Source organism: Dreissena polymorpha, chromosome 7, assembly GCF_020536995.1.
Source record: "Dreissena polymorpha isolate Duluth1 chromosome 7, UMN_Dpol_1.0, whole genome shotgun sequence".
NCBI lineage: Eukaryota > Metazoa > Mollusca > Bivalvia > Myida > Dreissenidae > Dreissena > Dreissena polymorpha.
In genome coordinates this window covers 11,195,040-11,267,128 of record NC_068361.1, presented here as the reverse complement: position 1 = coordinate 11,267,128, position 72,089 = coordinate 11,195,040, and the positions used below count along the sequence as shown (strand labels likewise).

At 33.6% G+C, this 72,089-nt stretch overlaps 1 protein-coding gene across 1 annotated transcript; it reads left to right on the top strand.

Annotated features, from left to right (window-relative positions):
• Positions 1 to 48,572: 48,572 nt before the first annotated feature.
• LOC127839272 (synaptotagmin-1-like) lies at positions 48,573 to 68,633 on the top strand. The gene is made up of 5 exons (XM_052367552.1): positions 48,573 to 50,204; positions 60,009 to 60,208; positions 61,158 to 61,595; positions 64,134 to 64,245; positions 67,003 to 68,633. Exons 1-5 carry the CDS (start codon positions 50,075 to 50,077, stop codon positions 67,305 to 67,307), a joined length of 1,185 nt encoding a protein of 394 aa, XP_052223512.1. The 5' UTR covers positions 48,573 to 50,074; the 3' UTR covers positions 67,308 to 68,633.
• Positions 68,634 to 72,089: the final 3,456 nt, after the last annotated feature.

Here is a 72,089-nt window from a genome sequence, read left to right as displayed (position 1 = left end):
TGACCTTACAAAATATATTCAATCATAATTCGACGCTCGTCCGATGTAAAGAGATTCTTTTTAGCAAATAATACATTCTGGTTCAAATACAATAATTTTCTCAGAAACTATTTGGTGGTAAATCCACAAAAGTGTTTATAATTAAGCGTCTATATTTGTACAATCTTTGTATTGTGCATGTACATTTTCGTTATTCGTTTTAGGTCAAAATGTTAGGAACTCTTATTCAATCTTCGTGCACAATGTCATGGCTCGACGCATTAAGCTTTCTGTGTGCCTTATCACAAGCGCACATCGCATTTAATTGCATGCGGCGTTTGTATAACACGAATATGTGAAAAATGTCAAACTTGTCAATTTTTTTATAAGCTTGCTCATCGATTTAGTTAATCGTCTCTCGATAGCAAAGTGTTTGATTTGAAAGCGCTGTGCATACTAGATTAAAAACTAACACAAACTGAATTATTCAGATCGTGTTATGTGCAATTTATATTTTAGCAAAAGCGCATCATTCTTTAAGTGAGAAAAACTGACCCAAACAATACTTTTGCGTTTACAGGTTACAGTCATTTACATACTTACTACTGCGTAAGTTCAAAGCATTGGGAACGGTATTTAAGAATATAACATTTAACCATTTGACTCATGTTTATCTCTGCCATTGATATTAAAGATAAGTTTTGAATAGCTTAGGAGATACAAAGTTTTTTAATATGAAACCTTTTGCTCAGAACCGTAAGGCTATTTTCTTCCTTAGAACAGGAAACCTTAACAGTTGTAAACGATGCAATAATACGGGAGATACTGAACAAATCAAGTAAACGGGATAAAAGCTGCTTTTATTTACTGTTGGTCTAAAGTTAAACATATACTTTTGTTTAACCAATACTATTTGTTGGACTTTAATGTTCGTAGATTTTCGAGGGTACCATCAGCCAAGAAATCACATGTAAAGACGTACGATAAAATCCGAGGTTTATATAAGACATAAACAAATAACAAGGCAAGAATTTAAGGTCAAACGAAACTGCCAAATTTGGTGGATTCACGAAATTGTATGTGAACGGAAACAAATGAGTCAACAGTTTATCATCGGTTTACATACATGTATTACTATCAATTTTGGTGATATTCTGTTGTTTGCCAGATGTTAAACAATTGTGTATAACAAATGGAAAATGACATCCCAGAGGCATTGTCGGGGAGAAAAGCGTGTTAGGCTCCGTTGCCTATTTATTTACGGCAAATGACGATTGCCAATGCAGCACAACGAAACAGATAGAACACAACATAAAGCATAATGTTGATGGCTAGCATAACCTCGCAGTTAGCCCTGAACTGTGTGATTGAACATTAATCTCATAGCAATTAAACTTAAAATATAACATTATTTAATGGCATGTATGTTTCTCAAAGGTTATATACGTAATGGTGATATAATAACAACTTGCTTAGTCTTAGTTTTGTTTTTCTCAATCGCATTTATTTACATAATATTTAAGTACTTCGTTGAATCTTTTTCATTATTATATATTCCACTTTTTTAAGTCAACATAAATGCTAGGTATATATTTATAGACATGTCCAACAGAGTAACCCCCCCCCCCCCCCCCCCCCCTGTGTTTATAACCGCAAACTCCCGTTACTGTAAAGTTTGCCTTCCGTAATATCAATATATGTCTATGGACGTAACAACTTAATAACAAAGACACTTTAAATGTATAGATCATGAAACATAAACAGTATTAAGCTATATAACCATGCGCTCTCATTGTGTATACATGCATTCATGCCCGAAGATTATTGAAAACAATGTAAAACATTATTCGATTGCTCATGCTGCACATTTAATACATGCTTCTTAATCTCTTTAAAGATGTGTTCAATCCAATCTCTGATTGCCCTCTATAAGCACAATTTATAGAAGCTGTAAATGGCGTCTCGAGATGCATACGATTGCTTCATTGAAAACAACAACGATACCCGTATTCTCTCCGTGTTTCACGAACTATGCGGTTAAATGTCAAAGTCCGTTTTCCTAATAATTGGTTTAAAACTAACGATGGTTTTGAGCACCATAAGGCTACATATTATGGCATTAATCATTTATATAATCATTATTAATAATGATGGGAAAGTCGATTGTAGATTTGCAGTTTCATCACAAATCGCTGATTCAAATCTGTAAATCTCGTATTTCGTGTAAACAAATATTTATCTTTCTCGTAATAAGGCTATAAATGTTCTTAGAACTTTTCACCTATAACTTTACTATGTTTAAATAAAGCCATCATAATTTAATAGCAAACGCAATGAAAACAACACAAATATTATCACCATAAACATTTTCACACAGCTAAACCTCTACTGCTTATCTTATAATCTTGTAATATCTCATATATTCTTGAAAGCCTGAGTCTCATGTGAAAGGCTGCCTACATATCGAAACCTAATACCTAATATGCGTTTATAAAAGCATTAATATGGTCTCCGCAGTATGCCTCCAGACATATTATGTAGTGGTAAGTATTATGGCCGCCGCAAGGCTTGAATTTCACGTATATATACAGATATCGTATTGCTTACATGCGGCCATGAACACGAACGACGGTCTCCGTAAGATGTCCGTTGTTTCATTGGTTTTATTTGTCGGGAGCAGCAAGACAGCTGCAATGCGCCGTGCATCTTCCTTTAGCACATTCGGATGCGTTCGCTTCATATATTGGTTGCTACATGTATTTCGTTCAGGTCCAACGAGTTCTTCTAATTCAGAAATATCTTGATTTATACTTGCATCACCTAGTCTGTTAGAACAACCGACAAAGTATTGCTGCTTTCGTCGTTTTAACTTGCTGCTAAATTGGCAACATTTATAAATACGCATTTTAAGACAAAAAAGGAAATTACCAAAATTACTCTCACAGTAAATAAATAATCGTTGCACATTATGGCAATATAACAATGACGCATAGTTGTCGCTCGCCTCTAGCACGCGGAATATGTTATTTTCCTATAAATATACGTTTTTAAGTTATTTTCTGTTGTTTACTTTTATATGAGACAATACCAGTACAAATGTAAAATATACAATGCAATTTATATATGTGAAAGCTTCTTTATTTATATTTAGTGCGTGTATACCAAAATATACAACGTATTATATCGTCGAATATATTGTCATTATCTATTTATTAAAGGTGTTTAAGAATAATAATTAAACTGTATTTTTCTCATTAAAAATAAATGTCGATGTATGCCTGAAAACTTTATGTCCACCAAACTTTAACTTGCGCTAACAACAAGATATTATACACATTAAGCACATTTATTATGGGATCACAATCGAAATAAGTGAAATCATTTTTGCTTTTTTGTGTTATCCCTGGAAATGGTTAGCATAGCATGGTAATATGTATTTATTTGAAATTATATTTGTTATATTATGCCATGTATTACCTAGCTAGTCATTCATCAGAATGTGTTAGAATGTATATATTTGTTTGTATCTTACCATGACGTGTGTATCAGTGCCAAAATAAAACTACTACTACTGATTTCACTGCTAAAGGGATTTGTATGGCTTGGTGTGCATTGTTATTCAGTAAATTCAACAATTAAGAATATGTGGTCATATGATCAGACATTTTCTTTCCAGACATTGATGTAGGTCAGAGCAACGCAAGTGTCTTAGTAAAATATATATTACTATATTTTGTCATCATGTGATATACCTTTTAAGGTTGTTTTATTTAAATATCTTTTCTATATTTATACATTTTAAGAACAAATTTCAATATCTCAGATCATATAAAAGTGTTATAGTTAGCATTAGGTTTGCATATGTTGACTATAAAAATTATGTAATATCCTTTAAGTCTCGAATTTCGGTCAGAAATATGATCACGTTGTCTAGAAAATCGCTCATTCAGGAATTATTCGATTGGTCTCCAGAATCTGTTTCAATTATGGCAAAAGTATTGTCTAGGATATATTGTCCTTGTTTCGATCCGATGAAAACGTTATGCTTAGATTGCAATAGGGTAGCATTGTTAAAGATAACTAGAATTAAGTATGATCTTGGTATAGTACTTCATAGTCATCTAGTTCGTTGTGAAAATAACATGTAGTACTTCAACAAAGCCATACTAAGGGTTTCTTTGTTAAGATTTGTTTTGCTTGATGACTTTATGTTGCCACAAGTTTTTAAAAAGAACGGAAACGACTTTGCATTGGAGTTAAAATATACATACTTTTACCTCGAACACAGTCAAACGTAAAAGTGTTATCTTTTAAAATACGGTCTCACAGTAGGTGTCTAATGTTGATGTAATCCAACGATGGCAAAATAGAACAATTTTTTACCTTGCATCGTTGTAATTAATAAATTGTAAAATACAATAATAAATATAAATACGTTTACCTTGAACATAACCAAACGTAAATGTTATATCTTTTCAAATACGGGCTCGCAGTAGGTGACGTACATGCTGATGTAATTCAACGCTTTGCCAGTAAAACAAAGTTTTACCTTGCATCGATGTAATAAATAAATTATTAAAGAATTGAAATACAGAATTTAATTGTTTCAGGATTCAATACAAATCAAATCGTAGTTCTTATTGTCATCTGTTTGGAGTTGCATGTCCTTTGGGTCTAACGTCGAGTCAATTTGTTCCAGGCAAACTATTATAATCTGGTTAAATTGGAAAGGGTCAAATAACAGTTATCATATCCATTAGACAGTCTGTCTTTCATATCGATGGTGTGTTGCTCCATCTACATGAAATAGCATTAACATTTATGCTTCCCATGTGTTTGTAGTATTGTAATGCAACACTCAAGTGATCTGAAACGCACACAAAATTCTATACAAAACACCAATTGAACTAACTTGAGAGTTCTGCTTGCAAACATGTCAATCGCACATTTGGTTTTCATGATTATACATCACCGGCAATGACTTGTTGTGCGTTATTCAGCGTCCTATGTTTACGTGTCCCTACTTACATCAACAAAATGCAAATAGCGTTTGAGGTGGTTTGATAAAAAGTCATTATTACAAAGCCAACAATAAATGCAAACAAGGTATATCATGTAATATTTATAATCATCAATGCATATACTGTAATTTATATGATATTTTTGTATATTAAGGTTATCAGGTGATACTTCATTTTTGAATGATTTAATCGTGCTTGGTATATTTGAATAAATATACAGTTAGTTTTTTTCTACTTGTGTTTTAAATACAAACATTATAGTAAGCTTGATTTTACAATGTTTGATATCCGAGGCTTATATAACAGGTACATAGAAAATACTTATAACTACTATTTGTATTACTAATACGCGTCTATGTAAACATTTCAATCCACCAACCCTATAACTGCTTCATTTAATTGTATATATATATATCAGCATCATGAATTTAAATTAACATTGATATAAGTTCATTATTTCATTACGAATGTGGTATAACGGTTTTCCACCATACACTGGCAATTATGTGTAAACATTATATGAATACATTAATTCATGTTTTTGAAAACAAAATGCATTTGCGGATTTCCAATTTGATGGACATATCCATCATATGATCATTTGGTAGAACATATTCGCTTGAAAAGGAGTCTGAATGGCGAGATTACACTAAAAAAATAAAGATTGATATGACCTTTGGTAGGTTGCCTTTTAGGATTTTGTATTCTGTCTACATATACTTTTTAATTTTTCATGTAATTAGAATTCATTCACAAATGATGCTCTAATTATCAAAGAACATGGAAAGTTTACCATAATGCATTATCCATGACCTAGCCTTATTTCCATGGAGTTTTTCCCTAATAAGTCCAATATTCACTATACCCAATATGCCGCATGGCATCGTATGAGTACTTTCTAATTATGGTCGTATGTATTCACGTAGTAACTTTTTTACATTTAATATTTGATAAAGATTGTAATCATTTATAAGGCGTTCGTGAACATATGGTGATTTGTTACATATACTGTAAACTTGTTAAACTGTTTCCAAACGCGTCTATATAACAACCTTAAACTTTATTTCAATATATAAATTCCAAAATATACTGATACTAAATACAACATCAGGCTTAATACGCAACGAGTTATTCCACCTTTGTCATGTATGTTCCCTAGTACAGATAATAAGAAACATGCACACAAAAAAAACATTGTTTGTCACCGATCAGCAATTTGTTTGAAAGCTGTGGAAACATTCTATAGTACATTAGGTCCATAATGATGAATCATGTATCAGCGAATGCATATCTATTCCATTACATAGGTAATGTTTATGTCTACTAAGGCTATTATAATATAGACTGCAAGTAACCAATCCGGTTGTTTATACATATACATTATTTGCCCATTACAAAATCAGTTACCATTCGCAAGGATTCTGGTTTCTAAGGAACGTAACATAAACTTAAATGACTACAACGCTAACTTAGAGTTCACCGGATACTGTATACTTAGTTGCTTGTATAATGTAATAATTTTAGTTTTCCTGTGTTCACAGAAGCTAGTTCAGGTGCGATTATCCAATGTCCATTGACGTACTGCGCATGCTCCACTTCTGATGCTAGATTTTGCCGCTAATCACCACTTCAAATCTTCAAATACCCATTTAAGTCAATAGTTGTATACTAAATGCATTTCTAATGAAATTTAGCCTGAAAGAAATACGGTTTTCCTAATCATGCGTTTGTTTGCACTTGACCACAAGCACAACCTGTTTTAAGAAAAGTAATTCGATCAGGAATCGGATTATGTTATGTATTGGTAGAATGTCTCTTAATATAGCATCGCCATCTCTATTCGTTTACAACCTTTGTCTACTGCATGTACATTATCCTGATTCGTTTTTCGTGGAAATGCAATTGACTTTAACCCATTTATGCCCAGTGGACTCTCCCATCCTTCTAAATTGGATCAATTTATTTCCACAATTAGGGATGTCTAGTATATTTACTTCTGTATTTATAATATTTCTTACAGAAATTCCTTCAAGCAAAAAGCGCAGACCCAGATGAGACGCCGCATCATGCGGCGTCTCATCTGGGTCTACGCTGTTTGCCAAATCCTTTTTTCTAGACGCTAGGCATAAATGGGTTAATTCAGACTCCATGTAATTGCTCGGAGTTTTTAACATGCTGGACGAGTGTGTATAAGAAAATGTGAATGTCAATCCTACCGAACGTTTTGCAATTATAGCTGTTTAAACGGAACACAAATGTAAAAAGTTGACAACATGTTTATAAAAAAATAATATAGCCATACTCATAAACATAGTTTATATCCAAATTATAAATTTGCCTGGGTATGCTCAATGTTATGTCAGAGAATAGTTTTTATATATTTTGATATTAACAACCTTACTGTTATTTGCATGATTATTGCACATATGTTTAAAAGTGTAAATACCGAAAATAAATTCGGGCGCTTATTGGTTTAATATACACATGTATACATAACGAAATCACGTGATATTAATTTCTTACAAACAAACACACATTCAGATTGGTTCTAAAACGAACATATATAAGCAATATGAATAAATACCTTAAATAATGTAAGAACTTTAAATGCAGTAGAATTTTTTTTTAAATGCGACACTATTGTTTTTTGCCGGAACAGTGAGGTATTTGTTTTTATAATTGTTCAACGCTGAAGAGCTGACGGTAGTTGTTACAAATGATATATACTTAATGATAGAGGTAAACTTACCGTTATTGTACTTTTTACATTTATTCTGTATTGTATACAGTAGTTTGATTGACAGTGCATACAATTGTTTTTAGTATAATAGTATAAAACGATAATACAATAATGTGAATTAGATACCATTAGTTAGCATCCGCAAATAAAACTGGTTTCTTGTAGACGCTGATATTGAACTTTAATTAAAAGATTACCTCAGCATTGTATGTGTATTTGCATGGAATATGAAATTTCGTCCAGAAATATTCAAATCAAAACATTGCACGAAACATATAACTTAAGTTTAAATTATGTTATTTTGTGTGTGTATTTGGTAGGATTGTATACTGTCGAGTGATGGTGATTGTTTAATATTAGAGGAACATTCATGCCGCACAAAGGCTTACTTCTCTTGGATTAATCGCACTGCAGACGTGTTTGTCGCATTGTGTTTTTACAACTAAGAACATTATATTTAAAGCAGAACCATGTAATGCCAAACACAAAGTTGTGTTTGCCGTTTGTTTTTACAAAAATGTAATGCCAAAAACAAAGTTGTGTTTGCCGTTTGTTGTTAGTGCCCTTTGAATTTCCAGCATTTTGACTCTAAAAATACTTTAAACTTGTATACGTTGGATTATTATAGCGTAATTATGGAGGTTTAGTAAACTTAACGTCAAGTTTTCTTTGACTTTTAAAACGTATTCGATCAATTTGATAATCGGAATTAAATTATAAATAATGACTGGCGTTTTTAAAGAAAATCATATCAATAAGAATAATATATATTTTATTTCGAAAGTGGGTTGAAATGTAAAACAACTATATTAACAATTCAACAATTCCAATCAAATTAAAGCAACCAACGATCATAACATTGAATTCGATTCACATATTAAAATATCTGATTTCTAAATTGATTTAGTTTCGTTCATCCTGCGATAAATGAAGAAAATGAAATGCATTGTTACAGACGTTTGCTTATACTGTAAGGCACTTGCTCTGTTGATGTTTTAACATTCCAAAGGATTACATAAAAGTCCTTTACTGACGAAATAATTGGTTTGGTCGGTAGGCAAATTTCGTCTACCTGCAAAGAGGTACACCGATGCCGTTTGTTTACCATTTAAATTAAATTTAAACGATAATGCAAGCACAAACAAACACACACATAATCAAAATGCATATTGCTAAATGCAACATTTGATAACTAACATTTTATTAAATTTTAAAGATATCTTGAAGTACGCGAGTTCTATCATTGTATTTTGACTTGCTATTAAATAACATAACATAAACAATTTCATATATCTAAATTTTCAACGCATACACTCTAATTGCAGGAATATCATATTTCAGCTTTGGTTCAAGTGGGATAGAAAAAGCTTGTTTAAGCTCTTGTGTTTACCTCGTTATCATTATAGAATACACTTTTGGTAATATCTTGATTAAACGTTTCAAAATGTAAAGCATGATAATTGCTAGACCACGATCAATTAAGGGTTTTATTTACCTCTAAAATCGCGGAAATTTACAATTAGCTTGCAATTGTGTTGGAAACCAAATCTTATCTCTAAATATGAACATTTTAAATATGGTACAAGGGAGGTCAACATAGTGGTCATTGGGTCAACTTCTAAAAACACCTGTTACCACTATAGAAGTCAAATGTCTGACAAATCTTGGTGTTTATCTTGACATTTTTAAATCTGAATCAACTGAGATCAGATCTAATGTATATTTACAAAGTCTATAATATATTATAATTGTAAGCAGCGTATGAACGTTATTTAAGATACTTCAGGTGCTAACGTTTTGAATAGAGCAGATGCTCCGAATTCAAAATAACACAATTCGATTTTATTCAAAAGTACACACAAATAAGCAAATTCAGCAAATCAGAGATATTGGTAAAAATAGTTGAACCAATCAATAGTTAAATTCGACAAATTTATATGCACAAATATCATGTAATTTCGTCGATTCTGTTTTGGGAAAAAGTTTAACACAAGTTGTTAATTGTATCCTTGGGTTAGTTGCAAACTTACTTTACACAAGAATATGTTGACGATATATGCAGTCGATATGATCCGATAACTGCTGTCAAAGACAACATCATGGCCCCTTGCGAGGTAGAAGTCCGTTTAAATTACATGAACACGATATTGTTATGTTAACGAATTAATTATTTTGTTTCCAAATAAGCAATTGTCAGTTTGTTTATGACATGTACGTTAAACGCGTATGTTATAAAACCGTTTTCAAAGTTCCCGGATGATCAGGAATGTTTGTTTCACAAGTATGGTTAATATCGTTATTTGTTGAATATAAAGTGTACTTTTTTAGTGACGTTGCAGCTAACAAATCAAATGTAATACAGAGTATGCATGTACCAATAATTAATGGTGAATCAGCCGATATATAAACAACTAAAAAGGCGGTGCATGGGTGTCAATGTGATCGCTGTATCCTTGAGGAAGAACTACTCAGTAATATTTTAAATTAAATTAATATGATCTTCTTTGCGTATATTAATTATAGAAGGTATTTGATCAGAATGTTTCTACACATTTAAGCTATATACACGATCGTCAAGGGAAAAACATCATATTTTACGAAGAAAGCATGGAACCTTAAAGGTTACGGTAATACTATTCCAGTTTTTTCTTATGTGAATGGCGTACATCGGGTCCTTAAATATATTGAATGACAAAATATTATTTGACCTGTGGACAAATATTATTTGACTCGGCGTTACTACATAGGTCGAAAAGCTCATTTAATGGATGGTCCTAAATTATGAACATATGATCCTAAACCATGTTGACAATGTTTTAAAAAAACTTGCATGTGTGAGCGGTGAAACGTACACAATAATAATACCATTTTGAAAATAATCCACTTTTAGCGTCTTTCCAGCCAGCCCACGAGCAATCCTGTGAACAACAATTAAATACGAATGTACACGACCAAGATGTTTAACGTGACTGCGTATTTATACGTCATTGTATTGATTATATATTGCAAAACAGTTAAAAGTGATCATGCAAAGTACGTTATATAGTTTAAAGATAATACAATACCTTTCTTTATATTTATCAGAAAGGGCATTTATTGTTTGAATTAATGTATTTTTTGTTAATCAGTATAAAATGTATTCTTATGTGTCATTTTCAGAAGGTGTGTTTATTTTTAATTGTTTTACGTAATCTAAGCAATAATTTCCTTGAACAAATGAAACAACACATGTTTCCCCTTACATACATTATTGATATACAAGTGACATCCTCAAGCGGGCATTGTCAATAACGGCGCCTTAATAATGAACACACGTTAATGCAAACAAGTTATGTCCAAGTTTCCAAAGCCACTCGCAGCTGAATAGGACATGCACTTCATTTGCAAACGCGTTACTCCGTTTCCTCAATTTAAGGATTAATGGTGCCATCAGGCGCTCTTCATTATCAGTCCGAATTGTGACATTTTTGCACACGCCTGATTAATTTCTCTTGTAACCTTCTTCAACAAGTTCCCAATCTACAAATTTATTCATTCGCAACGCATAAATAGACCATTACGGAAATTGAATCAATCGGCTTGGGCTGCCTCTCAATTTTAATGCAATAAACAATCGACAATCGGCAAAATTATTTTCATTATTTTAATAGTTTATTTTCTATAGTTCACCAAATACAGTCTCGACGTACCGTGCTTATATCATTGATCTCAGTAGTGCAACCGCAATATATACTATGGTGTATCTCTTATTTAATGAAAAAACGTTATATACCAGCTTCGCTTCAGTGGTTAAGCGAAATGAATAAATAACATATCATATAAACACGATTTTATGACGAGTCATATTATAAGGAAATGTATAACATAAAGTATTCGTCATGCTCATATGACACGACATTAATGTTCTTTTGAAAATAAACATATGTATTTAATATATAAGTATTGAGGTAATAATTGAATCAATGCAATCTGTGCCTTTAGTTAATTATTGGATGATTATCAATAGGTTCGTTCACCGATATGCATCGACATTCAAATAAGCTTTAACAACATAATACTTTTTTTAAAGATCTTCGGGGTTACTTGTTGACATGAGAGTGATACGTGAGATATAATTCACCGATGGCTAATGTATTTTGGCAAGTTCACTACAATAACAATTTGCCACAATAACCATTTCCTAGTCAGTTGATTAATGCAAATCAATTGATATACATGTTTTTGTATGCCTTTAACAATAAGAAAATAAATTAGGATAATATGAGATGAGTTTCGTATCTCGTTGTTTATGTTTAACCGTCGACCTATTCCTAAGCGCATTCATTGTATTATTACGGTTGTCCCACATGTTTGCATGTATTTCGGTGCATTCTTTTCCAAACGGATATTCATCTGATTCAACGATCATAATTGATAAAAGTGTGTCACAGCACTTCGTTATTTCTTTTGGTATTTACTTTAAATGTTCAGCGTAAACTCCAGCAACATTCAATAAAATTTATGGCTTAACCTTTACCGATTGCTTTTTTTCAATCCCATATTCCTCCGGAATATAAGCATGGCAATCTACCATATGAATAAACCCGACGGCTCGATCTCATACAATCACAACACTCCTTTTCTCATTAACATCCATGTACTTCAATCTTTTCAATATCTGCAACTCTCATCGAAAGTCTAATGAGTGTCTAGATTTAATTATCGAAAAGACGTGGTAGCTTAGATGCCGATATGCCAGTTCGTGTCAGTATAGACAAAACAAGACAAAACGTGCCTTACTGTGAACATTGTTTTGATCAGAAGTTTTTTAATGGCTAAAATAAGGTCGCGGATATTGAAGGCTTCAGATATCGTAATATTGTACAATGGCCATGGCGTTCGCTCTGCCACTGTTCATATCCGCTTTAATTATACGCCACTTATTTACGAGACTAATAAAGCTTTAATCATTCGCAAAGTTATAACGCTATTTCACAGGAATTTATTATGCACCACTGCATGACGCAAATATTAACACTATACTTATACGCAACTATTTAACGCCACTTTTTACGCCTTATTTAAGCACTTTATACGCAACTGTGCAAGCCATAATTATACGGCACTTTACAACGCAACTTCATTACACGCATACAAAACACACGCACATAAGGAGTGATTCGAGAATATTATGAAGTGAACATTAAATGCATCAAATGAAGCGAAACTCGACATCGTATGTTTTTATGGCAAGGCCTAGCATGTTGGACGACACGATTGTGATCTAAAATGCAGGTCTAGTTTGGGAGCAAGGCAATTGTGGATTTGAAATAGAGATACACGGCATGGACATTGATACAATTAACACATTTATGCCTAGCGTCTAGAAAAAAGGCATTGGCAAACAGCGTAGATCCAGATGACACGCCGCATGATGCGGCGTCTCATCAGGGTCTGCACTGATTGCTTAAAGGAATATCTGTAAGAAATATTCTAAATATAGAAATAATATACTGGACATACCTAATTTTGGAAATAAATTGATCCAATTGAGAAGGATGGGAGAGTCCACTAGGCATAAATGGGTTAAAAAAATATGTTCGAGGAGTTCCAGAAATGTTAATTAATTAATTTTCAATATATTTCCGTCCTTTTCAGATATCACAGAGCAAAGTGTCCGAAATGTCTGTGTGGCTATTTCTAATTGTATTAACTTTGTATTCGTTTTTAAGTTGACTGATCACAAAATATAACACTTTTCCATACAATGTTAACTATAATTGAAACGAAAATCCTAACAGCAATAAATCAGCACGCAATGAAATCAATATATATTTTCATAAAACTGGCATGAACAAGTTTGTGAAAAAATCTTGTATAGGAAGGTGAAATGTTAATGATTTAACTCATTTTACTGTTGACGTGTCATAACCTTTCAATAAATTACGACGTTCAGTGGCAGTTGGTATTAAACCACCACTGTAATTCTTCCTGTGGGATGTTTTTATTTTTTTTTGTCATGTAACTTTAAATGACAAATGAAAAAAGGGGCCTTATGGTATGATTTGCTGTTTATTTCATGTTGAAGTTACATTTGATTTTGACAAATCGCCCTCAAAATCGATTGACTTTGTTTATTCCTTCTTAGAAACTATCATACTCATTTGCATGGGTTAAGGTCAACGTTTGCTTGATATGGTTCGGAAACGAATGGTCTTTGTGGTATTGTAATATGTCTCAGTTCACTTAGCAAATTAATTAATTAACATTACAGAAATCAGTAAAACAGCATCGACTCGATCGACAGTCCATCCGACGAAAGACTGACCAAGCGACTGAGCCCAATAAACGACCTGCGGAACGTTGAATAGGAATAATCCCCGCTTATTCCAAGGAAGGCATAACGACTTAAAATCAAATATATTGTTCTTAAAAACGATTTTTGATTTTTATTATAAAGCTCAAATGTTCACTGTATAGTAATTGAGATTCTATCAAACTACCGAGTGATAGATATTCAGTCAAAACCCTATTGCCCGAACTCGAGGGACCGATAAGAAAAGTTCAAGCCATCCGAAACGGGAGAAACACGAATTATGATTTAAGTTATAATGTTTTTGCTTACATAAGTCTGCAACATTTGTTCATCTTCAGTGGATAAGTATTCGTAATGCCACAACTTCTGACAACTTTCTACCTTTACATTAACAAAAACAAAAATTACTTCATATAATCGTGCAGTACTGTTTGAAGTTGGATATGATTTATAATGAACCTAGCATACTTATGCTCTGCATGGTCCGTTGATGATTTTTCTTACGAAGGTTTTTACGTATATTAATCAACTAATTAAGCGACATTAGCTTATTTTGATTTATTCATCAATATCTCATATAGTTGTTGAGTTATGTCGCACATATGTAATGTTTTATTATAACTGTAATTAATATGCTTAAACATTGACATTTATGGCCACCCACATAACATAAACATTATTAAAACGCGTTCTTATGCAAACCATTCAAATTAGTGCACTATGGTGTGATAAACTTCCTTTTTGTGGCAAAATGAAATGTCAACTTTGTATTTTATTGCAAATGTGAATGTCAGGTTTGTGTTATTTATTACAAACAGATCATATCATTTTTGTATTATCCATTTTATCAATTATCCTTTTTGCATGTAAATCATCATCAAATTAAAGAATAAGCTAGAATATTTTTATTCGCATCGGTCACGTGGCATAAGTCCCTTAAGTCGAGTAGGAATAACAAAACGATGCATTATGGTTAATTGACAATTGCTCAGCAATACTTTGTATAAATCGTACTAGGATTAATACATTCTTCTCAATTAAGAGTAATGTAAATAAGTATACAACCCGTTATTTGAACATCATAATATTGCAAAATGTTCACTTAAGTGCAAAAAGGATATTTGAAAGATAGAACGTGAAATTGCTTGTTATTATTTGTATTTGAATGTGTTTTTATGTTGAGGTCGGGATTTCATTGTATTTCATTAAACTATTAACACGCTTATTAATATAAACCATGACGAGCATTACAATGCAGTATATTAACCGAATTGTGCATCGAATATTACCACAATGTCAACGATGCACAGCTAATATTTGCAAGAAACCGTAAATGCATTGCAAGATTACGTAAAGATTTCAAATTGCATTAATGTTACAAATCAGCCAAATAAATCATAGCTTGAGTCGTTTTTTTTTCGAATAACAGCTTTTACTTTACAATATCACTTTGTTCGCTCGTTTCAATAATTTACTAAATCACTGTATGCAGCTGTATGGTATACCAAGTACAGTTACAATACGCAAACGTAACAGACTTATAGAACTGGCAAACTTGATACACTACATGAACATAACTGCATATTATATATTTATATTAAAGTATGAAAGATTGTAGACGCTGTCCATCATTATGTTAGTTCACATAATGAAGTTATTTATTTTACTTAAAAAACGTGTTCTTCAGATTGTCAGTTAGGATATTGAATTGCTTAAAATACATTTTATAAATTAAGTATTCAAACATGTTGAAGATATTGATATTTCTCATGCAGCTGATACGTGTGTTAATATGAGTACCCAGGACATGGTATATAAAGAATACATGGTTGGTGCCGAGATTGAGAAAGTTTATCCGGTGAGGCTCAGAAAAAGAAAATAGGGCAAGCTTTAGCGAGCCCTATTTTATTTTTCGGGCCGACGCGGATAAACTTTCTCTATCTCGGCACCAACAATATATTCGATGTATCCTGATTCATTTTAAATTATGTCTTTACACAATTTATCAAAGGCAAACGATGAATTGACATAACAAAATAATTATTCAAGTCGGGCCTCCAACGTGTACACACCATTCCTGACGACCGAATAACTAGCGATTGTGTCACATTAAACATAGATCCACATTAAACTGTTCCTTTTAATACTTTCTTAAGGAAAATATTACGAGACATTAAAATGAATCGATAGTATGGTATACGTATTGTTAGAAATGGAAACAAATAGAACATCAAAATTAAAACTCAATTTTTGGTCAAGTTCAAGGTTGTTGACTGAAACGAGTGTCTTTGAAAACGGATGAACAGTTAAATGTCACACTTCACGATGATATATTTCATATCAACTAAACATTTCTGAATATTAACAGTTGCGCCTGCAAATACAGATATGGATTTTCATTCAAATGTAGTGTTTGTTTGTTCGATTTAATTTTACTTCATTGAAAATAAAATCCATTGCAGACGACCAAAAATAGGTGTGTATTAGTGGAGTGTAACCTTTCTATGTAAAGAAACGCCGTATAATAAAGGCTAAGAGTAAATACATTTAAAGGAACAATTTATTACTTCATTGTCATATGTTTGCTTGAATTTAATGCACATTTATTACTTATACTATCATTTTTGTTTTGACAAAATATCTCTCAGGAACTCCGCATTTACTTTTTGTAAAAGGCCAAATATTAGAACATGTTCATCGGCGCGTAGGAATACGTACTTACGGTTGCAGAAGATCAACTAGTTTAATCGACCCTGCTTTATTAGGTAAATGTTTGCAACAGAGGCAGGATAAAAATCCTTTGCTGCACACATAACTAGTGTTCTGTAAACTCCTCGTATATTAATATAAAACAAATTAAAAAAAATTCAAAGCTAAAATGCCACATGTGTGCGAGATTATCTACGCAAAAATGTATTCCACGCATGCTTGAATAGGCGTGAACATATACGGAGACATTTTCAATAGTTGATTCCGCATCAATAACTTACACATGATTGTTCTTGAAAATGATTGATTACGTGTCAACAGACAGCTGTGATATACACATGCTGCGATGCCGTTAAGATACAGGAATACTTCTGTTTCAGCTTCGATGATTAAATGAGACTTCAACATTTGCCGACTTATTTCATTTAAACACATGATACACACAAGTCGCTTAATATAAACATCTTGCTATACAAAAAATCTCATATATTTGTGGAATGTTTATACACACATTTTATTGTATACAAATTCGATAATAACCTTAGTCAGAAACTGTCAACTACTGATTATACGTTAGTTAGGTTAAATTAATGTTGTATACTATAAACCGATTTGTGTTTTTAAACTGTGTACAAAAGGGTGTAGACTATTTAATAAATAACACAACATTTTCTTCATGTAATGTAAAAACTTCTAAATATTGAAACCAGCGAGTTGACAAGAGCTTGCGAAATCTTAATTTTGAAAGTCAGTTCGAGATAAAGTCAAACAGGATAATATTTTAGATACTGGTAGATGGTTGGTTCAAATGGATTGAAAAAAACACACTATGGTTGTAGATTGCATTGTGTGTTTTTTTTTAATTGACACAAGGTGAACACAGTTAGGTTTCATTTACTGAACTTCAATAAACCATCTGTTAAGAATTGTTTTTGTAGAGTAAATTGCATATGACAAAACATCCATCAAATCATAGAACAACCTCAGATTATAAACATGTTACGACATTTGATTTGGGGTAATGTTAAGGCTTTGAGATTTACATGGGTGTTCCACAATTTTGCTTACCCAGTCTTAAAGGACATTGTTTGCCATATTCAATATTATCTAAATATATGCGCAAGCCTAGAGAGAAGTGCGCCCGGCTTGATAAATACAACAATATTAAGTAAATAAACTACCTTCATCCATTTTTAGATAATTTACATTTCCATACGGAATATAAGCGGATTTTACGCGATATTAGTTAAACACGTTTTGATTTAGATTGACATGGTAAACATATGTTGGATTAAAAACAAAAACAAAATCTCTTTTAACGTATGGGATAGTGTTTCTTATTACTGGATAATTTTAATACATGACACATTTCATATGATAGTTTCAGCAAAAAATCAATTCAAATCTATTTGAAACTTTTAAAACTTGAAAAACATTACCATACCGGCATTTTATTTTACACAAAATACCATTTGCCTATACCATCTAAGACAACACATACGTAAAAGATAAAGGCATTGAAAGCTATAGTCAACTGAAAAGGTTTAGGAAAAGCATATAGTGTTAAAATTGCTTGATGACAAACATTACCGAATATTCAGCCAATACTCATTCACAAAACTACATAAATGTCTAAAGTATTAATCAATTAATTAATTTTTGAAATAGCGCAAGCATAATGGCTGGTGAGGTAGTTTGACTCAATAACGTGTAATGACATCTTTACACTCTTAAACGTAACACACGCTATTATATGTATTGGTTTCATACCAAATTGTATCGCTACGTTATAATTTTATTTAAAATCTATGCAACATCTAAAACATGTAGGATAAAATGGTATTAATCTGACGTTATTCGTTTACAATTATTTCAGATTGAGTAGTTCCATTATGCATTAGTATATGACTGGGATCAGAGACGTCTAGAACGGAATAAGTTAGTAATATAACCAAGACCTTGCTGTCTGAAGCTGTTTGTTTTTTAAATTAAATAACATGAACGGACAAAATTTTGTCCTTGTATACATCTGCCAATATGTCATAAGTATAAATTACTTAATTGTATGTTTACATTATTCAGAAATACAAATGATGGGCAATGTCACTCGCACGTTTATATGCATTGTATAACAGTATATAATTGGTCTTAAGTGTGTTTTTAATAATCACGTGATCATGCACCTTAAATGTACGCGTGTAGGTTTAATCATTCTACAAGTTAAAGTACATGTTATTCTTCACGTAAACTATATACTAAACAATTGCAAGATTAATTACGGTTGTAGTTTCATATTTTATTTATGTGACACATAGTAAATGCACATAAGTATTATTATATACAATTTAAAATCAAACTAAAATAATGTTTAGTAAATTGAATCATGCAATATTGTATATTACTGTTTGAAGCACTTCCTGTCCATGCAAATGGCTAACGAGTCACTACTCAAACATGGATGAGTTTAGCCATCTTATGCCTGTTAAATAGTATACAGTAAAAAATCACGGATTTGCTTTAGGATATACAATGTATAAATGGCATGTACAATTGTGTATAATAACCATAATGAAGTCATATAATCACATACGGTATACTTTTGTATTTTTAGTAGAAATCCTTTATAAATAAAGACAAAATGATGATCTGCGCAAAATAGACCTTGGGTATTACGGAAGGAACGATTTCACGTAATTTTCTCACATATACTGATGCTTTATTTGCCGATATGTTCTGAATCTTGGCTGGGTATCGAGGCCCTGCGTCCATCTTGCTATTTTTTTTCTTATAATGTATGGTGGACCGACTCCGTAGACCATATAGTGACTTGGATGCCAGCAGCGCTATAGGTTCAGTAAGTCAACGATGTGCTTTATTTCGGATTCCAGTTTTTATTGTGAGAAAAGTCCGAATAAAATACCTTTATTGTTAACCTTTCGTCTGACAACAGGTGATCCCACTGGCGCAGCATCCCTATATGGTGTCATGTGGTAGTAGTCTGCCAACAAACGTCGCCGTTAATTACAATATTTTGCGTGTACGTATGAACACCTAGTAAGGCTCGAATAGTCCTATGTTGTATATTGTAACATTTCGAGTATGTTTTGTTCCCTAACCCCTGAAATATACTCCATCACAGGAATAACACTGTTGTCATAAAGTTTGGTATATACGTAAACGTGAGTTTATTGATATATACGTAAACGTGAGTTTATTGATTTAGCTTTATTAAAAATACCACCGAAAGCCCGAACTGCCAATTGTAAAAGATCATTCTCGATTAATGTTATTAACTGTATTTTACAACATAGATCTGAGGAAGATATATACGTTGCATTGAAAGTTATAAGAATATAACATAAAGCTGACTTCTTCGTTTGGTTGATTATAAATATATGTCGCTCTATTTATGTTTGGGGTATCATTAATTTGTCCATACGTCACTTTAATTCATACAACCACAACTCTTGTCGTAGGATTTAGATAATAAATAGCACTTATACAATAACAAATATTGAATGAAACATTCGTGGCATCACAAATATATCAGTCAACATATCTAGTAAATGATTTAAGTAGATCATAAACACTGCATTTTGGACGAAACGCTTGCACCCTGCAAAAATCAACAAATCAAAATAGGGATGAGCTTTCAAACACATTTACACATTTATGATAAAAAAAACTTTGGGTAAATTGACGCTCGAAAATAACATCCGAATTTTACAATTAATTTCATTTTTTGCGTCGAAGACTTTGATCGACATGGATTTGTGATTTAGCCTTGGTTCATGGCATCGTGGCACTTTACGTGTCGATACATTTTGGCAAAGGTTTGTTCAGTTATTTATACATCGAATGGTTGGCTTTTCTAATAATTCTACAAAACAATTCTATATGCTTCCAAAGATCCTAACTTGAGAAATTGCGAAATGGTAAGTGATGTTATCTAAGGTTACAGCGACATGTTACAGTGAAATTAGCAAACGTATTTTTTTCTTTATATATCATTATCTATTTAGCATTCTATTCACTATTGTAATCCTTGTTACCGCTTAAGTTTGTTCAAGAAACAAATAATTTATTGTCTATACGATACTGACTAATTAATACAATAAACATTGTGGGCATCCCCTGAAATTTGTAAGACATACTGTACCCAGTAAACTCTTGGCGATGAAATGGTAACATGCCATGGTATAGACCTTTACAAATAGGACGTATCTTTTGATTGAACGGGTAGAAATTCAAATGGCAGTAAGTTGCACTGACGTTATGAAGATGAATGTAAAGTTTTAACATATAAAAAATCGTGAACATTATATAAGCATAAAAAACATTTCTACTTTTCTGCAAGCGCTTGTTTACACGGGTATTATATATGTATAATATCACGCATGCATGTCGGCTTATTTCAACATATCTGGTCGATAATATTAAATAGGTCATACACACTGCATTTTTGATGACTCTGTTGCAACCTGCAAAAAGCATTAAAGCAACATTTGGAATGAGCTGGGACAATATAGGCATTAGTATATGTATTTACCAGTGGATGGATGGTATATTACCAAGCAAAATGTGGCGGAATATATTCAAGTAGGGTTTTATGTTTTTTATACTACATGCAGTATTTGCAGTATAAAACCTACAACCGTACTATACCTCAATATCATGTGTAGGTACTATGCATTAGTATACTACTAAAACGTTAAGTTACAAATTATTAATTCGAAACTGTTCGTTTCATCATTAATGTTTGCTGAGACTTTATGCGCGATTATCTTATAGGAGCAAATAAAATATGATAATGACGCCATTTTTTGTGTGAACTTGAACGTGTCTCTGAACAAATATGTTTTGGATTTAACAAACGTGATGTGTTGTTTGACAAGAAATTAAACTCTTATGTCGTTTTAGAAGTGATTCATCATATTCAAAATATATACGAGGCAAAGCACAAGTACTTTATGTGTCTCAATCCTGATTATCACAAACTTAATATTTACTTTTACAACAGATGTTAAATGGTGTGATCATAATCTATTATATTAAATTTAGACCTTTTCAAATTTCATATATTCTCAAAGATACATTTGATTTCCCCAGAGCGGTCTAATAGTTTATTACTGACTCCGGAAATGATATAATACGTTTTGACCCAAACGCAATGTCGTTTAATTATTCGCAAGAAACACACTTGGGAAATTGAATCTCTGGATCCGATCACCATATGCAGAAAGTAAGAGGAATGACATTAGCTGACCGTCTTTTCTGTTTATCTGACGTTTACCTTATGCTACACGAGCGACACGTCACGTGAATATCGTATGCGAATAGCTGTAAAGCCAGTCGAATATTGCTTAGCTTTTTAATGCATTCTCTATATTAAATTTGAGTATTTTGACATTTGGGGTAATTGGATTTTATCTGCGCGGTTTTCTCGACCTTAATAAACAACCGCGCCTAATGTATGAAGCCATTAAAATAAGAGAAAATAAGTATTTTCTTGTAGTCGCAAATCTGGCTAAAATTGTGTTTTATTAATTACAAAGATAACGTCATCCTTTGATGCGTAATTGAAACACACATCAGTATATGCCGCGCATGTATAGGATTATACACGCTATATTAGGCTCACAGAAACTCTCGTTCATTGTTTTGGCAACATGGCGTGGCGCTCGACCAGTACAATATGTATTATAACGTACATTGTCCGCAAAATGATTGAACGCAACACCTGGGGCTATATTAGATGTGCGTTTATAATTAATTCGATTGGAAATAGAAATAATAATTTATGTACACACATGGCCCCCTTGCCTTCTAGCAGAAGCATTGTTTTATAGAAAAAAAACGTTGACTTAAATAATATGCTTGATCATTATAGAATATTTTGAATCGGATGTAAACACCAGAATCCGAAAACCCTAACTTATTTTCCGATAAATCTGAAAAAAGCATTCACTGGTTAAAACATTAATGTCTGACAGATTGACACCATGTCTAAAACACTTTTAACCTTATCACACAATGTGTCTTACAGGACAATGCTAATTTTGCGGAGACAGTTCTTCATGATCGAAGAACATTCAATTGTATACAACTATTGATCAATACATTTCATAAATGGTACAATGTAACTTGCAACATTTATAATAAAGGTAGAGCAAATGCGTTTGTTTATAATTGACTATAAACACAATTTAATTGAGATCCAACTGAATACAAACAAACCGTAAAATTAAATCAAGTTATACCCTGTCCATTCTTCGGTTACAGCTATTTGTTGTATAGAATATTAAAAACGTGATGACCAACTATAACATAAGAACATCCTGGTCAGTTTTATATCACAACAGCACTTCGTATACGAGCCATGTTCAACGTTTATAAAATCATTAAGAAAGATTGAATTATGTAGTTTATTAATATGCATCATACCAAATGTATTGACTTTATATATCGTTTAATTAGTTGTTCAATATTGTTCTAATTCTCTTATTTATACACAATTTATGATACAACTAAGTATAATTATTGCGTTTTGAATGTGTTATGTTTACCCTTCCAATATAATTCAAAGGATTACTTTGTCACGAGTATCTTAATAAATTCGGCTTGAAAGATCGGTTTGGAAGAGTAGCGTTGTTTTTGTTTAAACAATATTTTCCATTTCTATTATCGACTTAAAAAAATTAAAGGTACATTTAATTCATGTACTATTTATGTGCTAATAATTCAATGTAACTTATTGTAATGTGTTGTTGAATCTTTTCTGTGTTGCTGTGGGGTTGTGGATAGTATGTGCGCCTAGAAAGCGGGATGTCCTGTTATACAGCTCCGCTGTACCTTCGTTCTACTCCCAAAAGACATCACAAGTGCTGGTTTTACCAAGGAAACGGACTTATCAATAGTAAAGGTGTATCGTGTGTATAAATGTCCGCTTTTTCTTACCAATGCATGTCAATGTCATATCTTACTTCAAGCCAATACAAAGCATTGTTTTAAGTGTGCAGCCAATTTTCTGGTTTATATTATTTAATATCTGATGGATGAAGTACGTTATATTGTATAGCTTGTAACACATGTATGACTGTGAATTATATCAAATTGAAGCCGGTGGATACCATTGCATGGTTTACGAAGATCTGCTACTTCCACAATCATATTGAAAAAATTGCAGTGGTAAATACGCAAAAATTTTTAATGATGTATTTGTTTTATTGCATAAGTGAAAAAGCAATGGGAGTAGATACTGTCCAAACAGACCATGTCATAAGACGTTCATTCACACAATTTCATGCATTTGCATCTTGTCCATACTCATTATTACTAACTTCATATCTGGATGAAAGTAAACGGTATTCTAGGATAAACTATACCAGTCTATGTTTTACAAACGAAGTACTTATGTACAAGTAGTTTGATAATATTTACGTGTTGTTTTGAATGGCGTATATTAAATAGACTTTATACATTGAACGGTCTCGTGATTAAAGACATTTCAATTGCTCTATCCTTCATAATATACGACCATTATTATTTAATTAGAATTATATGATAAAATGAAATAAGATTGGCTAAAGTTAATTCATATGCGTAATGCGAGGGTTTTACCAACTCACCATGCTTATTAATAAGCATTTAAATCACCGAAAAAATATGAGACCATTAAGCATTCACATCAACACCAAAAGACCAGCAGTTGCATGCATATTAATAGAAACGAATCCATATGCTTTCATACATATATTGCATCTGATTGATAAGAGCGCAAACACACAGAAAAGTACGCAAACCATTAAGTTGGAAAAACATAAGACATAGCGTATTCATTATTTGAGAAATATAGAGTTAAATAAAATACATATTAGTTATTGAAGTTCATATGTTTACATTAGCGCTACCTTCAAATAAAAATGATGGCCGAGCCTTACATCGAGCCAATGTCTTATGCCCGAGTGTCACGTTTAGTACAACGCATTAATGATACATTTATTCTTTTTTATGATTGAATAACTAACACAGCAAAAGAAATATTGTCGAATCATTTCCCCATCACACATGTATGAGATCTCGCCTTATAGCGTTTGTTTGGTAATTGTCTCTTTAATGAAAACTTCTATTTTTCTCTCGAAAAAGCAGCATCCATCCTTGAGGGACTTCTATTAATGTGTGTTCATAATAATTATAAGTTTTGTTCACAAACCACGGTATGTAAAAATGATGTCTTGAAACCTTGAGACGAAAAGTTAGTCTGTGAACGTATTATTGTGACTCAACAACTACTATCAAACACAATTATTTAGGATCCTCTACATGTCAAGTATAATGAAAGTGAAAATCGGTTAGCATTCGTCATTCTTGTCATCACTGAAAGGTTCTTCATTTGAAGCAAATGATCAAATGACATACGTTAAGACACACGACAACGCGCCATACTGGTTCACCGCCTTAGAAAGGTAAATGCAATGTATTGCATTGTCGATGTAAACTTTGTTCAGCATTCAACTTTCGTGTTGTTGTTTTTCAGCGGAACCGGCCATGTGTTAACCTGTTTATCATTCAAATGAAATCTTTTAACGTATCTAAATTTGAACAAATAAATTCAGTATAATAAAATTGGTTTGAGTAAAATAATATTAACTAAGCACAATAAAACGATTATAAATACTTACATTGTGTGCGTTAATGACAGAAAAGAACGTTCTGAAGCGACTTCAACTAAACCACACTTTTTGTGGCTTCAATGCTCTCTATATTAAGAAACGACATATCAGTCCACGCGAAAAAATAAGTATTGAAATAAACCCAAATTAAACGTTTATACAGGATATGTGGAGTCAGCGGACAGTATATTAGTGTCAAGATGTATTTGTCGATTGTTTTCATTACAAACAATACCGTAAAGAGCGAGCTGATGTTAATTTGAGTTTAATCTAGTTCGCATTTTGCGAACAATAAACGATTGATATGGACCATAAAGCCTAATCAAAATAGAATTATGAGTCCTTAGTAATGGATTGCTACATTTTTTTGCAGAAATATGCTATTAGATTTATAAAATAAAAAAAATTAAAAAAAAAATTGTTCGAATATCGGTTTTAATTTGTCTGCATTTTTCATTGTGTTTCAACACATGCTGTTAAAGTTATGTTGTTCCAATTATGTTACCATGAAATGTTTTTTAATTTGTACCCAAGGTTATAATAAACGCCTGTTAAATGCAATTCTTAAATTTTTAATCAAAGCCATGCTATGCACAATTCGGTACATGGTACACGACAACATTGAATAATACAAGCAACAAGGATCTATTCTATTGCACAGGAATGTGTTGGCTTCTTTTAAATGTTTTCGATTCGATTTTAGCATTTAAACAGAACATAATTGTTAATGCTAAAGAGCGCTTTGATTTAATTACATTTTATTTGGAATTTGAAAGATCGTGAAGCCTTTGACATAAAGGTTAATAAGATGTCAAGTTTAGTAAGCGTTTATGTATTTTAAATTATGATAAATTAATGCAATATTGCAATTAGGTAACTAAGAGTTTTTCACACAAAAGAAACAAACAGATGATTGATATTTTCCATATCATGTATTAAACTAATGTGCATTTAATTACATCACATATGAATACAATAAATAACTATGGCAAAGATTATACATTTTACACTAAACGCATAATGAACAAATAAAACGAAAGATACCATCTTAATTAAGCATTTCAATATCATGCAATTTTCATAACCAGTAACAATGAGACATATTTATTCTACTATTTCAATCGACGACGTCGTATAGTAAATTGGATGCGCATTTAGAGTAGAAAACATGATAATCAGTTAATATCTATCGGCCTGACCTTTTAACCCAGAAGGGGAATGTTTGACATTAGTCTTCTTCTATACGATCAATAACACAATAACCAAATTTCTAACACAATGCCATCAAAACGGTAATGGTAAGAGTGTATAGAGGCAGATGTTATTAGGCAGTTGATATAAAATTGTCCCTTTTGGAGGGTTATAAGGTCAATACAAAGCAAAACGCGTTGTATTTCCATTACAATTTGTTCGAGTATTACAAGAATATTGACGTTGATGACACCTATTGAACCGTCTTTTTGCCTCGCAGTTTCTTATTTTTTACCTAAATATCGAGTTGTATCGTCCATGTAGAGATCTAATACATTCATGCAATATTGAGGTCTATATATTCATGTTGCAGGAACAATCAAACTATTATAAGACAAATAATGGGTCATTAAGAATTTTCAACAACAAAAAATGAAATTAATGGGTGATTTATCATTTTGAACAGAAAAGATTACGGTGATAAAGTGCACAACAACATACCAAAGACCAATGTTTTCACAGAACCCAACACCATACATGTCTACAGTAAGTGAGAATTTAGTTGGGAACAATTATAAAGATGGGCAAATTGATGCCGAATCATCAGAAAACATTACCATTGACGACTATACAAAGTGAAAACAATCGAGATTCCTGTTATGTCCGTTAATCATTAAATACTTATTGAAACATAATTTTGAGAAGACTGTATACTCACTACATACAGCAATAAAAGGACTTTCGTTTACGAGTTTTGGCATTCATATAATAGGCCTTGTTAGTTATGGCATCCGTAGCAGGCTGTTGCTTAAAACTAAAATAAAAATGTAAGAGATATATTTACTTAATTTTATGTTTTAATACACTTTTCAGATAGGGAAATAGGTGAATACAGAATGCTTACAGAAATCGGAACATAATATGACATCAATATCAAAGGATTGCACATTGCAATTGTCTTGTCTAAATCTTTTATTAATTATTTATCTTGAGATGCATAACATTTTAAATAATATTTGTGTAAGTGTTTTAAAGAATTTTGCAGTACAATTAAACTCTTAATTTGACGATTCCAGTTGGGTTATTAACGGTCTTTTTATTGACCATCGTTGCATCATTGAATAACCCGCGGACAGAAAAATTCATGTGTACAAATTAACCAAAACACTATGATTTATCGGGCAACAATTAATCATAGAAACAAGTAAAACGTATTGCGGTTTATGTGGCTTCTTTTCCATACATGGTAATTAAATGGAAACTTACTATTTTATAAATGCATGTCGAGCCAATATTGATTTCACTGTGAACATTGCGGTTAACATATTCCTTAAAAAAAATGCTAAACGATTGTTAAAAAAAATCGGCTGGACGCATTATAAAACGAGTTTGCTTACAAATGGAAATATCTGCAAGGATCCAACCGACGCATTTGTTCAAGGGTACGCCATGGCTATCGTGATTCATGGCTTGACTAATTAGAATTTACAAATGTGTTTTGATGTTTGATTGGTATTATAAGACACTTAGTCCTTTTATGATTGTTATGTACTAACAAAACAAAATAAATAAATAAATAAACAAACAAATAAATGAACATAATATACATATATTTCAAACATATAATGTAAAACACACACACACGCACACACAAATGTTACCAACATTTCAACGCTAGATGTGGTTTGGAAACAAAGATTTAACAAGATACAAAATGCGCCTATTGTTTTTTGTGGGATAATATATTTAAAATATGCTCATGTACCATATTAGTTGTCGAGTGTCGTATGAATGGATATCGTTGAGGGAAATTAAAATGGAATATAGTGTGCCACAAATAATGAAAATGAGCATTTTGTATTCCGTTAAATCCTGTATACCATACCACATCTAGCGTTCAAATTTCGGCTTTTGCTATAAGGAACACTGATTATTTATGAGTTAATTTTATTTTGCGAAACATTCGTTTATATTGAGCATTTATGATACTTTAAAGAATTGAGTTCCATTACCTAAAACCACAAATATACATCAAGAAAATTGGAAAATCTAAGACAAATCAAAGTACGATTGGTCGTGTGTCTTAAATAGTCTTACTACTAAACTTGTGATGTTTAAGTATAATGGTTGGCTAACAATACAAACGAATACAATGTGATTGCAATGCGGGAAAGTATATACAGCACTTATCCATTAATTGACTTCAGTACGCACTTTACAATAGCTTCGAGCGATAATTTGATACAATTACAAATAAATTTAAGTATTGTTAACATCCTCATAAACGTCTCTACACCTCTTCCGCTACACGCCATTTATTTCCATTAGTTTGCTTACGCATGATATAATGTGAGTATTATGTAGCTTACACGCAAGAAATTTTTAGAGTTGGTTGTGTAAGCCTACCCAAGTGTATGTGTTAAAAAGCAATACATTTAAAATTATATTCCATTAATAAAGTTATAATATCACTATAATATATGACTTCAAATTCTCAAAATTACAGCGCTGTCATCAAGATATGTATCTAATTAAGATGTGTCAAATGTGTTATTTTGTATATCCTATGTGCGTATGCAGCATTTTGATATACACCTCTCTATACGTTGGGCCCAATTGCTTTTGTATGAAAATTATATACATCATGTGATTCGTGCTTGTTCATGATAGATGTATACAAAATAAGACATGTTTCATATGTTTATGAAACAACTGAAATTCCCAACTTCAACGTACTTTTGGCATATTTGTTTGTGGCAAACACGTACGTACCCATGCAAGAGGACATCGTATACGTTATATTGGAGTAGTGGATTTGGTGGCCGCCAAGCGATTGGGAGGTCAGGGCTTTGAACTCCACTGTGGGAGCACTCTTTAGGTTTTCCCCATAGACACCATGTACTGGATCTAGTCCCAAGAAACGAGCTTAAATAAATCGGGTTAACCCTATTGATGCCTACCGTCTAGAAAAAAGGCCTTGGAAAACAGCGTAGACCCAGATGAGACGCCGCATGACACGGCGTCTCATCAGGGTCTGCGCTAATTGCGTAAAGGAATTTCTGCAAGAAATATTCTAAATATAGAAATAAATATACTAGACATCCCTAAATTTGGAAATAAATTGATCCAATTTTGAAGGATGGGAGAGTCCACTAGGCATACATGGGTTAATATACTTTCAACAAAGTGCAGTATTTCGTTTTAGTCCTTCACATAATCACGCACCGTTTTAAAATATATTTGAGTCGCGTTCTGAGAAAACTGGGCTTAATGCGTGTGCGAAAAGTGTCATTCTATATTAGCCTGTGTAGTTCGCACAGGCTAATCAGGGACGACACTTTCCGCATTTATGGTATATTTAGTTTCAAGGAAGTCCCTCCTTACCGAAAATCACGTTTAGACGGTAAATGTCGTCCATAATTAGCCTGTGCGGTCTGCACAGGCTAATCTGGGATGACACTTTACGCACATGCATTAAGGCCAGTTTTCTCGGAAGAAGGCTCATTTTTTATTTAATCCTGATGTTAATGATGAAAGTCATCGTACTTAAAATTAATATCGCATCGTGCTATGTTTTATAACATTAAACTCACTTTGAGTAACATATTCTGCATAAGGCTATTCTTAATTAGAACATTGCATTATACAATAATACCTTGCGTTGTTTAATTGATCTTTTATATGCCGATTATATATAAATCTTGATAATTGCTAGTATTGGATAATGTCCTATGGGAGATTAAGCGTCAGCCAAACGGCTCCGGAGCGAAACAGTTTGCAGCAGCTTGATGCGCCAGTGGAACGTTTGTCACGCTAGCTTATGTGAGTCGCGTTCTGAGAAAACTGGACTAAATGCATGTGCGTAAAGTGTCGTCCCAGATTATCCTGGGCACTCCGCACATGCTAATCAGGGACGACACTTTCTGCCTAAATTGGATTTTTGCCAAGAGGAGACTTCATTTAAACAAAAAATGTCATAAACACGGAAAGTGTCGTCCCTGATAAGCCTGTGAGGGCTGCACAGGCTAATCTGGGACAACACTTTACGCACGTGCATGATGTCCAGTTTTCTCAGAACGCGACTGATGTGAGCACTTCGAGAATCCACCGAAGTGATATTGTTGTTATGAGGACACATGCAACAAAAACCTCTCCCCTAGTCAATTGTGACATCTTAATTCACGCACACCTCTGGAACTGTTCTTAATTAATAAGTGAATAACATCGTATATTTCTTACTTAGATATTGTTATTATATCTGCAGTATCATTAGCTCAACAAAGTCATCTGCCGGTCAGCGAAAACATACATCGAGAACAATGAGCGTAAAAAAGTATGTACTGGACATTTTAAATAAAGTCGAATTACCGGACGTTTCGTTCTTGTCCTGCAATGATTGTTGTTGTCCTGCATTGTTTATTGTTGTCTTGCACTGTTTGTTGTTGCCATGAATTGTTAGTAGCAAGGGAATCATTTCAAGAAGGCCGTCATGTGTCGAATTTAGTACAGGAAGTGGCTAAATCGTTCAGAAAACGGGAAAAAAGCACATAAAACGAAAGCTGTTTAAAACAAGGATGCCTATCGGATTCTATCAGTGAGTTAACGGTTTCAAATAATTTGTTTTTATTTATAATCAATTATATTATGATTACATACACTTATCGTTGTATAAGTATATCTCTGAGTTTTGAAATTACGACATGTGATAAGATATCAAATAAATGGATATGTCTTTAAATACGAGGAAATGCATTTTTTTGTATGTGTATATACTCAAACGGACGTGTACATCTGTTGTTTTTTTCCCATGCCTTAAGTTGATGCTTTAGATCGAAACAAAATATATCAAGCAAAGAAAGAAACAAATATTTAAAAAAAATAACAAAAATAACTATTTCCTTCGAATAAACTAGTGTATCTATGATGTATAAACACATGCCCTTAATAATCATAGCGGTGACTAGAGACGCCAACGCTGTTAAAATGTTTTCAAATTTGAATCTTGCTTTTAAATAATGTTATAGATCGTTTGTTGGCGTTATTTATGTCTTATGTGCTGAACAGTTTAAAACAATGATTGCTTATAGGCAAACGCTCATACCGCTGATCAGCGATGCATTACAAGAACGATAATGAAACGCAAGTTTTACCATATGTTTCCTGTTTGCCTCGAAGGATAACATTAACCATATCTATTATCAAACATTTTCTTTCAGAAGGGTGTTATAGCATACTTTGCAAGTTGTATATGATAGTAACTCTTGTATCTAGACTTACAATTTTCAATTGTCACCACTTTTGTTTATTATGTTTATCAATGATATTGGTGAGCATTTGAGTTCTACAAACCTATGTACTAATGATGTTGATATGTTATCTATTTTTATGTTAATGTTTGCCGATGACATTTCAACTGATCCCCATAGGCTACAACATCAATTAAATTGTATAAATGAATATTCTAAGAAGAAGGGTCTCAAGGTAAATGTCGGGAAAACTAAGGTATGCATTTTTCAAAAGTATTAATATAGAAATATTCACGAATGGTAACTCAACGGCGACAAAATTGAAATAGTAGATGTTTTTCAGTACCTAATAAAAATTTTCTATAACGGCTCACTATAACGTGCAGTTGAATCACTAAATGAGCAGGCTCTCAAAGCATATAATAACCATATTTCAATATTAAGTAGACTCAAATTAGATATTAAAACTAAATTCTTACTGTTTGACTCAATGGTAGCGCCAATTATCACGTATGGCTGCGAAGTTTGGGGAATTTACGATATGCCGGAGGTTGTAAAATTTCATTTAAAATTCTGTAAACAAATACTTGGGGTTCGTCAACAAACATCTAATGCTGCTGTACTAGGTGAACTTGGTCGCTTCCGATTGTCTATCATTTGCAAAGAAGGAGCCCTTAACTATTGGTGTAAAATCATGAGATCCTAGAATACTTTGATAAATAGAGTTTTTAATACATTAACTACTGACGATGCATGCATGAATATTGATAGAAAACTGTGCTGGCAAAATGCTGTTCAAACTACACTTGATTATCTTGGTTATAGTAATTTATGGTTGCACCCGTAATACGAAATCGATTATATTTGTATGCTAAAATTAAGAGTCGGTGATGTTTACATTCAAACTTGGTTTGAATGTATACAGTCTCAAAGTAAGCTAAAATACTATATCATTTTTAAAAAAGAATTTTGTTTTAAAACCTACTTGAATTGTATAAATAATTAAAAGCATAGAATTGCAATGAGTAGATTCCGATTGTGTTTACATCATTTAGAAATAGAAAGAGGAAGATTTAATAATATTGACATTAATGATTGTGAGTGTAAAGTGTGTACATCTGATATGATTGAATCTGAATTTCATTTTCTTTGTATTTGTCCAAATTATAGAGAGTTAAGGTTAAAGTACGACATAAGGCTGTCATTTAACACATTGAAATATTTCGAAACAATCATGTCAACAAAGTCTGTAAAACGTATCCGTAAAGTATCAAAATTTATATATTTGCAATGTTAAAACGAAAAGATATCATTGATCATTCTGTTGCTTCCTAGTTGTCTAAATTCCTTCCCATCATAAACATTGTGTGTTTTTTGCTACATTTTCCTGGATTTTGTGTGTGTGTTTTTGTATGTTTTTTATATTTATTTATCTATCGACATTTTTTGTATGCTACGATTTACTTTCCTATTTGTGTGATATAATAATACTAATAATAACCAATATTGCATACAATTTTCTGTATAGCTAAACTTCATCTCACTGTGTATATGAATTTATCACATGATTTATTTTACCAAAAGCATGTTATGCTGATTATGCGAATAAACAAACCATAAACCATAATCAATGGGCAATTTCGAGAATTTACCAAAGAATCGTGTCGGTCATTCTACACATGCACTAAAAAAGTTTGTTATATGAGTCGCGTTCTGACACAACTGGGCATAATGTATGTGAGTAAAGCGTCGTCCCAGATGAGCCTGTGAAGTCCGCACAGGCTAGTCAGGGATGACATTTACCGCCGAAATATGATTTTTGCTAAGAAGAGACTTCATTTTAGCAAAAGAAACTACATAACGATACAATACAAATGACTCAGGCAAGAGCTGTTTTCCTTAAAAGGGACATTCTCACGTTTTGGTTAATTAAGAAATAATTCGTGTACGTTATAGTTTGTTGTCGAATAACCCACGGCCAGAAGTTTAGATGCGTAGGGATTAAATCACGAGTGCGAAGCACGAGTGATTTGAAACCACGCATCTAAACTTCCGGCCGTGGGTTATTCGACAACAAACTATAACGTACACGAATTATTTCGATTCTAACAAGATTTTTACTAAAGATTTATAGAATGTATCTTATTTTTCTTGCATACTATTTTATGTGAAGCTCCGCCCATAAAAATAGCTTTCGGCTGTTCTGTCGATCAGATCTCCGCCCTCAATAACAGCCAAACTGGATGGAAAAAAAACATTTCATTTCTCACGTTTGGTTAACTAAGAACAACAGCAACTTGCGTAAACTAACATGTTTTCACTAACGCAAGAGTGTTAAATCTACAAGAAAACAACTCCGATTCGAACTTCAGCCATTTTAGTATCGAAGCATCAGACTAACACCGTGGGAAATTGGGTCAATTTTACGCATTCTGTTCATAGCGTAGTAGTTTGTCACGTGACTTTCATTCATAAAATACCGGATTATTACGCTGGTGGAAAATGTATCGGCATGTTTTGTTTAGCTCAGCGCGTGCTTTCAGTGTATATGCTCCGCCCATAAGTTATTGCAGAATAACCCACGCTTGATTTCCTTCTTTGTCTATAGAAAACAAGTCAAGTGCCGTGTTAGAATTCACGATATTGAACTTGATATGTCTTTTAATAATGGGTAACTGCATTTTTGTAAATACTCAAATAGACTTGTACACATATTTTGGCATGTTTTATTTTTTATCACATGCCTTAAATTTAATTAAATCATAAATGCTAAACATGGAAACAAAATATCTCAAGCATAGAAGCATGCAAAGATTGGGGAAAAAAAATAACCAGAATCCATCGAATAAAAAGTTAAGCAGTTTATTAACGAGTTTCTTTAATATAATTATATCGGTGACTAGAGAAGTCATACCTGTTAATATGATTTCAAATGTGTTTCTTGCTTTTGAACGATGGTATACATCGTTTATAGCCGGTATTTATGTCGTACGGGCAAAACAATTTATAACCATGATTGCTGACAGACAAACGTTCATAACGCTAATCAACAATGCGTTATATTTACGATAAAACTGAACATTTACTATGCTATAAAATATCCATTACATGCATCTGTTGTGGATTTATAAACCTTAAAATTGTACAGCATTAAACACGCGGAACGATTAAATATTGTTAGAGATCGTTATATTTTGTGGCATTACGAGTATTGCATATATAACGTACAGAATACATCTCCAATCGTCTGAGCAAGGATTGTTGAGTTGTTTAACTGCTAGATTTTTTCGCCGAGGGTCAGTGGTTCGAGCCAAGTTTTTGTTTTACTGGAGCTATTTAGTTCCAATTTATATATTTATCAAGTTAAAGCACTTAATAACAAACTTCAATACAAGCCAACATCTGTTAAATGTTCCCTATAAAGCGTTTAGTAAAATCCAAATGCCACTTATGACACGTGTCATTGTCGAGATAGATTTAGTAATATACGCCACAAATTATCTTCACCGCTATTTTTAACTATGCACCAAATATCTCATAGACCATAATAATTGTTAAATTACGTATTCCCTGTTTTGAATGCTGACAAACGCAATAAATCGCATACTGGCATATAGTGTTATAGAGAATACTAGGTTAGTGTTGAATACAGAGAAGTTTATGTTGCGAGGCTTAGAACGCCGGAAACTTCTCTGTATTCAACGCTAATCCTAGTATTCTCTTTATCCCATTCGATTTATTAACGTGACATTTAACATAAATAGATCTAAAGACCTTAACAATAATTTTAATTCAGTCATAAAAGCGCTTAAAATCTAACAAATGTAACCATGCGTAGTGATATACATGTATTTGTTCTGGTACGCAAAATAGTCTTTAAAAAATTCACACACAAACTGTAAAACAAGTAAAAATATCACCATATGCCTACATTCAATTTTACGCAGTATGCGAATTTTAACACATTACGACCGCGAAAAGAAGATTTTACTTTACTATAATTCATTTTATTTTCGAAAGAAAATGATCAAAATCCAATATGGCGGCGATTGCTCCAAAATGCTGTCGATGTCAACATACATGTACACCATCGACGACCTAGTTCTGGCTACCATAACTTTAAATGTCGCTTTTTATGATTTTTGACTGGCGCGACTTTGTACAGGTCTGTCAATACTAAATAAACTGTACGCTGAAGTTTCTTAAGCTATCGAAGACCTTGACAATTTTGACGAGTAAACAGACAATTGCAGCGACTGACACTTTGACAAAATAATAAATATACAGGGCAATACGTTTTCCGACTTCGGACGACGAATTTAAGGACGCGCAGAACGTGTTTTTTATATAATGTTATGGGTATGCCGTGTGTGATCCGATGCATCAATGGCGCCCATGTTAAAATCATTTCCCCGAGAACAAGGAACGACAAAAGTACAAACAAAAATCAAAACACGTAAGAACTAGTATCTTACCTTTAATTATGCTTTAAAATCCATCTAATAATCCATTTAACTCAATAATTGACGATTTTGCATCTAGGGTCTTTAATAATTATTTTAGCATAGTTAAATAAAGACCCTTATGCCATTCTATCACTTTATTCAAATGAGTTTATGAACGCGATAAACTTTCTTCTTCGTCAAACGCTACGTCATGTACTCTACATTACTGCTGTTCAAATGAACCGGAGCAGTTTATCTAATAATAGCCGTTGGTAAACTCGGTTGCATTTGCAGATTTCTGCATACAAACATAATTATGTTTAAACTTGCACGATGTTTTATTTAGCTATGGTAAATGCACTTATTGTACGAGAAAATAATTTAATATATAAATACACAAAGAATGGAAAACATTCCAGTACACAACAGATAAATGAGTAGAAAATACCCGTGTACAAAATGGGACGTTCCCAATTCCAGTGTGGTGCTATTTTTACCATCTTATACTTTACACAGCTCTATGCCTAACGTGAATTAAATAGGAAAGCATACATAGCAGATTATTCATGAACTGTGCGATATGTGTATGGCTTGTTGTACATTCTTAATATTTAAGTAAAATGTCAAAAGTATATGCTTTGGTTATAAACAATGCACATTACACGAAATGAGGAAAATGTGATCAATTGACAATTCAGATATGTCGACATACAGTTCATGTATAAAACATGTGAAATAAGTCGCGTTTATAATAAATCGTCAAAAGAAATGGGGAAAATGACGCAATAAGTATGTCATTTTATGACGCCATCAATCAGCTGATTCATTATACGGATGGCGAAAAATTATGTCATATGACTAGATTTAAAGGTTGAAGGTCGTATAATTTTGAAGCTTAAGTTTTGTGGACTTTGTTTCTTATGAAAAATCATTCAGTGGTAAAGTAAATATAAATAAAAAAATAACAAAACAAAAATCGTGTAATTTTATATTTTATTTCAACATTTCTTTTGGTGAATATGTCATATATATATTTTTCTGCAAAATATGCACATTTTCTTCTAATTATGGGTGACCTTAAAATTCGATCAATGAACCAAACAATATCGACCTAATTTTAGCGCATATCGCATGACGTCATTTAAAAAGTAGTCCGTGCACGCGACAGGTATATTCCACAGTGTTGAATACAAGCAAGTATATTCCACAACGTGTTATACCGTCAATGTCGCGGTAAAAATGGGATAAAATCTAATAAATCATAAGCTATACGTTTTAATTGCAAATAAACAAGGATGAAAAACAACTTTCTATATTTTATGAGTTAATGAATTACGTTTAAAGATTTAAATGTCAAACATTTACAACGCTATATTAAAATCAATGATTACAACGGTTGAGCCAATTTATCTTAAATACGAGTTTTGTCATGAATAAACAAGCGATATATATAAAGTGGGATGTCATCGCATGATGGCATAATATCGATCAATTTAGCAATTGTCTGTCATCGCATAATGGCTAAATTGTCTTCACAGTTTCTATTAAATGATACTTTAATTTATACACCAGTGGTTCAACTCAAACGGAGGTCGATGCTATGCGTTTACCATCGCCATGTTCTCATATGGAAGTTGACCTACTCATTTGCAGGAAACAAATCTGCCTATAGCCTTCTGGCGTGTGTCACCGGATATAAAATTCGTATAATGTATTGTAGATTTACCTGTAGATGTATATCATGTATTCAAGTTATTGAGGCATATTTACAAGACATGTAGCAGTAACTTAAAGTTATTGTATTGGATTACAATTAGAAATTAGTTCATATCCTCATTAATTACGTTACCTATTGCTAACAATTTACGCGTGCATTATCAAATTTACCACTCCTGCGTTGATTTAAAATTAACCAATCAACACGATGATGTTTAAACTATTAACCAATGAAATGTGTCTTTTCTACACGAAGGTGACTTAAAGGCGCATTTAACATCATGCCGCCCTCAGCTGTTTGACGGAAAATTAATACATATTTAATTAATATTTATTTGATTGTTTACAGGGTCGTTTTTGTAACCACGTAGATTATCACGTTTTGAGGATTGTTTTCAATCCGCTGAAAACATATTAACAGAAATATCCCAATACGGTGACACGTGTCTCTCAAAGTCATAACGTTGATGAAGTTATCCATTTGGAATGTTTTCAAAACATTACTAATAGGCTTTCTCGTTTATTAGGACAATTAAACAGGCGGTATATGACATGTATCAACATCCAGCTGCAGGATTTTCAAACAAAATGCAACGTATCCACAATCTATCTTGTATTGCATTTTCATTGTAAACACTATCATACAGTTCAAATATAGTTTGTAATTAGTTTTATAGGTAATATCAAACAGCATGAATGTATTAATTATCTCAAAATGACATGCCTTCATTTTGATAACTTTTTTCATTTTATATCATGCCTTATAAAAACAAATTTTGTGCCTATCTGATATGGCATTTGATGTTTAATACGCTGTAAATATCTGCGATGTCATGAGATATAAATTGAAAAGGCAATTGCACTATTATGCGGCGACGATATTATCTTAAGAGACAGAATTGGCATTCATGCTTCATTATAAATTTAGTTTCACAGAGATGAGACTCGTGGTTTTAGAATAGCAAAGTGCTCTCTGAGCGTTATTTTGTTTTGTGTATCGCACGATTTCTTTATGTCGAGCGTAGCTTAATTTCTATCACTTTGTTAATATCGAGAACGTGGCTCGCGTGAAGACGTCACGCACATGCGCTCCGGTTATTTTGTTTCACTTACATTACTACGCTTGAAAATAAATACATACGCGACGAAAAAAATTAAAAGATTAAAAGGAAGTGCAATTGCATTTCAAAATCTTACTTCCTTACTCAAACCATCGAAATTTATCCATATTCCATTCTTTTGTTTCGGTCCTCTCCATTAAATTTCCAAGCACATTGCAAAGTGAGGCAGACGACTGAGCAAGTGTAAACACAGCACTGTTATGTATTTGATTTCTTAAATCGAAATCTGATAATCCCCCGATTCTCAGAAAATGTTGCAGGGAACAATCTGTGCGCGCACTTCGCGAAAATATGTGACAGGACGGTAAACACATGTTCAGTGGGTATACACTTTCCCGAGTGGATGCACATTTAATCAAATCGTTTAATAGTACCGTATATACCGAAATTGTGTTTGAACAAATTACGAACGTTTGTATTATTGCAATTCTTGAGAACGTTCACGTGTCAATGTTGTTCAAAAGAAGATTAACCGATAAAACATAAACTTGTTAACTTGTAAATAGAATTTATAAAAAAGTTAAGTTATTATTTCAGTTTGTATAAATATGTTCAGTGAATTGCGTTTTCTTGTCCTAATGCCCATTGCAATCGAGTACTTTCGCTTTTTGGATGTGACGTCTCGATAACGGGTAAACAACGAGCGTAGTGGATGTAATTTGCGAGTGTGTATGCAACTAACGGCTTTGCTTGGTTAAAAACGCTGTAAATAAACAATATTGGCTCGGATATATACGATGGCATAAAGGGGACATAGGCAATATTTTATTTAACAGTCTCTATGACGTGCGCACATCATAGCTATGACGTGCGCACTCAAAAGCTATGACGTGCGCACGCGATAGCTACGACATGCGCACGCGATAGCTATGACGTGCGCAAGTCATAACTATAGCGTGCGCATGTCATAGCTATAGTGCGCACGTCATTACTGAATTTCCCTTTTCAAACAAATCACATAGTATTTCTATTTTTGATAATCAATGGCTGATCTGATGCGTATTATCATTGGTCAGCTATGACGTGCGCACGCGATAGCTATGACGTGCGCACGCGATAGCTATGACGTGCGCACGTTATAGTTATGACGTGCGCACGTGATAGCCTTGACGTGCGCACGTCATAAATATGATGTGCGCACGTCATAGATATAGAAAATATTCCCTATGTCCCCTTTATGCCGCCGTAGATATAAAATAGAATATCCATAAGAGTTTAATCATGAAGATAGTATAAGGAGTTTACCGTTTTCAAGTTTAACTTATATATACTTACAGATCCTTTGGAATAAAGCCGCGTGCAGATTGTGATTGTGCGGTTGTTGGGGATGGTATTGTTGATGAGGGTGGTGGTGCTGGTGGTTGTGGCGATAGTGTTGGTAGTGGTGTTGGTTCCAGTGGTAGTTGTAGGGATGGTATTGGTGGTGGTGGTGGTATTGCTGCTGCTTCTTGCGACGTTATTGTTGTTGAAGATTCTAGAACGGACAAGACATCACGTTGTAGCTTCGTTTGGGAACTGTCTCTACAAATTATATTTCTGAAATTGATCAGCATAATGCATTGTGCTGTATAACACCATGTACTGTTTATCTTCGAATCGATAGTGCCGGTATAACACTTATATTGTGCACAATTTACACACTATCTTTATTTGTGGTACTGTCGTGTTTGGGAGATCGCTTAAACAAGTCGGTAATAACAATTGATTGGCTATATTATACTTGAACTTCTTTATACAAGAAAACAGGCTAATAAAGAAACTTGCTCAAAGCCAGTGTACTTGCAAAAAAGGAAGACTTTGCAGACCTATCAAGATTCAAACGGGGGTCTCTTCTTAGAGTAATTGCGACATCCGTTCTCTTTTTGAAAAATCGTATATAGCGTAAACTTTCAGAAACATGTTTGTGTGATCTTGACTGTGTATAGCATTGTTAAGATACGCAGGTACAATTAACTATCACTAGAGTAAAACTAATTGCATTGACATTTGCAAAAGAACAGACACCTTTTAATTTCAAGTATCATTTTTAGCTTTTTTGAGAATTTTTTCAACAAACCTATACAAATGTGAAACACGCTTATAAATTATATTCACATTTTTAAGAGGGAATGCGTTTTTAGTTTTCTGAAAATATTGGTTTATTTACAAAACGAGCAAATAACTAACATCTTGACTAAATCTTCATACAAAAACATATCTTCAGATTTGACATTTACATCAACTTGATAGGAATGCATTTTATTGCATTATTGAACAATTCTCAATCAGTTTTCGATTACAAACCATACAATCGTTGGCTTGAAAGAACAGTCGACATTTGAGTCATGTTCTGAGAAAACTGGGCTTAATTCATGTGCGTAAAGTGTCGTCCCAGATTAGCCTGTGCAGTCCGCACAGGTTAATCAGGGACGACACTTTCCGCCTCGACTTGATGTTCGGTAAAGATGGACTTCCTTGGAACAAAAAATACCATTCAAGCGGAAAGTTTCGTCCCTGATTAGCCTGTGCGGACTGTACAGGCTAATTTGGGATGACCCTTTACGCACATCCACTAAGCCCAGTTTTCTCAGAACACGACTCAAACCAGAGGTATATTTCTACGTATACTGCTCGCTTCACAATTAACAATTAGTGAAAATGATGGATGCCTACTAATGCACTGTTCGAAATGTTGGGTTGAGTGTAAGCATGGTAACAATGAAACAAACGGGGGCCTACAATATCACTGGAGCAGAATGACCTAAAATATGGGTATGACCCATAACTATGCTGTATAGAACATGTTATCGACATTTGCTGATAAATTCCTAAGGTATTGTACCACATCATAATATCCTATATGTACTAAACAGTCAATAGTCACCGGTGGAAGTATCCTTGAAAACTTATTATATGGCCAACATTTTGGGATGTTGAATTTAAAGATTCATTAAAGTCGGATCATTTGTGTCTGCGATTCTGGCAGACGCGCATGGAATTTAGAAGATAGTTTTAAGATAAAAAATATATTTTTACCTACGAAACACAATTGTATATTTTTTTTTATAAATACTCTTTCGGGGACTATATTGACATGTATAAACATTGTAAATGCCTCTTCAATTTCCCCTTGCGGAAAGCCTACATCTATTAAAACGGGTTATTTTCGTTAAGTGAATACGAAATAAAGTAAAATATATCATAAAACCTATACATCCGTACTGTATATTTGTGGTGTAATTGTATGTACTTTTTGTGTCCTTTTGTGCCTCATCGATGCTATAAAGATTCGGATATTTTTTTCAATTTTGTTATACCTTTTGACTTAGGGCGTTGCATGTCCATTAGGTGTGATGGGCAAAATCACTTTGTCGGGACATTAATTTGTCTATGTAGAGATACGTTTCGGTAATATTTACGCATGAAATCAATCAATGCAAATGCAATCTGGCAAACATCATAATCGTTCACAATAAATGTTGTAGGAAAGATATGTTATGTAGTTAAGGTACTTTAAGGTAAACGTTACAAATGCGCAAAATTATTAGATTTAGCCGTTTCAATACGTCGATATAGTGTTTTATCCCATTTTCACCGCGACATTGACGGTATAACACGTTGTGGAATATACTTGCTTGTATTCAACACTGTGGAATATACCTGTCGCGTGCACGGACTACTTTTTAAATGACGTCATGCGATATGCGCTAAAATTAGGTCGATATTGTTTGGTTCATTGATCGAATTTTAAGGTCACCCATTAAAAGAAAATGTGCATATTTTGCAGAAAAAAAATATATATGACATATTCACCAAAAGAAATGTTGAAATAAAATATAAAATTACACGATTTTTGTTTTGTTATTTTTTTATTTATATTTACTTTACCACTGAATCATTTTTCATAAGAAACAAAGTCGACAAAACTTGAGCTTCAAAATTATACGACATTATTTAGTGTAATGTGCATTGTTTATAACTAAAGCATATACTTTTGACATTTAACTTAAATATTAAGAATGTACAACAAGCCATACACATATCGCACAGTTCATAAATAATCTGCTATGTTTGCTTTCCTATTTAATTCACGTTAGGCATAGAACTGTGTAAAGTATAAGATGGTAAAAATAGCACCACACTGGAATTGGGAACGTCCCATTTTTTACACGGGTATTTTCTACTCATTTATCTGTTGTGTACTGGAATGTTTTCCATTCTTTGTGTATTTATATATTAAATTATTTTCTCGTACAATAAGTGTATTTACCATAGATAAATAAAACATTGTGCAAGTTTAAACATAATTATGTTTGTATGCAGAAATCTGCAAATGCAACCGAGTTTACCAACGGCTATTATTAGATAAACTGCTCCGGTTCATTTGAACAGCAGAAATGTAGAGTAAATGACGTAGCGTGTGACGAAGAAGAAAGTTTATCGCGTTCATAAACTCATTTGAATAAAGTGATAGAATGGCATAAGGGTCTTTATTTAACTATGCTAAAATAATTATTAATGACCCTAGATGCAAAATCGTCAATTATTGAGTTAAATGGATTATTAGATGGATTTTAAAGGATAACTAAAGGTAAGATACTAGTTCTTACGTGTTTTGATTTTTTTGTTTGTACTTTTGTCGTTCCCTGTTCTCGGGGAAATGATTTTAACATAGGCGCCATTGATGCATCGGATCACACACGGCATACCCATAACATTATATAAAAAACACGTTCTGCGCGTCCTTAAATTCATCGTCCGAAGTCGGAAAACGTATTGCCCTGTATATTTTGTCAAATAAAGTGTCAGTCGCTGCAATTGTCTGTTTACTCGTCAAAATTGTCAAGGTCTTCGATAGCTAAAGAAACTGCAGCGTACAGTTTATTTAGTATTGACAGACCTGTACAAAGTCGCGCCAGTCAAAAATCATAAAAAGCGACATTTAAAGTTATGGTAGCCAGAACTAGGTCGTCGATGGTGTACATGTATGTTGACATCGACAGCATTTTGTCAGGAGCAATCGCCGCCATATTGGATTTTGATCATTTTCTTTCGAAAATAAAATAAATTATAGTAAAGTAAAATCTTCTTTTCGCGGTCGTAATGTGTTAAAATTCGCATACTGCGTAAAATAGAATATAGGCATATGGTGATATTTTTACTTGTTTTACAGTTTGTGTGTGAATTTTTTTAAGACTATTTTGCGTACCAGAACAAATACATGTATATCACTACGCATGGTTACATTTGTTAGATTTTAAGCGCTTTTATGACTGAATTAAAATTATTGTTAAGGTTATTAGATCTATTTATGTTAAATGTCACGTTGAAAAAATCAAATGGGATAAATAGAATACTAGGATTAGCGTTGAATACAGAGAAGTTTATGTTGCTCGGCTCGAACACCGAAAGCGCTCGCCAAGGCTCGCGCTTCCGGCGTTCTAAGCCTCGCAACATAAACTTCTCTGTATTCAACGCTAACCTAGTATTCTCTATATACAGTGTCATACAGTGTTATACAGTGTTATACAGTGTTATACAGCGTTATACAGTGTTATACAGTGTTATACAGTGTTATGCAGTGTGTGTTATGCAGTGTTAAACAGAGTTAAAAAATGATGAACGCAGGATGACACGTTTGAAAAAAAGTAATCATATCTGTTATGAATTTGACGTTCAACTTGGCAATATAAATTGAAAAATATATACATACATTTCAGCATTTTGCACGATACAAACGTGCCCATTATTAATTTAAAAGTTATTTGTTATTGAGACACGTCGCTTACTCTCTTTTTAAAATATTGTCATCAACGATTAATTTGTTGATTTTTTTTAATTCAAAGCGAGATTTAATATCGTTAAAGAAATAAAATGTACATTTAGATAATGTATTCGTCGTTACATTGGTCGCGTCAAACTATGAATGTATCCCAGTTGTCGCTTTTCAAAATAGTATAGCGCAACGCGAATTTTTTAAAGTAAACTTAATTAAATTCAGATAAATATCGAATTAAAAAATAGTATAGTTTATTACATTTCTTATAAACGCCTCGCCCAATTAATCTGTCGGCGCGTGCTGAAGGTAGACACTGTTAACACATAGTTTAACATATATAATTTCACTTTCATATTTTCAAGTGTTAATGTCATTTTTATCATCAGCCAACACTTTACCTCAAAGTCGGAATTTTGATTAAATCGTGAAAATTGCATTTGCGACTTCGATATCGAAAAATTCTCGCCTACTTGTAATTTATATATACAATGCGTTTCATAATAGCTTCAAGTTTGTGGTTTTAAAAGATGTACGCCAAGTGTTTTTAACGCCAACAAGATACAATTAAAATATCGTTTATACGATACGATGTGCATATACCTTATAATGTATCACCTGCATGCAATGCGTAGGTGCTATCCTTTCCCACATTTTTTTTAATGATTTTTCAAAGAAAGCGATTCATGTCCTATCCGGACATGGTAAACGGCGATATGAATGATAAATATTGAGCAGTTTCATTTTAGGTTTGATCATGCCATAAATTGCCTACTTATAATGTTCACTATTGGATCATACTATTACGTATACTTTTGTATTTTCGTCAAGGGAAATTGTGTTGCTTGCATTAATAATGGCTATATTTAATTTTAAATAACCTAATCAAAGACTTGAATATACGATCAGGAAGATTTGTAAATGTAATTACATATGCTTTTTAAAGAAGCTAATCGTAAGCTTAAGAAAAAAAGTAAAGTCGACCGACATACCCTAATTGATTGGGCGTTACCAGTGGAAAGAAATAGCTTTCCTTTTGTCCTGACGTTGAAACTGTACAGAATAACGTGTAAATGATGTAATATGAATGTGTCGTGCAAAGGCTATATTTAGGGAACTGTTCACAGAAAGTTCACTTGCCAGAGAAAATGTCGGATATAAAGTTTCGAAATGTTAAGGGGCAAATATTACATGTAGTCGATCACAACCATGTGCAAATCTGATGCCAATGAATGAGCCTATTTACATAAGTACATACTAACCGTAGATTTTAACGTGTGCTTTTTTTCGAAACAGATACATCGTTGATAAATAACAAAACCGAATTAAAGTTCTAAACATGTTACCATTGCATCTACAAAACGTTTTATACAGTTTTAAATAATGCTTATGTGTTACACTGTACATTTATTGACATCGAAAAGGCGGGACATTGTCAATCCCCACGCAGAGTTGTCGTTCCTTGATTTGATTCAGCTATGCTGGTTCCCGTTAAATCCATGCCCCGAGGTTTGCACATTGTTTGCAAATCCCCACTTTCGTGTAAAGACGTGTTCATGTTACAAATATGCACATTGTTTTGTTTTTGCAACGTATACGAGTAAATATGACGGTATAGGCGTCTTGCCGATAATCAATTGTTCGAGATAAATTCCATTGAAGTAAACAATAACGTTAATTATAATGGACATACCATTTTATTTCACCATTAAATTTGAATAGCTAGCCCCTCTCCCTTCACACGGTAGTTGACAGTCATATTAAATCTGAATAGCTAGCCCCTCTCCCTTCACACGGTAGTTGACAGTCATATTTAATCTGAATAGCTAGCCCCTCTCCCTTCACACGGTAGTTGACAGTCATATTAAATCTGAATAGCTAGCTCCTCTCCCTTCACACGGTAGTTGACAGTCATATTAAATCTGAATAGCTAGCTCCTCTCCCTTCACACGGTAGTTGACAGTCATATAAAATCTGAATAGCTAGCCCCCTCCCTTCACACGGTAGTTGACAGTCATATAAAATCTGAATAGCTAGCTCCTCTCCCTTCACACGGTAGTGTGACAGTCATATAAAATCTGAACAGCTAGCCCCTCTCCCTTCACACGGTAGTTGACAGTCATATAAAATCTGAATAGCTAGCCCCTCTCCCTTCACACGGTAGTTGACAGTCATATAAAATCTGAATAGCTAGCTCCTCTCCCTTCACACGGTAGTTGACAGTCATATAAAATCTGAATAGCTAGCTCCTGTCCCCTCACACGGTAGTTGACAGTCATATAAAATCTGAATAGCTAGCTCCTCTCCCTTCACACGGTAGTTGACAGTCATATAAAATCTGAATAGCTAGCTCCTCTCCCTTCACACGGTAGTTGACAGTCATATAAAATCTGAATAGCTAGCTCCTCTCCCTTCACACGGTAGTTGACAGTCATATAAAATCTGAATAGCTAGCTCCTCTCCCTTCACACGGTAGTTGACAGTCGTATAAAATCTGAATAGCTAGCTCCTCTCCCTTCACACGGTAGTTGACAGTCGTATAAAATCTGAATAGCTAGCTCCTCTCCCTTCACACGGTAGTTGACAGTCATATAAAATCATATCCATATTAACGACGTAGTCATAAACATGTGTTGCGTTTCTCTGCCCGCAATATAAAGCGTACGCATGTTTATTAATGGCCGTCGGCTGCATTTTACTGTACGTATTTTTTTCAAAATATTATTGTGCGCGTTTAGGTTTGTGTTTTTATGGTTAACATTGCAGCGTGAATTGTTTAAGTTGATTTACAGATAAAATGTATACAGTTAATTGTAATGTTTTAAAATGTTATTGTTTCAAATACAAAATGGCCTGGGTCTCTTGGCATTTAAGTCAATCCTTTTTTATACTAAAACACGATTTGATGAAAACGTTATTGCTCACGATTAAGGGCCGAAGTAGAACTCTATATCATCTGTGAAATAAAATAACAGCCCGTCAACATCACATTTATTCCAAAAAATAAAATATTTTTAAGCTGTAGATCTATATCTGTAACGGATTGAATATTTATTAAACCATGATAGTTTTGTCTACATATAAGGAGTAAACGAACTATAGCCCGCAAAGGAATGGCTTCATATCATACAAACTACAGTGTAACTTCGTAAAGTTAGTAATTACTAAGCCGCGTTCTGAGGGACTCAATTCCTTTGCGGAAAGCGTCGTCTCATATTAGCCTGTGCACTTCGCACAGGCTAATCAGGGATGAACTCATCGAGTAAACTGGATTTTCGCTAAGAGTAGACTTCCTTCAAACCAAAAATACCAGCAAATCGGAACGTGAAATCCATGATTAGCCTGTGAGAACTACACAGGCTAATATTTGACGACAATGTACGCACATGCATTAAGCCCCCTTTTCCCAGAAAAATTTATATGTTACACTTTTCACACATACGTTTCTAAAAAGCATAAAACTCGTTAAATCACGTATTGACGATAAGATAATCAGTTAGTAAGGCTATTTTGATTAATACCTCCTTGCACTTGCATGCATATTTAAAGTTATCGCTATTATGAAAAGCCGTTTTCAGCAGCGAGAGGTAATGTGACAGTGCTGTGCAGTAAATTGGTTTACGCGATTTCTCTGATACTCTTCGAGCGCCGTAAAAGGTTTTATTGGTATTTAAGACGACGCTAGAGTAGCACATGACACATTGCGATACAGCGGGAAATGTGCGACGCGAGGCACACAGTGAACGTTCGGCGTTGACAGTAGTTTTGTTTTTACATCTTCGCTGTTTTAAACACTCATGCTGGAACCGACACGTGTTGTTTTAGGATAGGAATAAAAACGTTGGATAGGGACATAAAGTTGTAAGTCTCAATAGCCGTGGAACTGACGTTACCGAAACACTTCTGACAAAAAAATGTCATTTTAACGTATGGGCAATAAAACATGTGATTCTGTTATTTGAATAAAAACTGTGGATTATGGCCGAAAGACGTAATTCGAATTGTTGATAGCAATGCCGAAATCCGTGGACGTGAAAAAACAAATTCGAAGCCATACGCTACGTTGCGAATTTTAAAATGTTTTACATCAGAGGTTCTGGTTTTTTTGTTGAAAACAAAAACATAAAATCATTGTATGCGTTCAATTTGATGAGTAAATATTTGCACTGTTAACGATTAAGGTGGACATTTACAATTCATATATTGTACATTGTTCCCCTATGAAAATAGTTAGTGATTCCGGTAAAATCCGACTTTTTTATTGATTACGGATGATTGTCGCTCAGTAATCTGAAAACACACACATTAAAAAGCCTAAAAATTAATAAAATTGATAGTTAAAAACTGACGTTTTCGAATTGGCTGTTTTGTTGTTAAAGTGTAAAAAAGAAAACAATAATACGCGACAACATTAATAGCGTATGGGCGAGTCGTCGGAAAATGAAAGCACATCGTGTCGGCATATCAAAGTGAAGTGTGAACAACACTGATAACTGACAGCGCGCGGTATATCACTAAATTTACGTTTTATTAGCCAAAAACACAGAGTGTATATTAGAAAACCGCAATTAAGATCAAGAACGTATGATAACGCCTATATCGCGAAGTCAAGTGTGTCGAATCAATTAAACTTTCTCGCTGTCTTGACTGTAAAGTGCACAACTGTATAAACGGCGACAGAAACAGAAATCGATATCAGGTCCCCACACACCCGAATTGAAATCGGGACGAAATTAAAATAATCGGAACCCGCAACGGCGTCTACAAACGAGAGACAGGAATTGTGATTTTAACAAAACTCAAGGAAGTTGAATAACCGGATTTCAATAACAAACACCGCATCTGAAATTACAGGAGTGGAAAAAAGACGAACCATTCTGTCTACTGGAACAATATGCAAACCTCTATTGCATCGTGTGAAATTTTGGGAGCAATTTGTGTCACGTAACGGAATATCTGGTACTTACATGTACTCTGAGTTATTTAAGAGCTTTGTAGTATTTTGCGGAATTTCGAGACTTTTACTTTATTTTAACAACGTTTACAACTTAAGCTAGAATCGTGGAGGTAATCAAGGGACTACGTCGACTGACGGAGAGGTTCAAGTCATGTTCGGTTGACAGGGCGGATGTGATCAAGGCAGAACCAGTACGCACTGAGTGGATCGTATGCTCCCGGAAGCGAATGGGGTCGACGCCGAGTTCTCCGATACCGGACGCGGTGGCCGAGGAAAAGTTTTGGGTGCCGCCGGCGGTCATTGACCGGAAGCGAGCGCAGAGCCTCGTGCCTTCGTCTTTGAACGATAGCGAAGAAGGTAAAGGCATTGCTTTTCTTTTTTTGTTACAGTGATTTTAGTCTGTCGACCAAAGACATTTAATGAAATACATGGGCATATACACATTTCAAGTCCCTAAAATAGTGTATTTCGGTCATGCAAATACATTTTATAACAATACATCGAAATGAATATGGCAATATCTTTACAACAATATTACAAAATATGTATGGAATTGTTTTATATCAGATGAACTTGTGTTTTTCTTTCTAGTTTTCGTTTTATACTACTACCATGTAACAAGAAAGGTCTGCATAAAACTCATTAAAGTCATGTCAATTTTATCCATTATAAATCCCTTATTAATGAAAGTTACCCAGTTTTGCCGAACTATTTTGAAATTAAACGCGCGATGATTAAAATTATGTCTAGTATGGAAGGTAAATAAAACTTGGCTATAGTTTCAAACTCTTATTCACTTTTAAATGTTTATGCAACTTGCAAGCGCATCCAATGACCCGATGAAAGCAATAATAGTGATATATTAGTATTTCTGATTTTAATGTTTGAAGAATTTGTTCCGTAGTTATTTTAGTTGATTTTATTTGAAACGATACATTACAATAGTAACCTTTATTAATAGGTCAGGCGAATAAACACCATACAAATTTGTTTTATGAATAATGTCGTTTAAGTGAACAATACTGTATATATGTGCCTCGATCTGGGAAAACGGGTCTTAATTCATGTGCGTAAAGTGCCGTCCCAGATAAGCCTGTGCAGTACGCACAAAACCATACCTAACTAAGACTAAGGTTATTTTCACTGACGAAAATGTGGGTTGATATTTGATCACACAAGGCACGGTTAATATTAATGATTATTCACTTACTATCAAACAAAAGATCGGTCATGGTGACTGAACAATACCTTGATCACGAAATTTCGTTAATAGCTAGACAGCAAATATCGCGGTACCCATCTTTTTTCTGTACTTGCATTTTTATGACAAACATTACAATTACATTGTAACTAAACCAGTTTTTCCAAAGAGGTTTCTTATTTAAACTGTAAATCATAATTCAATCATTTATTTTCGGCAAAATAATATCAACATGCCGAATATATCACAAAATCACCAGACCAACACAAATGAGTAAAATCAACACAATTAATACGTTTGCTTCGCTCTTATTATGTAGTGTAACAGAAAAAACAGCAGTCAATGTAAAGTTTGTTTTACGTGATTTTTTACCCCGATAAATTTAATCATGCGTCTTGAAATGAGCCTCGTTTCAGGAAAACTGGGCTTAATTCAGGGACGACAATTTCCGCCTCAACTGGATTTTTGTAAAGAAGAGCCTCCCTTTAAATGCAAAATTCCATGATACATGATAAGCCTGTGCAGACTGCACAGGCTAATCACTGAAAACACTGTCCGCGTTCACTTGATTTGTATTAAGCAACTTTCTTAAAACGAAACATTCTATAAAATCGGAAAGTGCCCAACCAAGTGCGGACTGCGCAGGCTCATCTGGGACGACTCATGACGCACATCCGATAAGCCCAGGACGCGGTTAAAATAGTGTTAGCTGCGATGTGTATGAAGTAAATATTAAGCGCATATGTACGCAAATAGATTGCTTTTGAGTGGTTATTGCCAAACAAACACTAATGAGCAAAAATGGTTTTACATTTTACATTTTACAATTATTAGAGGATATTTACTGTATTGTCACCGTGCCGCCGCTTCAATTTTGGTTGTGTTTTTTACTGGAAACTTAAATTCATTTCAACAGTTCGTGGTCTATATATATATATAGAACATTTCCCCAGAATCATTTTAAATCTGTATCTGTCTTAATTCGAGAACAGTTCTTTCTAAGGCCGTTTATTTCCCAGCTGTATATCCATTGTGAAAAGGTAACACAGTGTGTTCAACATGTGAAAAGCTCATAGACTAAGCGAATCATTTTGAAAATTAACTCCCAAATGAGCACCTTTGTGCAGTGGACACCCCTTAGCCAATAGGCGCCGGTACGCAATCTTTTATTTAGAAGGAGTGCTGCATTGGAAAAAGAAGACTAATTGAGTCATTTTTTTAACCCTTTGCATGCTGGGTAATTTGTCATCAGCTAAAATGTCGTCTGCTGAATTTCTAAAATTAGCATTTCCTTCGATTTTTTTTCAAAGAATACTATCAGAATAGCAAACAGTTTGGATCCAGATGAGACGCCACGTTCTGTGGCGTCTCATCTGGAACCAAACTGTTTGCAAAGGCCTTTAAAATTCCGCTCCAGCGCTTTAAGGGCTAAGAAATCGAGGACTTAAAATGTATTCAGAAATGTTTGAACTTTATGGCGCGACAGTTCCAAAATATACTTCCGTTTTGTCAATACGTCAAACCATCTTCGAATGACAAATAATTTGATAATACGCTTTCAAGTAAGGACACAAATTAAGTCAATGAATCCCACGTGAGAAAAGCCATTTACTACATGATATAAACGGTTTCGCTTTTCAATAAAAATCCGATGAAGGTTTCCGTAAATGGCATATTAAATGCCATGCTTCAAATTTAAGTTTGCAATACAATAATTGCTAGGCTAGCTTATAATCGCATTATCATCTCCGTTCATCATAATCATCATCAGCATCAACATCACCATCATATTATCCGTGTCTATTGTATTCCTACGGAAGCGTATATGGTACACCCCAATAATATGGTCATGTCGGATTAATTTATATCGTCTTAATGTTTAAATCATTTTAGTGTGTTTACAATGAGACTTTGTTCTAGGTCAGATTTGTTTAAAATATTTAGTGTATATACAATAAAATTCATTGGAAAACAAAATTCAAGTAAACAAAGGATTTTTACATATTTATGTACACTTCAATTATTTGCTGTTCAATAAAAAGGTTCCAATGTAATACCAAATATCAATACAGCTTTTGGTATTATGAGTGAAAACAATCAAAAAGGCTCTACTGAATAATTAATCGAACAGTAAGCCGACAAATGAACGCACATGTATGTAGATTGTTCTGCAATAGAGTATAGGTACGACAAAATAATGTCAATAATGATAATGTCAATGTATTAAGAAACACTTTCCAAAACCGATAGTCGCAATGAGTGTATTATCGATGTCCGTTTGGTAGTTCCATCGTTTCATAATATATCGCAATTTCCTCATTGTGTATTTCGGTTTTCAATATAGCACGCATGGTTCCTTTGTGTACTTTTCCCACTTACACAATGCGTGCTCTGCAATTATAACAACTACAACAGTGTAGCGTTGAAGAATAGCAAAACATAATAAAGGCAAGGACAATAAAATCAGACAATGTCGACAGAATTAGTGACTGTAGCTGTACATTCGTTCTACAATTAACAATACTGCGAGACCAATCGCATTGGTAATTTGTTATCGTTTATTGTTATGTTTTGTAATAATAATCTATTTATTGGAAAATTTACTAGTTGGCTATGTCACTTAATCGTTCGATTTCACGTCATGCGCATATTGCCATTATGGCGTGACTCGCATTAACTGCATTTTGTTACATGGCGAATAGGGCAAGTCCGTCCCTTTCCTTAAATGTCAATCTATCCGTATAACAACATGAAATGAAATACCAAACAACAACGCCATATGTGAATTCCTGTCCAATTTAATATCTAATATAATTTATTATTTCCAAATATATAAATACAGTCTGATAACTACATGATTGGATCTTTCTTGATTCGTTAACCTCAAATTCTAAGCGAAGAGTGTTCTATTCTGACAAAACATCTACATTTTATTGACAGGTTAATTTGCATAAATTAAACTACACTTGTGATTGGCCATTAGTGTCTGTTTCCACTCGTGCTAATTGTCGATTGGCTTATTTGCTAAATGTACTTATTCAATGATGCAGGAAACGTGAAGACACCATTATTTACATTTGACCGATGTTAGAGATAGCTGACTCAGATTATAACGCTTGAGGCAGCCGAATTGCACTTATGATTATCAGCTTTGGTCAGTTCGACGGACAACACATATTTCATCTGTTTAGTTCAAGTTACTGATCTATTACATTTTAACAAAGAATGTAAAAGTTTGCCTGTTTGTGCAAAATATTTTAAGCACATTTTAATTATTGTATTATCAATTCATTTCCTTTATAATTAAACATATATTAATAATTTCCAATATTTAAGTATGATATTATTAATAATCTTTACTGAAAGATTTATTAATAATTTCCAATGTATATATTAAAATGTATTTAAAGTTGTTCATAACGTAACAGCTACGAAATAAGTTCAACAGAAAAAATATGATACTTACGGTGATGGTGTACATTTTGTGATGCTGATGGCGATGGTGATGAAGGCATCCAATATGGACACGAATAAATGTTAAAATATGATGTTGATGGGGGATCAATGCTGATGACGGAACCGATGATGATGACAACGATGAAAGTTAATATGATAAGAAGTAAATAATAGCCAAAATAATTGAGCTTAGCTCTGGAAAAACACGGGACTTAATGCAAGTACGTAAAAGGTTTCCCAGCTTAGCCTGTGTTTTTTTAGACTTGACTTTTGCTAAGAAGAATCTTTCCGTACACTCAATATACCATATAAGCGGAAGATACTCTCCATTATTAGCCATTGCAGTCTGGGACAACACTTTATGCACATGCAATTAGCTCCGTTTTCCAGTGTAATTTAATTTGTTCTTTAGGGATCGAGAGTAAAAGATCCTCGCGGATCATTTTGCTTTGATTTTATAGATTTTCACTGCTTTCTTCACTACTACTTCCCCACCCCGTTGAACATTCACAGATATCGAAACAATAATTATTGATTATATTCATACCAGGAGAAAGTAATTTGATACACTATTTGGTACTTAGACCTGGGTGGGAATTAAATATTTACAAGGCAACCATTATACTATTTCAAGCCAAGACATGGAAACAATCTTTGCGTGACCGATATATTAACAAATCAACCAATATAAGCGCTATATAAAATTTGCAAACATAAATTAGTTTACAGCTATAGAAAATGTATGACATTATATCGATTTGTGACAAATAATTATGTGTACCGCAGAAAGTGCGGAGTAATCAAGTTAGATTAGTATAAATAATTTACATTCGATGTGAAAATGAAAGACAGAGTAATGTATCAATCGTATTACAGCACTGCTACAACTACTAGAACAACAAATACAACAAATAATACTTCAATTATAATGTTTTCTTCTACGTTGATAATGTTGATAATAACAACGATGCTTTCACTGCTGGTTATTTGATCCTCATGGAAATGAAGGGCACAAACCAGAATGAACAAGTTTTTAAGACAAAATGCTTTGTCGCAAGATAGGTATTCAAAGTTAAAAGCGAAAATCTTCGACCAATGCATTTATATTTGAAATTGAGACACTTAAAGCGTATTAAATCCGCTGTATCAGTAGTACAAGGTAAACGGCTTTACACGCCGATAACCCTGTTTACCATGGCATTATAAACTCACGTTATTATCTCATTTATCTTAGTAACTGCCATATTTTACATGCCTATCCTTTCTCCTGCAAAGTGTTGTATTTGTCCCTTCGTAGAATTCGATCAAATAATACGCTTGTTTTAAACGTTTTTGTTTGACAAAGCTTCGTAGATTTTTAAAATAAAAATAATTTTAATCAACAACATCAACAACAAATACAACACAAAACTACTTCCGAACTACTACGACCAAACTACTACTACATCTGCTAATCGGGCGTCGGAGGTAATCGTCACAACGCTCTAGATAACAATTGATGCAATAATGATGTCTTTACCATTTACCACCTAGATACGCTTATTGACGCATTTATAATCCTATAGAATGTTATATTTATTTAAAGACCTTTCTTACCAGATTAAAGTTTTTAAGGCCTCACTTACAACCTTTAGATACCTGAACAGACCGCGAGTTACTCGCAGGCTATTCTGGTTTTATGCTGTTTGCATATAGCCATTTTCACTTTGCTTCTGAGTGGGAAAGGGTTAAGCTGGTGAGCACTAACCAGTCTCCATCTGGCAACAGCGATCATACATATACTGCAACATCTTGTATATAAATGTATATTACAGATTTCATAAATCTTTATTGTAGTTTCCGCATTAATGTCGACAAAAAGACCACCAACACTAATTAGCTTATTACCAGGCTTGAATCATTCATTGTTTAGATCTTTTAAATATCTAATGTTGTTTTTGTTTCAGAGTCTTCAATTGTATTGTCTATTTCAACTCTATTGTTTTAGTTCATAAGCTTTAAGATGGCAAAGAATTTTAAATTAAATTCAATACTATTTTACAGTCAACTGTTCACTGTAACAGTTGTAATACAACCAGGCATTATAAATGGAAATTTTATGGCATTCCGGAAATTACCAAAATGAATTTCCCTATGAATGAACCAAGGTCGCACATTATGGCGATATAAATTTGTCGCATACTTTTAGGCGATTTTTCCCTTTTATGTGATGTGAACAAAAGTTCTTTTTCCGATAGGCAATTTGTGCCTGAATTATTTGTGACAGACACACTCGATTTGAGAATGAAGCAATATAATATTCATAAGTCTTGCTAAGGTAGATTATATGTCAATAAATGCCAAATTATTAATTCAGTTCACATAAATGTGTGTGCCTACTCATTTAATAAATTTCATTAATTTTTTTAATTCTTTTAAACACGCCTGAGCAAAACATGCTCATTGTGGGTTTTTGTGATCGCTTTTTATCCGTTGTTCTTCGGGCGCCACTCAACTTAAAGTGAAACATGAAGCCGTTTACTTGTTACTGTATAATGTATGGCCTTATGTCGGAATTTATGGTTTGTTAAAAAACGTGGCTTCCAGGTCTTTGAACAGATTTACTTAAACGGCTATTGTAAAACACTGTGGACACTACCAGTTTAGATCATTTCCGTGGTGTCTCAGGTGAGCTCTCGAGAACATTTAGCCTCTTGTTTAAATGTAATTGTATGGAATATTGTGTTGGCGTCTCAGTACATTCATCAAAATATTGCACAAAGTGCCATAACGTTTATGAAATTGTTTATGCAATTATATGTCGTACCATTTAACTTTTGTTCATATTGTACCATAGATATATCAATATCAAGAACAATAGCAAGATCAAAGAATCATACAATTGTATTGTAGAAGAAACAGATATGCTTTTATAAATAATTATGAGACCATCTACTAGCAGTCTTCTATATGTGTTTGTATAGATAACTTTTTATTAGATATATAACGATGGTGTCACAATACTTAATGTCAATTCACGACATATGTTCCAAGTGTCGGTTGCCGCATTTCAGTGGGCGAGTATATGATACAGATTTACCCTTTGCATGCTGGGAAATTTGTCGTCTGCTAAAATGTCGACTGCTGAATTTCTAATATAAGCATTTTCTTCGATTTTTTTTCAAAGAATATTATCAGAATAGCAAACAGTTTGGATCCTGATGAGACGCCACGTTCTGTGCCGTCTCATCTGGATCCAAACTGTTTGCAAAGGCACTGAAAGGGTTAACTTGTCTCTTAGTTCGGTCCAGAACAAAATAACATAGCCTAAAACATTTAATGTATTATGAGATCAGATTCCAGAATCTCTAGTAATTATGATTAACGTATGTTCTTGTTATTATAGTTGTATCTTGTATTATTTCGGACTGCTTGCATTGAATTGTGACATTTTAAGATTCGTCATGTCAGTAAGTTGGTATATTAGGTATAACATTATATTTGAAATACGTTGAAGCAAAAACATAAAATCAAACGAAGACAAATCAAAATATTAAATCTAAATGCATCGACATAATGTATTTTTTATAATCCCTACAGCATCCTTTATTTGAGTCAAGCGAGATATTGCAATACACATTAACACATGACGAAAACGTTGAACACAAACAAACTACAACCAATAAAACTGCGATCACCGCAATGAATTTTGATATAAATTGGTCAAGTGTGATTTTTCTGCAAATATTGTTGTGGTGTTACGATTGTATATGATTATATAATAACCTTATTATGTTCAGCAATCGACGTCTATTGTATTTTTTTAAATTATAATTATAAATATTACAATTTTCTGTACTCTTCGGCCAGGTACTATGTCTATCGGTGTGACGTCCGTCCGTCCGCCTGTCTGTCTGTCTGTTTGTCTGTCTGTTCTGTCTGTCTGTCTGTCTGTCTGTTCTGTTCTGTCTGTCTGTCTGTCTGTCTGTCTGTCTGTCTGTCTGTCTGTCTGTCTGTCTGTCTGTCTGTCTGTCTGTCTGTCGGTCGGTCTGTCGGTCGGTCGGTCGGTCGGTCTGCCTGCCTGCCTACCTGTCTGTCTGTGTGTGTGTCTGTCTGTCTGTCTGTCTGCCTGCCTGCCTGCCTGCCCGCATGCCTGCCTGCCTGCCTGCCTGCCTGTCTGTCTGTCTGTCTGTCTGTCTGTCTGTCTGTCTTTCTGTCTGTCCGTCTGTCTGTCTTTCTGTCTGTCTTTGTGTCTGTCTGTCTGTCTGTCTGTCAGTTTGTCTGTCGGTCTGTCTGTCTCAAATTTACAATTCAATGTACACCCTTAACAATTTGTTTACGAAAAACAGCTTTATACTGTCTAGAATGGCAAAACATGTTTAGTCACAAATTGTTCAATAAATGTAAAAGACCTTGTCGCGCACAAGAATCATCATTGATACCTTGAATGTCAAATATGTGTGTCAAGGGTAAGAGCCAGTACTAGTTTTCGAAGCATAACATCTGATAGGGATATGTGGTTAACAATCGGTAACAGTGATCATTCACGAATTTGAAGTATTAGTAGTAGCCGTTTAAGAACTGGTGTTATACAAGTTGTATTATTACACTTTTTTATTATTGTAATTCGATAAACATGTCAACAGAGGTGCCAACCATCGTGTGCATTACACGACGTCATAGTGAAGGGAATTGAGTGAAAGAGGTAGCAAAACTTGCCAAGAGCAGATATTTATCTGACATCACTGTAAATAGCATGTCATGACGTTTAACTTGTTATTATATATTGTACTTACAATCGCCACTATCAAACACACTAACACTACAGTGAATTTGTTTTTTTCGTATTGATTAGTACATTATATTAATTGATTGTATTTAGTAACCGTATGTGGTTCCTTCAAAAGAAACAAAGGAACAGGACAATTAAACAAAAAAACAATTATTCATAAATTGAAACAGGTTGACCAATATGTTCATCAATTGCATTACTGTATTGTTCATTAGGATACTATATAAATGTATTAATAATTATATACTAAATGGTATATTTAATGCCATCAAGCCATCAATCTTAATTACGGCTGTTTATTTTAGTTTATTTTTACATTAGTACGGGAGACGGTTGATGTCGGCGTAAAATATGGTTTGTTAATGCTAATCATACCCAGGAGACCTGTAAACTATATTGATTGCTTTAAAAAAAAATATGGAGCTTTTAAATAAATTGTTAAGTGCCCGTAATATTTTACAATGCGTTTTTTTTGTTACAGAGGTTTTTCACTTTTGTTTTCAAATTTGTCACATTTTTTTCATACATGTTGCAATAAGGAATTATTGATAAATTCAAGTGTTTTCATGTAATACTATATCACACAAGTTATAAGATTGATCTAAATGATAAATAAATCCAATATGTTTGTGTAAAATTCGTGGGTCAATCGAACCACAAAATCAACGAAAATTAATGGTCTACGAAAATTAATAATAATTTTACGTGAGTAATAATGACTTTACGCTGGCAGAGGCCAGCTCGGGTGCCACAACACCAAAGTCGTTGGGTGGTCTGCGCGAGTTCACGTATGGGTTCCAGTCCACGCCCTTTATTCACGCCTCCTCCGACGAAGCAACCTCGCCGACACCGACAATTCAACGACAACGACGGGCCTCTATGCAGGATGCCATCGACTTCCGGAAGATAGATTCAAAGTTATATGATCGACGGGTATGCCATTTACTTATTGTCACTTGTGCATATTAATTACATAGTTGTTGTTTTGTTAGAGAAGTAAAACAAATCAACTTTTATCAGAAATCTGTCAGATATACTTAAAGATTGTGTGCAGTTTCCAAAGCATTTGAAAAATAAAATTAGTCAGTATGCAATCAATATTAAAAAAATAACATAACTACCTCAATTTAAGTTACTTTAGCCATAAAAGTACAAATCATTTGAAATATAAAGCTCAAATAAGAAATGTGGCGAATTTTTTTGATTGGATCCCATATGTATCAGCAGATTTACGTTTATAATCGGTCATACACAATAGTTAAAACAAATCGGTTCTATTTCATCTAAATGACTTTGTTATAGGAACACTATAGAAGTAAATTATACTTCATATGGTCATTTCGACTATAAAAATACAATGTACCTGCATGTTTATTAACCCTTTCAGCGCTGGATCCGAATTGTAAAGGCCTTTGCAAACAGTTTGGATCAAGATCTGACGCCACAAAACATGACGTCCGATAAGGATCCAAACTGTTTGTTATTCTGATAGTGTCTTTGAAAAAAAGTGAGGAAAATGATGATTTTTGAAATTCAGCAAACACCAACTTAGTAGACGACAAATATACCAGCATGCAATGGGTTAACACCGTCACATAATTAGGCAACGCTTTTGGACAATTGGGCTTCATGCATGTGCGTACAATGACGTTCCAAATTAGCGTAAGCAGTGAGCACAGGCTAATCGTACACGACACTTAACGCTTCTATGTTGTTGTTATTTAAATAAATGGTGCCTCTTCTAAGCAAAATTCAGATCTAGTGAGGACTAAACAGATTAATATGGATTGAACATTTGCGCACATGGATTAAGCCTATTTTCCACAGAACGAGGCCCAATTTATTTACAAAATACGTAACGATTTGAGATTTACTTGTGCAGGTGCTTAGGCGCCAAAGATCGGTAGCAAACATTGAAGAAGATCCTCTTGGAAGCATCAACTTTAGTCTAGAATTCAATGCAGAGACATCTTTGCTGACCATTTATCTCGTCGAGGCCGAGAATCTCGTCACGCGAGATGATAGGTCAACCGCTGATCCATATTGCAAAGTAAGACTACTTCCGGATCGGCGCACGCATCTTCAAAGTAAAATACATCGAAGAACAACGCAGCCTATTTTTGACGAAGAGTTTATTTACGAGGTGGATGAAAACAATTTGAGTTCCATGACTCTTGAACTGTTATTGTTCGATTATGACCAGTTTGCTCGCCACGTGTGTATGGGACAGGTTAAACTTCCTCTGGAGAACGTGGACTTTTCCAAACGCCAATCCTTCTGGAAACCGCTTTCGAAATCCAAGGAATTTAAAACGCAAGATGTAAGATCATATTCTGCATTATATTTTGCGCATGTATTTGACTAGAATGTAACATTAAGAAAGAAAGTGAAGAGAACAATTATTTGATGTAAACATAAAGATTTTAAGGAGAATAATAATGCAACTCTTAAACAACGCATTCAGCGTGTATTGCAGTATATTCCATTCATAACATTTGTAATTTAAGAGCAATGCATATTTTTAAGGGATTTGTTCCGGTTAGAAGTACCATTTGATATCGACATCGAAATGGTTTAACTGCGTAGCAATATTTACACTTCATTTATAATCATAATTGTACAATTTCCGAGTGCATGACCTTTTAAAAGCAATTCATTTTCTTAAGTGAATACGTGTTCGTTTAAACGAGGTTACTTTGGCAAAAAAATCAACAAATGAAGAACTTATACACTAATTGAAGTACACGAAAACGGGAAGTCGTTGCTTGTGCAATTTATGTTTCTTGCAATACAAAATATTATATTTATTTCAATTTTGTCAATAACAACATTTGTGTCAGAAATGTTGCAAGTAGCAAAAAAGACACATACAAATTGAATGTAATTAACCGCACCCAGCGTATACGCCTGGGAAAAAAAGAATTTTGCAATTCTGTACTTCTGCCTGCCTTGTGAAAATTGAATAGGGCAAATAGGTCACAGTATACTAAATATTTTCCTGATGTAGTTCAATGTAAACGCGACAACATTAAGCCGAAATGTATGCATCATTTTGCATAATACAAGACCCCCATAACCATAGTTGTTCTGAAGGTGATTTCTTAACTGGAGCGATTTAAAAAGAGAACGTCATGTTCAATGCAAGTAAGAACTTTCAAAAATTAAAATGTACTATGTTCTCCAATTATATACCAGCTACACTTCAGAGAATTGGCATACGCCAAACAGCTCTGTTTCATCTTGTAATATCAAATCCACGACATGAAATTAATTTATTATAAGTGCATATCAATGCATTGCCTAATGATAAACATATAAACATATTATGCCCCAAAACGCAACAACCCTTGTTTCCACCATAACAATATATTTGTAATCGACGAACTTTATTTATGTACATAGTGCAGCCTTACACCATGATTGTTTTTAGTATAAAGTATCCTCAACACTCAGGTCCACCAGGCGCTTGTTTTTAGTATAAAGTAACCAACACCACATCCTCAGCACTCAGGTCCAACAGGCGCTTGTTTTTAGTATAAAGTAACCTACACCACATCCTCAGCACTCAGGCCCAACAGGCGCTTCCATAACGTATTTAGTGCAATACTTATAATGTATCACTTGAGAAGCGCAATTGAAATTGAAATTTGTTTATAACTTCATAAGCAGCTCTTGGTGATGTTGGTGCTTTTGGATGCCTTAATGTTAATCAGTTTATTACTCATTTTAATGAATCGTGGCAAATTACGTTTCCAACTTGTTAAGTGTCTTTTGATTAAAGAAAGAGCGCCTTTGGCTATATAAGCGATGAACAAAGTCTGAAAAAATAGACTAGTCATCCAATGTAACAATTGATTTTGGTGGTGAATTCACAGCACAACATAACTTAATATAACTTCATCTTTCAGCTTAGAGTACTGCACGCACCTTAACATATTTTGCATGTAACTATATAAGTCGTATTGGAATATCCATGTAACACGCCTTGTCGTGGCTCTTTTTTCTTGCTGGAGGCCTGTTGACATGCGGAAATCCAATATGATTCCCGACAACAGATTTTGAGACATCATTTTCTTTCATTATGAATACATGGGCGCTTCAAAACATTTCTGACTTTTTTAACCTGCTCACATATTTTTTGTAGTTTTCAAAACTTACTTTATTTACAGACACAACTGTGATACTTTGGACAGTTTTAAATATTAAAAGTAACAAAGGAACAAATACAACAACAAAATGTGACGTCCCTCAGGATAAAACACGTGCAAGCTAGAAGCAAACACTAACAAGCTAACCAAAAACCATTCAGGCTTTTAAGCTTGGAATGTCGTTGAAACTATATATCGTTAATGTTTTTCAAAATTATCGATGATAAATGTAAGACGCGTTTTCTAGCTTTTACGATTGTTATTGATAAATATCAATGAACTTACACATAATCTGCACATTTATCTCCGTACGGAGTGTTTTTGTTTGCTTGTAAAATTATTATAATACATTTTACTCTTTTTCAATAGCTGACTTTTTTAATTTGTTGTTTTTTCAAACTTTGGACAAGTCCCTTTAATTGGTTAAAATAGATAAGAAACATCAACGTCATGAACGAGCCTTGAAATTGTTCCAAAAAACAAGCCATGCAAAAATAAACTAGTGCGCTCACAGGATTTAAATTGATATCATTTGTTAGAAATAATTTGTTATGATGTAGAAACGGCATTTTAGGAAACAATATTTGCTGCGCTAAACCCATGGCATATACTATAGTTTATAAAGTATTGTGCTTACGTTGCTTTAAAAAAATCATTAGTTATTCATGCTTAAACTAATACTTAATAACGGTACTTGTGGTATTTTTCAGAACGGCGAAGTGATATTCTCCCTTGGATATTTGTCCAGTGCAGAAAGATTGACTGTAGTCATAATGAAAGCAAGAAATTTACGCTATCATGAACGAGGAAAAATGACAATAGGTAGGTTTATGTTAAACACTTACCATAAGACTTCACTTGATTGGTCTGATTTCCGTAGTTTAAGTTTGTAGTGCGTATGTATTCGTTGAAATTACATACATAATAATTATCAACAAGAGCAAACCACTGCTACAGGAACTTTAAATATTTTAAAATACAGATGATAACATTTAGTTTAATCAGTGGATTTTTAAATATAGGTCAAATTAAATATACACCAGATAACAGTAACATGCTTTTTGACCACGTTGTTCTGGTACTTCGCACAAATTTGTGTATTTGTTTTTAGTATTGGTTTTAATTAATGTTCTTTTACTCAAGCCAATGTTAACTGATTCTTAGTAGTTATATATTGAATTATGTTATTTATTCTAGTCATATAAATTGTGAATTATTCTTTTTTTATTATTATAATATTTTGGTTCTTAATGTTTAGGCGTTTTCTTTAAAAATTTTTAATCCTCATTTGGTAAAGCCAGCTCTTGTATTACGTTTTATTAGTTAGACATGTACATTTTGTTTACATATCTTTAATATGTCATATGACTTGTTTTTGTAATGCGTCTTTGAACGCACAATACTGTTTGAAAAGTGCGCTATATAACTGAGGTAGTTAAATACAACCGTCATGTAATATACATTTCTCATTCAAGCGGATGTGGTATTATTTGCGCCATGGTGTTATTCCGGCGGCTTAAACTTTCAGGAATTAACGCGAACCATGTAAGCTGCGCACGCGTGGTATTATAAAGTTTGGGCAATTTCGCATTTAATGTCCTTTTAACGAAATGTGCTCTCTGCAAATTGGCGTAATGCCATCAACATATAACAGTAAAAGTGAATTTTCTAAATGATAGCGTAGCGTTTTGAACATGTTCATATTAAACATTCAGTATTCTTTCTTATCTGCTTAGAGTTTTCATTCAAAACTGGAACACCCAAAAAAGTATTTCGAACAAGATGACATTATTGATTCTCCCCTGAAGAAATGTGCGACAGTTCTAATTAACACGTATGTGAACGCTTTCGCTATTAAGGGCTTTGGATATATAACGTGTAGTAACCAAACATAAAATAGACCAAAGCAAATTTTGTTATTGCAAAACTTGGTATTCATTTTGCATACTTTCACTGTAAAATGATTTATACACGTAGGCGTGATTTTAATGACTTTTCGTTGAGTCGTAAACTCGTGGAATTCTGATTTTGAAAAATAGACGACTTTGCGACGGTCTTTATGCGATGTGTTTGTGTAAAAATTGTAATATATAGTATTCACATATATAAAACTGAATATTAAAGATACCATGTATAGGGATACATGCGATGTGTTATTAAAAGTGTTGACGTGTTTCTTACTTGGAATTTAGGCGTACGCATACATCTACTTTGTGTAATACTAATAATCTCATAGTTGACATGTAACTTAGTTTAAAGGGGCCTTTTCACGTTTTTGGTAAAATGACAAAATAAAAAAAATGTTTCAGATTCGCAAATTTTCGTTGTAGTTATGATTGTTGTGAGAAAACAGTAAAACTGAACATTAACCATGCTCTAAAATATTCATTATATGCATCTTCTCACGTTTTTGAAATCCTGATAATTATAAAGCGTTGCAACGCGAAACGATTGAATAATTTGGAGAGTTCTGTTGTCGTTATGTTATGTGATACTACGAGGATTGCTTATACAAAGTACATGTATAAAATACAACACACATTGTGTAAGCACGGATGGTTGAATGGTCAAAGCGATAGACTTTTACTCCAGGGGTCAGTGGTTCGAGCCTAGTTGAGGGTTACTTTTTATCTGTGTTCAATTGTATTCTTGTTTTTACTGGATGTTTTTAGATTCAATCTTTACATTTATCAATATAAAGCATTTAATGACAAACATCAATACATGCCAAAATCTGTGGAAAGGTCTCTTTAATATCATATTTAATTTGATCTTTTGAGCATTATAATAAATTCTTTGATTTTTATATTAAATATCCGTACTCGTCTTTGGCCTTAAAATTAAATCAAAAACAGAAACACATTATTGTAGAAACCTTAATATTTGTAATCGTCTGAAAGACCCTTTCTCTTTGAAGAATAGGTTATAGGATAAGCTTCCCTGATTAATTATAAGCAATATCTCATAATACTGACTCATCAGCCATCGGTACATATTTCTGTGTCGATATGTTATGCACGTTAATAGTTCATAATTAATAACATCGCAATGACCTTAAAAGTCGGTCAATACAAACAAGAAACCCCGATGCAATGGAATAATAAATTATTCAGTTCACCTGCGCCGCGCTCTGGGAAAATGGTGTTTAATGAACTTGCGTAAAGTGTCATCTCAGATGAGCCCATGCAGTCCGTATAGGCTAAAAAGACACGACACTTTCCGCTTGTATTGTACCTTTCGTGTAACGGTTTAATTAGCAAAAATCCAGGTTCACGGAACGTGTTGTTACTGGAAAGTATGTGCGGATTTCAAAGGTTAATTTGGGACGAAACTTTACGCACCTGCATTATGTCCCATTTACTAGAGCGAGGTTTATGTATTTCAGGGCCATTTTGGACGTGTATTTACTCGTGTTCGAATCCCGTTTTAGTGTTGGTTTCATCTTAGCCGACACGCGTAACGTTCATCTCGTTATAAAAAGCAGGCTTAGCAGGCGCATCAATCAATCGGATACAGCATACATGTAAAAATGCAAAAAGCTTATATATTAATCCACAAATGTTTCTTTTATACTTTTAGATCCGTACGTAAAGGTTTCCCTCGGTACTGGGCCGGAGAAAAAGGTAAAGAAGAAAAAGACGTCAACGCTCCATAACGTCTCTGACCCAGTTTGGAACGAAGCTCTCACGTTCAGCCTTCAAAAAGACTGTCTACAGAACGTAACGCTGGAAGTTCTGGTCTGTAATGACAACAAAATTGGCAACGACGTATTAATAGGTCGTGCGAAGATCTCGCGAGAATCTCGGGGCGATGAGAAACTCCATTGGGACGAATTAGTGAATTGTAGAAGTGCGGTTGCCAGATGGCATAAACTGTCGTTGTAAATATGACTTTAATGCCTTTCGCCAATTAAGTTTCTCCTTGACTGCACGCTTGACTGTGAATAGTTCAGTTAAATTAATGCATGCGCATTTTCCACTTTTCTAACAGCAATTCTTTCAGTTTTTGATTATTAAGCAAAATGGTTTTGGGATATTTCGTTTCAGATATCAATTGTGTTGGTTTGCTAGTTTTTCATTTCCACCATATAATTGAGAATATTGTACTATTTTAATTTTCTATACCGGACATAATCCGAACGCATTATGTTAAGTAAAGATTGTACTTGCACCGTTACTTTATACTGGACATGAGTATCAAATACTTGTTTAATTTTCTATACAGGACATTATTATAACGTATTATGTTAGGTAAAAATTGTACTTGCACACTTACTTTATACTGGACATGAGTAACAAGTACTTGTCACAGGCAGGCTATGTGAAGAATGCATATTATAACTATCATACACATTTGTGACAGCTTTTGCTATGGAATAATTTGGGATATGTTTTATGACAATACTAAGTATCCCGTCTAGTCTCGACAGATACATGTGCAATTTCACCAGAGCTATCGTCAACATAAATATGACTGTGTGACGGGGCCCTCATTAACAAAAGATGACATGCACAAAATGCTCGCATTCGAGTTGAATTCGTTAATAAATATATATCAGAGGTATATCGAAGTATGTATGTGATATACTCTAAGGATTCAAGTAAGTGTAACACAAGGTAATACGACTTTTTCTTGACCTGTGATAAACTGTGGAAAAAGTTGTCAAATTGTTATAATCGTTCAAACCATATTTCCATCGTTGACGCATATATTGATGAACAAATTCAGGTCATCTTTACAATTTGATAATTAATAAAAATTAAATTAAATTTAGACCGTATGTATAGCCGTTCCACAATGTTACTCGTCCTTTTTAAAATATTATAGTGCAAGTGACATGAAAAAGGCGTGAATTCCTTTTTCATAAATAATTAAACACAAACATTTTTCATATGTTTTTCATGTTAAGTTTAGTAAAATATGTTCATGAAATGTACTGCCTCATTGTTGTAATGCTAGTTTGTATCAATGTGTATCTGTTAAGAAATGTATGTGAAAACTACAACCGTTCACAGGAATGTGTAAACATACTGCTAATTTAAACCGCACGCCAATAGAACAATTGTAAAGATCAAACAGTATTGTATCTTCTCCGTGCTACATGATTGATGCATACTTTCGTTGGCACTTATTTGTGTGTACATACATTTACACAAGCTGATATATTTTGACGTTTTTTGTTGATGTAAAATATATTAAATTAATGCTTATTTAGGTTATTATTTCATGCGAGACCTTTCTGTCAGTTAATTGTTGAAATGTTAAAGAAAAATCATTATATAGAGGATATTTGTTTGAATCGGTGGATTATCGATTTTAATTCACGAGTGATCATAGAAAATAAAATTTTCACGAGTGGCGCAGCCACGAGTGAAAATATATATTTCCTATGATCATGAGTAAATTAAAATCGATATTCCGCCGAATCCAACAAATTTTCTTTTTATTTTATGCTTTTTTTACAGTTTATAAACATTGTTAAAGAGTTTAACTAAAGAATTTCACTGGGATAATGACGTCATTTCGAAAAAAATGACGTCATTTCACAGTAAACAGTGAACATTATCGATAATTTTCACTGATAATTTTCATTGTTGAAACAGTGAAATTATCAGTTTTAATTCACTGATATTTCTCTATTAACCACCGGAAAGCATAAAATAAATTGGTTTGTGTCTTTTAGAAGAAACTGTTGTTTGAACCGTCGTTAAGCATTATTGCAAATTCCAAGCTAATGGATGTTCTCAGCAAGGTCCAGTAACTATTATATTAGCACGAAACAATTCACAATTGTACATTTAGTATATCCAGTCAATCTGTTTTGAACACACAATTACACGAGACAAATTGAGCATTGTTATAAAAGCGTTGACATTTAAAAGAACACAAAATAAGTGGAATCGACAAGACAGGAAAACGTTTTGTATCCGTAAATCCTTACAACAGTGGAACTATACTTGCACTGGATTACTTTCAGGCCATATAAATGCCTTACTATTATACATGGAGATACATATGGCCATATAAATGCCATACTATTATACATGGAGATACATATGGCCATATAAATGCCTTACTATTATACATGGGGATACATATGGCAATATAAATGCCTCACTATTATACATGGAGATACATATCGCCATATAAATGCCTTACTATTATACATGGAGATACATATGTTTGGATGATACATATCCATAAATGGAGCATATATTGATTACAAAAGACACCCTGAATATTACTCATTTAAAGCATCACACATAATACGACGAAATTGAGACTTTTTAATATATTCTCCAATAATTGCCATATAAGTGCATGATATATATCATGAAAACGTTCACTAGTATTTCGATGTGTTGTCAACATGTTTTGTACTTTCACTTTAAAGATGAAAGTTGACAAAACGTTGAACATTAACGAATTCGACAGCATAAATAATACAATCTCTATGCAAAAATATCTCTTTTAAAATGTATATCTCGTTTTAACATTGAACTCAATAATGATAGGGTTTTGATGACATGCGTTGTGATTAACACTTTTCTGTACGCAGCTATCTAATAAAAAGATAACTCAATGTCCTTTAAATAATGTAATAGCCAAAATATCGTTGATCATATATAATTTCATATGCATGCACGTCTTGAGTTCCATTTGAATTGATTTTCTCAAATGACATGTGACAATTGGCAGAACTTCTAGACCTAAACTTTCTTCTCCATGACCCATACCAAAGCTTATTATCTTTTTACTTTATTAATTTATTTTCGTTTGAGTTTTAGCAATTTTAATGCGTAGCTTTTATTTGAAAACTGTAATTACAGTCTAAGATGAAGAAAGTATGATAATGACTTCAAAGTAAACTAAAGTGTATAGAATATATAACATGTTCATGTTGTCGAGATCATCAGCGCGGTAATCTTTACAGTAAAGTACAAAACCACATTAACGGCACCAAAAACAGATGTATAATTTCATTTCCGAAACACCCGAAGTGAAACCGGGTTAGGTAATCGGAACTGGCAAGAGACCAAGATAAATTAAAGGAGTGGAACATGGACGATTCTTTTCGGCTCCAATGAGCAATTTCAAACCTCAGCGATTTCTGAGACATTTTGAGAGCGATTCGCGACACGCAACACTATTTTCTGGGACTTACCTGCGCTCTGTGAAATTGAGGAGCTCTTTAGGGACATTTTCGCAACTTTACGTGACTTGGCGGCATTTTTATGCATTGTGCGGAATTTTGCGACATTAAATTTATTTTTACGAATAACATGTAAGAATCGCAGAGGTAATTAGGAGACTACGTCGGCTGACGGAGAGGTTCAATGGCTCTTCGGTTGACAGGGCGGATGTGATCACGGCAGAACCCGCGCGCACTGAGTGGATGGTATGTTCTCGGAAGCGAAAGGATTATCATGTATCAGTATTCAGTCGAAAACAGCTCTTTCAAAGGCAGTTCATTTCTCAGCTGTATATTCATTGTGAAAAGGTAAGAATTGGTGTCAAATATGTGAATAACTCGTTTACTAATAGAGCCATTTGTAAGAAATCGAAGCTTAATGTTGTTGAGGTCGAGGGCGATATTTGTCATGAGAATTTGTTCCATAAAGAACAATGCGGCGAACGTTTCCGTAAATGTCATATTCAACGTCAGGCTTTTAAATAAACACATGTCAAGATCATTATCATCATCATCATTCGTTTTCGTTTGAGTTTTAGCAATCAAGAGGCATAGTGTTTATTTAAAAACTGAAATTCCATTTTAAGATGAAGAAACTTTAATTACGCCTTCAATGTGAACTAAAGTGTATCAAAGATATCAAATGTGCACGTTGTCGAGATCAGCAGTGTAGTTATCTTGACTGTAAAGTGCACAACTACATTAACGGCCATAGAAACATATATACAATTAAATTTAAGAAACACCCAAATTGAAACCGGGTAAGGCTATGCAATCGGGAAAATGACTCTTATAGACAAGTGACCAAGATAAGTTAGAGAAGTGCAGAGGCTAATCTGGAACAATAGCAAACGCACATATGATAAGCCTTGTTTCCCCAAAACGTACATAAAAGAATGTTAGCGGCGATGCGTATGAATTCAAGCTGTTAGTCGGCTTTGAATTGTTAATGATAAATTAACACGAAATGTGCAAAAAGGGTTCGGTCCATACATGACATTACATTGGAAAAAAATGTGCGTAATATGTTTCGTTACCGTGCCGCGCTTATGATCGGTATTTTGTTGCGTTGTTTACTGGAAACTTACGTTGATAAGAATATGGGGTAAACATGTGAGTAACTATTAGACTAATTGAGCCGTTTGTAAGAAATCGAAGCCGAATGTTGTCCTCAGAGATCTTTCCATCAAAGCGTTTGCACTTTATGGCGCGAGAGTTCACAAATCTACTTCCGTGTTCGTCAAGATGTCAAACCATCTTAGTAGGAGCAATAATTTGATAATAAGCTTTCAAAGCTGGACAATAATTAAGTAAAGAAATCCTACGAGAAAAGCCATTTACTATATAAAAAAACGATTTAGTTATTCAAGAAAAAGCCGGCGAATCCGTTAAATGGCATATTACATGTCATGCTTTGAAAACAAAGTATGCAGTACAATAATATCTAGGTTAGCTTATCCTCGCATCATCATCT

Bases quoted from the DNA above. Each gene is read 5' to 3' on its own strand.
- LOC127839272 (XM_052367552.1), top strand. From the start codon at position 50,075: ATGGGGTCGACGCCGAGTTCTCCGATACCGGACGCGGTGGCCGAGGAA. The intron at 50,205-60,008 runs GTAAAGGCATTG...TTACGCTGGCAG, and splicing joins TTTGAACGATAGCGAAGAAG to AGGCCAGCTCGGGTGCCACA. The intron at 64,246-67,002 runs GTAGGTTTATGT...TTATACTTTTAG, and splicing joins ACGAGGAAAAATGACAATAG to ATCCGTACGTAAAGGTTTCC.